We start from the raw sequence: 72089 nt of genomic DNA, 5'->3' as shown, positions 1-72089 counted from the left end.
CGCCCTTGGGATCACTCATTTTAAGCCTAGCAGGATGGTGGAACTGACCAACCGCCTCGCTTAGGTTCTATACAGCTTATTTGCATGATCCCACCCCCACAAGGGTGCCGTGCACCTCATTTGCATTATTAGCAAGTTATGCAATTCCCTTGGTGGGCCACAAGCACCACATTTGCATAGTCTTACCCAGTCATTTAGTAAAAATTACAAAATCTATGGCTAGAAGGGCCATATTAAGTGACTCATCGCACCACACTGTCTAACATAAAGTCTAGCTGGGCGATCCAAGACAGGTGTGGCAGCTCCACAGTTACCTAGACCTCTTCTGTCTTGTCCGTCTGCCTTCTTCAACATTCAGCTTCCACCTCATGATCCAAGGTGGCTGCTCAAGCTCCAGCCATCACAGCTACATTTGAGCCAGTGAGAGAGGAAAAGCATCAAGGAGAGATGTTAATATACTTTGATCACTTTCCTTTGGGCAAATTGCTCATACCACAAGAGACTGGAGAAACCTCGAGAGGATGGCCCCTGGATACCCTATCAGCTCAGTAATGAAGTCACACCTGAGGTTCACCCTTCAGCCAAAGATTAGACAGGCCACTAAAACAAAATGAGACTAAATGGGCACACTAGCCCAAGGGAAAGGATGAGAAGGCAGGAGGGGACATGAAAGCTGGTAATAGGGAACCCAAGGTTGAGAAGGGAGAGTGTTCACATGTGGGATTGTTAATCAGTGTCACAAAACAGTATGTGTATTGTTTAATAAGAAACTAGTTTATTCTGTAGACCTTCATCTAAAGTACAAAAAAAAAAAAAAATTGTGGTCTTACAGTTGCTCATAGCTTCAGGGGACACTGGGAGATACAGTCCACTCCACGTAGCCATGTGCCAAGCAAGGTTCTTGTTTCTATGAAGGGAGGGGAGACGGAGGTGATGCTGGACAGTGAGCATGTATGCCATTCTCAAGGACTCTACAGCCTTGACTAGCCAGGTTATCCTGGGCAGTGAGCATGTATGCCACACTCCAGGGCTCTGCAGCCATGACTAGCCAGATGGGGAGGTGGGGAGGGTTCCCATGCTCTCTGTTTTGGGGCTGACCCTGATGTAGGCCTTTGTGGAATTCACAGCAGGGGCGGACATTTGCAGGGCTCACCTCTGCTCAGGTGTGGGTTCACACCTGCACTCCACCCCCCTCCCCACGTGCTGGCAGGCAGTCTTGGTGCAGGAGGTGCATCAGAACTTCTCAGGCTGGTGTTCCCAGGTAGTTTGCCTGTACCTGGGATAGAGGCACCCAGAGCTGGAGTGGGCAGTGGGGTCAATACCTGGGGGGTGAGTGTCCTGACCAGGATGGGGGTGGAAACAAGGCCAGGGTGGGTTTAAGTGAGGCTCACAACCCTGTGTTCCCATGGGGTGCAGCGACGGCTGGGGGAACGAGGTCATCAGTCGCTGTGACATGACACTAGAGAGGGACGGACTTTTCTACACAGACAGCAACGGCCAGGAGACCCTGGAGAGGAGGTGGAGTAGCCGGCAAGCCGGGGGCATGGAGTGGTCTGTGGTGTACTAGGGCCCCAGAAGGTGCTGGCATAAGGTGATCATATGCGTTTGGGGGAGAGGATGAGGGGGGAGTGAGGAGCAGGTGAGTAGGGGAAGGGGAGCCAGACCGCAAGCCTGAAGGAACCACACCCCCGGGGGCGGGGTACCAATCCACCTGGAACTTGGGCCAGACTGAGCCAGTGGCGAGAAGCTATTACCGGTTTTCAGCGCCTTGGCGTCAAGGTTCTCCCTACGCCTCAGCCTCAGCGTGCTCCTCCCCACCTTTTCCTGACACACCTCTCCAGAGAGGGAGGGACCCCACATCTTCAGCATCGCCTGGCTGTCCTCGGCAGTCGCCACCACCCCCTCTGGGACCTGCCTGTGTCCCCCCAAGGAGGCTGGTTGGCAGCGCGGCCCCTCACCCAGACCTCTCACCCCCAGGATGGAAGCCTGCAGCGGACAGTGCTGGGTGCCGGCTCCCAGGGGGACAGCCTGAGCCATGGCTCCCTGGAGCTCATGATGAGAGGGTCGCAGCCCCGTCCGAGCCGGGTCCTCCCACCAGGCTTTCAGGCCCCGCAGAGAGCGCCGGCCCTGGGGGGTGGTGCCCCTATCGCCCAGCATGCAGGTGAGGGGCGTCGGGTCCGCGGATAGGGAGGGCCGCAACGAAGCCTGTGGACCGCGTGCTGGTCGTCCTAGGCTCTGTCCCCACCCCCCTTGCCCACCTCCACCTGGTCAGTGCGAGCAGTAAACTAGTCTTCGACCCAGGCCCATCCCACCTTGTCTGGGCCTCGCTCTGACTAGCTCACGCTCCTCACTCCTCAGCTTGGCCCGGCCCATTCCACTTTAGTCCTGCCCTCTCGGCCACTCACCAACCCAGGCCCAGTCCTTCCCTGCCCCTCAGCTCAGTCTCCTGGCGGCGGTAAGCGCCACCACTCCGCGGCTGTGCCCTCCCCTACCGGCTGAGCCCCGCCCTCTGCAGCTGAGCCCCGCCCCCAGCTGAGCCACACCCTCCCCTGAGCCCCGCCCTTCCCAGCTGAGCCACACCCTCCCTAGCTGAGCCCCGCCCTCCCCAGCTGAGCCCTGCCCTCTACAGCTGAGCCCCGCCCTCTACAGCTGAGCCATACCCTCTACAGCTGAGCCACGCCCTCCCAGCTGAGCCACACCCTCCCCAGCTGGCCCCCCCATACTCCCCAGCTGACCCCCCACCTTCCCCAGCTGAGCCACACCCTCCCCAGCTGAGCCCTGCCCTCTACAGCTGAGCCCTACCCGCTACAGCTGAGCCCTGCCCCCCCCAGCTGAGCCCCCACCCTCCCCAGCTGAGCCCCGACCTCCCCAGCTGAGCCCCGCCCTCTACAGCTGAGCCATACCCTCTACAGCTGAGCCACGCCCTCCCAGCTGAGCCACACCCTCCCCAGCTGGCCCCCCCATACTCCCCAGCTGACCCCCCACCTTCCCCAGCTGAGCCACACCCTCCCCAGCTGCCCCCCCCGCCAGCTGAGCCCTGCCTGGTCCTTGCGGACAGTTCTCTTGGCCCTTGTATGCTCTCACCATATGTGTTCAATCCGTATGTTGTTAAGTCCCTTTCCTGTCTCCCCTAGGCCTTTGCGGAAGCCCTGGTGGTGTAGTGGTTAAGTGCTATGGCTGCTAACCAAAGAGTCGGCAGTTCAAATCTGCCAGGTGCTCCTTGGTAACTCTATGGGGCAGTCCTACTTTGTCCTATAGGGTTGCTATGAGTCAGGATTGACTCAACGGTACTGGGTTTGGTTTTGGTTTTTTTGTAGACCTTTGCCTGTTTGGCCTGTCTCCTCCACAATGCACAAGCTTCAGTGGGGTAAGGATGGTCCCCACCTTCCATGTCGCTCTATGCCCTCTACTTGATATGCCTGGGACACAGTAAGGTGCCCCTGAAATCCTTGTCAAGTGAAGGATAGCAGTGAGTAAACTGCCCTTGTCACCATTATTAACAGCTGTTGAGATGGTTAAGAGCGTGTGTTACCTTGACTGGGCCATGATTCTCAGTGTTTTGGCAGTCGTATAATTCGATCACTTCCCTGTTGAGATTTCATATGTGATCACCCTCATGATGGGATCTGTTGTGAGTCACCAATCAGTTGGAAGGGGGTTTCCTTGGGATTGCTGCCTGCATCAAATATAAGTGGCAAGGCTCAGGGGCGTTTGCTCGCTCTGGATCCTGCAGCTGGCTCCTGCTCGTCTGTTGTCTGGTTCTTGGGACTTGAGCTAGCAACTTACCTGTGGTCTTGCCTGCCAGTCTTGGGATTCATCGAGCTTTGCAGCCTGTGAGCAAAAGTCCTGCTGTCTGACCTGACGATCTGGGGTTTGCCAGCCCCTGTAGCTATGTGAGTCAGGAGAAGCCTCTTTCTTGACCCACAGACTTGGGATGTTCTGGCCTCTACAACAGCTGAGACATTTCCTGAATATAAATCTCTCTACATATTTATACGCTTTACTGGTTTTTTTCTCTCTAGAGACAGCTGTTTTCCTACTTTGACTTTATTTTTAATATCAGCCACTACGGGGTGATAAGTAGAGTGAAGTACCTATTTGGCGACTATTTCAAAACAAATTTTGAACAAACAACACAAGATTCTGAACATGAAAGCAAACTGCCACCCTCTTTTCTACTAATGGACTCATTAAAATGTAAAGTCACGTGTTTATACTCTAGAACACTTCAAGCCTGTTAAAAAAAACATTTATCGGGCCATTCTATTTCTTCCAGTGCTCCCAGTTCCCCACTGTTTTTTAATCCCAAGTTGCTCCAGAATGAGTGTTTCTAAAAGGAGCCTGTCCTCACTGACGACAACACCAAAAAATAAACCCAAATCCCGTGGCTAAGAATTCTCGTCACATCAATCACGGTTCTTAGTACGACACAGGAATTATAAATGTATGCCTAATGCCTATTATAAAAAACAACCACTGCGTGTCTGTCAGCTTGTCACGCTGTGGGGGCTGGCAGGTTGCTGTGCTACTGGGAGATTTGCCACCAGTATTTCAAATACAAGCAGGGTCACCCTTGGTGGACAGGGTTCAGTGGAGCTTCCAGACTAAGACAGACTAGGAAGAAGGACCTGACAGTCTGCTTCTGGAAAAACTGGCCAGTGAAAATCATGAATATCAGTAGAACATTGTCTGATAGAATGCTGGAAGATGACCCCCCAGGTTGGAAGGCACTCAAAAAATGACTTGGGAAGAGCTGCCTCCTCAAAGTAGAGACGACCTTAATGACGTGGATGGAGTAAAGCTTTCGGGACCTTCATTTGCTGATGTGGCACAACTCATAATCAGAATAAACAGCTGCAAACACCCATTAAGAATCAGAACATGGAGGAGGCGGGGCCAAGATGGCGGACTAGGTAGACGCTACCTCGGATCCCTCTTGCAACAAAGACTCGGAAAAACAAGTGAATCGATCACATACATAACAATCTACGAACCCTGAACAACAAACACAGATTTAGAGACGGAGAACGAACAAATACGGGGAAGCAGCGATTGTTTTCAGAGCCTGGAGCCAGCGCACCAGTCAGCGGATTTTCTGGAAAAACTAGTTTCCCAGTGATGGCTTGGAGACAGCAGTCCATATCAAACCACATAAAGAAGCAGACCATGACAGCTTCTGCAACCCCCAAAACAAAAGAATCAAAATCTTTCCCAAATGAAGATACAATCCTGGAATTATCAGATACAGAATATAAAAAACTAATTTACGGAACGCTTCAAGACATCAGAAACGAAATAAGGCAAACTGCAGAAAAAGCCAAGGAACACACTGATAAAACTGTTGAAGAACTCAAAAAGATTATTCAAGAACATAGGGGAAAAATTAATAAGTTGCAAGAATCCATAGAGAGACAGCATGTAGAAATCCAAAAGATTAACAATAAAATTACAGACTTAGACAACGCAATAGGAAGTCAGAGGAGCAGACTCGAGCAATTAGAATGCAGACTGGGAAATCTGGAGGACCAGGGAATCAACACCAACATAGCTGAAAAAAAATCAGATAAAAGAATTAAAAAAAAATGAAGAAACCCTAAGAATCATGTGGGACTCTATCAAGAAGGATAACTTGCGGGTGATTGGAGTCCCAGAACAGGGAGGGAGGACAGAAAACACAGAGAAAATAGTTGAAGAACTCCTGACACAAAACTTCCCTGACATCATGAAAGACGAAAGGATATCTATCCAAAATGCTCATCAAACCCCATTTAAGATTGATCCAAAAAGAAAAACACCAAGACATATTATCATCAAACTCGCCAAAACCAAAGATAAACAGAAAATTTTAAAAGCAGCCAGGGAGAAAAGAAAGGTTTCCTTCAAGGGAGAATCAATAAGAATAAGTTCAGACTACTCAGCAGAAACCATGCAGGCAAGAAGGGAATGGGACGACATATACAGAGCACTGAAGGAGAAAAACTGCCAGCCAAGGATCATATATGCAGCAAAACTCTCTCTGAAATATGAAGGCGAAATTAAGATATTTACAGATAAACACAAGTTTAGAGAATTTGCAAAAACCAAACCAAAGCTACAAGAAATACTAAAGAATATTGTTTGGTCAGAAAACCAATAATATCAGATACCAGCACAACACAAGGTCACAAAACAGAATGACCTGATATCAACTCAAAAAGGGAAATCACAAAAACAAACAAATTAAGACTAATTAAAAAAAAATACACATAACAGGGAATCATGGAAGTCAATAGGTAAAAGATCACAATAATCAAAAAGAGGGACTAAATACAGGAGGCATTGAACTGCCATATGGAGAGTGATACAAGGTGATATAGAACAATACAAGTTAGGTTTTTATTTAGAAAAATAGGGGTAAATAATAAGGTAACCACAAAAAGGTATAACAACTCCATAACTCCAGATAAAAGCCAAGAAAAACGTAACGACTCAACAAAGATAAAGTCAAACACTACGAAAATGAGGATCTCACATTTTACTAAGAAAAACGTCTCAGCACAAAAAAGTATGTGGAAAAATGAAATTGTCAACAACACACATAAAAAGGCATCAAAATGACAGCACTAAAAACTTATTTATCTATAATTACACTGAATGTAAATGGACTAAATGCACCAATAAAGAGACAGAGAGTCACGGACTGGATAAAGAAACACGATCCATCTATATGCTGCCTACAGGAGACGCACCTTAGACTTAGAGACACAAACAAACTAAAACTCAAAGGATGGAAAAAAATATATCAAGCAAACAATAAACAAAAAAGAAGAGGAGTAGCAATATTAATTTCTGACAAAATAGACTTTAGACTTAAATCCACCACAAAGGATAAAGAAGGACATTATATAATGATAAAAGGGACAATTGATCAGGAAGACATAACCATATTAAATACTTATGCACCCAATGACAGGGCTGCAAGATACATAAATCAAATTTTAACAGAACTGAAAAGTGAGATAGATACCTCCACAATTATAATAGGAGACTTCAACACACCACTTTCGGAGAAGGACAGGACATCCAGTAAGAAGCTCAATAGAGACACGGAAGACCTACTTACAACAATCAACCAACTTGACCTCAATGACTTATACAGAACTCTCCACCCAACTGCTGTAAAGTATACTTTTTTTTCTAGCGCACATGGAACATTCTCTAGAATAGACCACATATTAGGTCATAAAACAAACCTTTGCAGAGTCCAAAACATCGAAATATTACAAAGCATCTTCTCAGACCACAAGGCAATAAAACTAGAAATCCATAACAGAAATACTAGGGAAAAGAAATCAAATACTTGGAAAACGAACAATACCCTCCTGAAAAAAGACTGGGTTATAGAAGACATCAAGGAGGGAATAAGGAAATTCATAGAATGCAACGAGAATGAAAATACTTCCTATCAAAACCTCTGGGACACAGCAAAAGCAGTGCTCAGAGGCCAACTTATATTGATAAATGCACACATACAAAAAGAAGAAAGAGCCAAAATCAGAGAACTGTCCCTACAACTTGAACAAATAGAAAGCGAGCAACAAAAGAATCCATCAGGCACCAGAAGAAAACAAATAATAAAAATTAGAGCTGAACTAAATGAATTAGAGAACAGAAAAACAATCGAAAGAATTAACAAAGCCAAAAGCCGGTTCTTTGAAAAAATTAACAAAATTGATAAACCATTGGCTAGACTGACTAAAGAAATACAGGAAAGGAAACAAATAACCCAAATAAGAAACGAGAAGGACCACATCACAACAGAACCAAATGAAATTAAAAGAATCATTTCAGATTATTACGAAAAATTGTACTCTAACAAAGTTGCAAACCTAGAAGAAATGGATGAATTCCTGGAAAAACACTACCTACCTAAACTAACTCATTCAGAAGTAGAACAACTAAATAGACCCATAACAAAAAAAGAGATTGAAACGGTAATCAAAAAACTCCCAACAAAAAAAAGCCCTGGCCCGGACGGCTTCACTGCAGAGTTCTACCAAACATTCAGAGAAGAGTTAACACCACTACTACTGAAGGTATTTCAAAGCATAGAAAATGACGGAATACTACCCAACTCATTCTATGAAGCCACCATCTCCCTGATACCAAAACCAGGTAAAGACATTACAAAAAAAGAAAATTATAGACCTATATCCCTCATGAACATAGATGCAAAAATCCTCAACAAAATTCTAGCCAATAGAATCCAACAACACATCAAAAAAATAATTCACCCTGATCAAGTGGGATTTATACCAGGTATGCAAGGCTGGTTTAATATCAGAAAAACCATTAATGTAATCCACCACATAAATAAAACAAAAGACAAAAACCACATGATCTTATCAATTGATGCAGAAAAGGCATTTGACAAAGTCCAACACCCATTTATGATAAAAACTCTTACCAAAATAGGAATTGAAGGAAAATTCCTCAACATAATAAAGGGCATCTATGCAAAGCCAACAGCCAATATCACTCTAAATGGAGAGAACCTGAAAGCATTTCCCTTGAGAACGGGAACCAGACAAGGATGCCCTTTATCACCGCTCTTATTCAACATCGTGCTGGAAGTCCTAGCCAGGGCAATTAGGCTAGACAAAGAAATAAAGGGTATCCGGATTGGCAAGGAGGAAGTAAAGTTATCACTATTTGCAGATGACATGATCCTATACACAGAAAACCCTAAGGAATCCTCCAGAAAACTACTGAAACTAATAGAAGAGTTTGGCAGAGTCTCAGGTTATAAAATAAACATACAAAAGCACTTGGATTCCTCTACATCAACAAAAAGAACACCGAAAAGGAAATAACCAAATCAATACCATTCACAGTAGCCCCCAAGAAGATAAAATACTTAGGAATAAATCTTACCGAGGATGTAAAAGACCTATACAAAGAAAACTACAAAGCTCTACTACAAGAAATTAAAAAGGACCTACTTAAGTGGAAAAACATACCTTGCTCATGGATAGGAAGACTTAACATAGTAAAAATGTCTATTCTACCAAAAGCCATCTATACATATAACGCACTTCCGATCCAAATTCCAATGTCATATTTTAAGGTTTTAGAGAAACAAATCACCAATTTCATATAGAAGGGAAAGAAGCCCCGGATAAGCAAAGCATTACTGAAAAAGAAGAAGAAAGTGGGAGGCCTCACTCTACCTGAGTTCAGAACCTATTATACAGCCACGGTAGTCAAAACAGCCTGGTACTGGTACAACAACAGGCACATAGACCAATGGAACAGAATTGAGAACCCAGATATAAATCCATCCACGTATGAGCAGCTGATATTTGACAAAGGACCAGTGTCAGTTAATTGGGGAAAAGATAGTCTTTTTAACAAATGGTGCTGGCATAACTGGATATCCATTTGCAAAAAAATGAAACAGGACCCATACCTCACACCATGCACAAAAACTAACTCCAAGTGGAGCAAAGACCTAAACATAAAGACTAAAACGATAAAGATCATGGAAGAAAAAATAGGGACAACCCTAGGAGCCCTAATACAAGGCATAAACAGAATACAAAACATTACCAAAAATGATGAAGAGAAACCCGATAACTGGGAGCTCCTAAAAATCAAACACCTATGCTCATCTAAAGACTTCACCAAAAGAGTAAAAAGACCACCTACAGACTGGGAAAGAATTTTCAGCTATGACATCTCCGACCAGCGCCTGATCTCTAAAATCTACATGATTCTGTCAAAACTCAACCACAAAAAGACAAACAACCCAATCAAGAAGTGGGCAAAGGATATGAACACACACTTCACTAAAGAAGATATTCAGGCAGCCAACAGATACATGAGAAAATGCTCTCGATCATTAGCCATTAGAGAAATGCAAATTAAAACTACAATGAGATTCCATCTCACACCAACAAGGCCGGCATTAATCCAAAAAACACAAAATAATAAATGTTGGAGAGGCTGCGGAGAGATTGGAACTCTTATACACTGCTGGTGGGAATGTAAAATGGTACAACCACTTTGGAAATCTATCTGGCGTTATCTTAAACAGTTAGAAATAGACCTACCATACAACCCAGAAATCCCACTCCTCGGAATATACCCTAGAGAAACAAGAGCCTTCACACAAACAGATATATGCACACCCATGTTTATTGCAGCTCTGTTTACAATAGCAAAAAGCTGGAAGCAACCAAGGTGTCCATCAACGGATGAATGGGTAAATAAATTGTGGTATATTCACACAATGGAATACTACGCATCGACAAAGAACAGTGACGAATCTGTGAAACACTTCATAACATGGAGGAACTTGGAAGGCATTATGCTGAGCGAAATTAGTCAGAGGCAAAAGGACAAATATTGTATAAGACCACTATTATAAGATCTTGAGAAATAGTATAAACTGAGAAGAACACATACTTTTGTGGTTATGAGGGGGGGAGGGAGGGAGGGAGGGAGAGGGTTTTTTATTGATTAATTAGTAGATAAGAACTGCTTTAGGTGAAGGGAAGGACAACACTCAATACATGGAAGGTCAGCTCAACTGGACTGGACCAAAAGCAAAGAAGTTTCCGGGATAAAATGAATGCTTCAAAGGTCAGCGGAGCAAGGGCGGGGGTCTGGGGACCATGGTTTGAGGGGAGTTTTAAGCCAATTGGCAAAATAATTCTATTATGAAATCATTCTGCATCCCACTTTGAAATGTGGCGTCTGGGGTCTTAAATGCTAACAAGCGGCCATCTAAGATGCATCAATTGGTCTCAACCCACCTGGAGCAAAGGAAAATGAAGAACATCAAGGCCACACGACAACTAAGAGCCCAAGAGACAGAAAGGGCCACACGAACCAGAGACCTACATCATCCTGAGACCAGAAGAACTAGTGGGTGCCCGGCCACAATCCATGACTGCCCTGACAGGGAGCACAACAGAGAACCCCTGAGGGAGCAGGAGATCAGTGGGATGCAGACCCCAAATTCTCATAAAAAGACCATACTTAATGGTCTGACTGAGACTAGAGGAATCCCAGCGGCCACGGTCCCCAGACCTTCCGTTGGCACAGGACAGGAACCATCCCCGAAGAAACTCATCAGACATGAAAGGGACTGGTCATTGGGTGGGAGAGAGATGCTGATGAAGAGTGAACTAATTATATCAGGTGGACACTTGAGACTGTGTTGGCATCTCCTATCTGGAGGGGGGATGGGAGGATAGAGAGAGAGGGAAGCTGGCAAAATTGTCACGAAAGGAGAGACTGAAAGGGCTGACTGATTAGGGGGAGAGCAAGTGGGAGTACGGAGTAAGATGTATGTAAACTTATATGTGACAGACTGGATTTGTAAACATTCACTTGAAGCTTAATAAAAGTTAAAAAAAAAAGAATCAGAACATGGAATGTACAAAGTGTGAATCTAGGAAAGTTGGAAATTGTCAAAAATGAAATGGAATAATAGTATTAACTGGTGTTCCTTGTAGGCATATGGATATTATCCTATCACTGACAGCATTGTACCTCAGGATAGATCTTGAAATGTTCTTTTTACCGATGAATGCAACACCATTCTCTTCAAGTTGTCATTCCCAGCATAGTAGACTATACAATTGTCCAATTCGAAATGGCCAATACCAGTCCATTTCAGCTCACTAATGACCCCAGGCATGAGTGAGCTGAAATGGGCTGATGGTGGCCATTTTGAATAGACAATCATGTGGGCTACTCTGCAGGAAATGACAAATTGAAGTGGAATGGCCTTGCACTCATCGTCAAAAAGAACATTTTGAGATCTGTCTTAAAGTGCAATACTGTCAGTGATAGGATAATATCCATACACCTACAAGGAATACAACCATTATTCAAATTTATGCACCAACTACTGAGGCCAAAGATGAAGATATTGAAGATTTTTATCAACTTCTTTGGTCTGAAATTGATCAAACATGCAATCGAGATGCATTGCTAATTACTGGTGATTGGAATGCAAAAGTTGGAAACAAAGAAGAATAATTGGTAGTTAGAAAATATGGCCTTGGTGTTAGAAAGGACACCGGAGACGGCATGATAGAATTTTGCGAGACCAAGGACTTCTTTATTGCAAATACCTTTTTTCAACAACATAAACAGTGAATATACACGTGGACCTCACCAGATTGAATACATAGGAATCAAATTGACTACAACTGTGGAAAGAGACTATGGAAAACCTCAATATCATCAACCAGAACAAGACCAGTTGCCAACTGTGAAATAGACTATCACTTGCTCACATGCAAGTTCAATTTGAAGTTGAAGAAAATTGGAACAAGTCCATGACAGCCAAAGTACGACTTGAGCATAACAAAAAACCCACTGCCATCGAATCCCACTTGAACTCAGAGACCATCTCAAGAATAGATTTGAAGTTTGAACACTAATGACCAAAGACCAGACAAGTTCTGGAAGGACATCATACGTGAAGAAAGCAAGAGGTTATTAAAAATACAGAAAAGGAAGAAAAGACCAAAATGGATGTCAGAAGACACTCTGAAACTTTGTGTTGAACGTCAAGTAGCTAAAGCAAAAGGAAGAAATGATGAAGTAAAAGAGCTGAACAGAAGATTTGAAAGGTGGACTCAAGAAGACAAAGTATTATAATGAAATGTGCAAAGACCTGGAAATAGGAAACCAAAAGGGGAGAACATGCTTAGCATTTCTAAAGCTGAAAGAACTGAAGAAAAAATTCAAGCCTCGAGTTGCAATAGTGAAGGAATCTACAGCGAACATATTAAACAACCAAGGAAGCATCAAAAGTCGATGGAAGAAATACACAGGATCACTGCAGCAAGAATTGGTCGACGTTCACCCATTTCAGGAAGAAGCATATGACTTAGAACTGATGGTACTAAAGGAAGAAGTCCACGCTGCACTGAAGGCACTGGCAAAAAACAAGGCTCCAAGAATTGACAGATACCAACTGAGATGTTTCAACAAATGGATGGAGCACTGGAGGTACTCACTTGTCTATAACAAGAAATTTGTAAGACAGCTACCTGGCCAACCGACTAGAGGAGATCCATATTTGTGCCTATTCCAAAGAAAAGTGACCCAACAGAACGCGGAAATTATTGAACAATATCACTAATATCACACGCAAGTAAAATTTTCCTGAAGATCATTCAAAAGTTGCAGCAGTACATTGACATGGAGCTGCCAGAAATTTAAGCTGGATTCAGAAGAGGACTTGGAACCAGGGATGTCATTGCTGATGTCAGATGGATCCGGGCTGAAAGCAAAGAATACCAGAAAGATCTTTACCTTTGTTTTGTGACTATGCAAAGGCATTCGATTGTTTGAATTGTAACAAATTATGGATAACATTGCGAAGAATGGGAATTCCAGGACACTTAATTGTGCTTATGTGGAATCTGTACATAGGCTAAGAGGCAGTTGTTTGAACAGAGAAAGGGGATATTGCATGGTTTAAAGTCAGGAAAGGTGTGTGTTAAGGTTGTATCCTTTCCCCATACCTATTCAATCTGTATGCTGAGCAAATAATCTGAGAAGCCCAGCTATATGAAGAAGAACGGGGCATCAGGATTGGTGGAAGCCTCATTAACAACCTGTGATACGCAGATGACACAACCTTGCTGGCTGAAAGTGAAGAGGACTTGAAGCACTTACTGATGAAGATCAAAAACTACAGCTTTCCGTGTGGATTACACCTCAACAAAAATAAAGAAACAAAAATCCTGACAACTGGACCAGTAAGCAACATCATGATAAATGAAGAAAAAAGAGAAGTTGTCGTCAAGGCTTTCATTTTACTTGGAGCCACAGTCAACACCCACGGAAGCAGCAGTCAGGAAGCTAAACAATGTATTGCACTGGGCAATCTGCTGTGAAAGACCTCTTTAAGGTGTTGAAAAGCAGAGATACCACTCTGAGGACTAATGTGCACCTGACCCAAGCCATGGTGTGTTCAATCACCTCATATGCTTTCAAAAGCTGGACGATGAATAAGGAAGACCAAAGAAGAATGGATGCCTTTGAATTCTGATGTTGGTGAAGATTACTGATATATATTGAATGTACTATGGACCACCAGAAGAACGAACAAGTCTATCTTGGAAGAAATACAGCCAGAATGCTCCTTGGAAGCAAGGATAGCGAGACTTCATGTCATGTACTTTGGACATGTTATCAGGAGGGACAAGTCCCTGGAGAAGGACGTCATGCTTAGTAAAGTAGAGGGTCATCAAAAAAATCCGATGAGATGGATTAACACAGTGGCTGCGACAACGGGCTCAAGCATAACAACCATGAGGATGGCACAGGACAAGGCAGTGTTTCTTTCTGTTGTACATAGAGTCATATGAATTGGAACTGACTCGACAGCACCTAACAATGACAAATATTTGAGATAAAAGTAAAAACTGCTCAAAATTGTCATTTTCAAATGTACATCACCTTTTAGCTTCTGGCACTCAGAAGGACGGGTACTTTCCTGCCCCACTTGGAGACAACAGACTGGGTTTGCGGTCTCTACCTCGCTCTTAGGTAAAGATACCTGATATGCAGGAGACGGCAAACCATGAACCAGAAGCCAGACTAGGGTCCTCAACAATTCTAAAGGTGGAGAAATATTTAAGAGGAGCCAACAAGTTATTTCTGTAAAGAACATGGCAAACTTTTTTTTAAAGGACCAAATATGCAAATACCAAGCTTCTTGGCTTCCCCCAGGGTATCTTTCATAACTGACACTCGCGGTTCAGTTCCTATACGCCTTTGAGAAGCCCCAGACTTTTCTCTGTAAAGGAAACGAGGACAAGCTCCTCCGGATCCCAGACCCCAAGGGAAACTACAGAACCCCACGGTCCCAGTTAGAGCCATCTGAGTTCCCGCACGGAACGCCTGCCCCGCGGCACCGCGCGTCCCTTAACCGGAAGTGGAGGTGTGAGTCCTGGGTGGGCGGCCCCGGGCCGTGCCTTCCGGCTCCGGTGCGAGGTCGGTGGGGCCCCGTGGCCGGTCGGCCGCTCCGCGCGCTCGCCTGGTCTCTCCGCTCCCGGAGCCTCGGGACTCTCTGCAGCCGGGGAGCCGCCGCCGCTTCCTGGAGGCCGTGAGGTGAGACCTGCGTCCCTCGGTGCGCTCACAGGTGAGGTCACAGGTGAGGTCACAGGTGAGGTCGTGGGAGCCGTCGCCGCGCACGCCTGTGCTGCTCAGGCCAGCAGGCTCAGGGCACCCGGGTTGTTAGGTGCCGTGGAGTCAGTTCCGACTCACAGCGACCCTGTGCACAACAGAGCGAAACACTGCCCGGTCCTGCGCCATCCTCACAATCGTTGTTATGCTCGAGCTCACTGTTGCAGCCCCTGTGTCAATCCCCCTCGTTGAGGATCTTCCTCTTTTCCGCTGACCCTGTACTCTGCCGAGCGTGATGTCCTTCTCCAGGGACTGATCCCTCCTGACAACATGTCCAAAGTATGTAAGACGCAGTCTCGCCATCCTTGCTTCTAAGGAGCATTCTGGCTGCACTTCTTCCAAGCAGATTTGTTCGTTCTTCTGACAGCCCATGGACTGTCCAGTTTCTTCACCAAGAATATTATTGGTGAAGGATATTCACCTGGGAGTTTGTGAGGAGCGCAGTAAGGTGCCTCATGGACGCCCGGGGTCGTTAGCCTGAGCCTAAGTGCTCTGCTCCTACGCCTCCAGTGTGCTGCTCAAGAGCTCCCCTTGGTTTTCCTTTCTTTTTTACAATCCAGCCTCATTCAGACTCATCACCCACCACTCCCTAAAATACACACACGCACATCCACACACACGTACTCACACGCACACACACTCTCATGCTCACACACACTCATACATACGCACACACTACAGCCATGTTGAGCTCCTCATGAGGCCTCAGTCGCCGCTGGGCCTGGATGTACACTTGCCATTTACTGACCTGTTTCAGGAGGGCTGGGCGCTGTGTTAAGTGCTTTATACACTGCACCCCCTTTTCACAAAAGGACGCTGTGAGGTGGGCGTGTCGCAGCATCTCATGAAATTGTAGTATTGGAGAAATTTAGTAGCTTGTCCTTGGACAGGTACCGGGTATCAGTGTCTGAACTCAGATTCAGCCCTGCTACTTCAAGGGGCAGATTCTTCATCACAATTCCTTGCTTTTTGGCTTCTTCAAGGCAGGACTTGTGTTAAGTATTGCTGGTCATAAAACAGTGACATTGTGGTGAGGAATATCTCCCCCTGCCTCTAATGCTTACAGGTGTTTGAGAAGATGAATTACGAAACGTGAGTTGGAGCTAGCATGTATATTTAGGACCGTTTTATCCCAATTTCAGGAGAAAAATATTTAGTAAAAGGCATGTTTCAAGGAATTTCTTTGGCTGTGAGGCAGAAATTTTTATCCTGATTGTGTGAGAAGCAATACAGCCAGTGCTAGCTGATCTGATATAAAATATAATGTTGCTGAACAACCATAATATAGGCGATGAAGGAAGAGGTCACACACCCAGTTACTCTGATCTGTGTCCGATTGGATGCTGGTGATTGATCCATAGATTTGCTACCAAAGAACCATGCTTTTTCTTTTATTGTGCTTTAAGTGAAAGTTCACAAATCAAGTCAGTCTCTCATACAAAAATTTATATACACCTTGCTATATACTCCTGGTTACTCTCCTTCTAATGAGACAGCACACTCCTTCCCTCCACTCTCTGTTTTTGTGTCCATTCAGCCAGCTTCTGACCCCCTTTGCCCTCTCATCTCCTCTCCAAACAAGAGCTGCCCACGTAGTCTCATGTGTCTACTTGATCCAAGAAGCTCACTCTTGACCAGTATCATTTTCTGTCCCATTGTCTAGTCCAATCCCTGTCTGAAGAGTTGGCTTTGGAAATGGTTCCCGTCTGGGGACCATGACCTCCAGGGCCCTTCTAATCTCAGTTAGACCATTAAGTCTGGTCTTTTTTACGAGAATTTGGGGTCTGCATCCCACTTCTCTCCTGCTCCCTCAGGGGTTCTCTGTTGTGTTCCTTGTCAGGGCAGTCGTCAGTTGTATCTGGGCACCATCTAGTTCTTCTGGTCCCAGGCTGATGTAGTTTTTGGTTTATGTGGCCCTTTCTGTCTCCTGGACTCATAATTACCTTGTGTCTTTGGTGTTCTTCATTCTCCTTTGCTCCAGATGGGTTGAGACCAATTGATGCATCTTAGATGGCCAATTGATGCATCTTAGATGGCCACTTGTTAGCGTTTAAGACCCCAGACGCCGCTCTCCAAAGTGGGATGTAGAATGTTTTCTTAATAGATTTTATTAAGCCAATTGAATTAGATGTCCCTTGAAACCATAGTCCCCAAACCCTCGCCCCTGCTACGCTGGCCTTCGAAGTGTTCAGTTTATTCAGGAAGCTTCTTTGCTTTTGGTTTAGTCCAGTTGTGCTGACCTCTCCTGTATTGTATGTTGTCTTTCCCTTCACTCAAAATACTTCTTATCTACTATCTAATTAGTGAATACCCCTCTCCCTCCCTCCCTCCCCACTCTGATAACCAACAAAGAATATTTTCTTCTCTGTTTGAACTATTTCTTGAGTTCTTATAATAGTGGTCTCATACAATATTTGTCCTTTTGCAACTAATTTCACTCAGCATGATGCCTTCCAGATTCCTCCATGTTATGAAATGTTTTATGATTTATCATTGTTCTTTATCAACGTGTAGTATTCCGTTGGGTGAATATACCATAATTTATTTATCCATTTGTCCGTTGATGGGCACCTTGGTTGCTTCCATCTTTTTGCTATTGTAAACAGTGCTGCAATGAACATAGGTGTGCATATATCTGTTCGTGTAAAGACTCTTATTTTTCTAGGATATATTCCAAGGATTGGGATTGCTGGATTGTATGGTAGTTCTATTTCTAGTTTTTTGAGGAAACGCCCAATCGATTTCCAAAGTGGTTGTACCATTTTACATTCCCACCAGCAGTGTGTAAGTGTCCCAGTCTCTCCGCAGCCTCTCCAACATTTATTATTTTGTGTTTTTTGGATTAATGTCAGCCTTGTTGGAGTGAGATGGTATCTCATTGTAGTTTTAATCTGCATTTCTCTAATGGCTAATGATTGTGAGCATTTCCTCATGTATCTGTTAGCCACCTGAATGTCTTCTTTGGTGAAGGGTCTGTTCATATCTTTTGCCCATTTTTTAATTGGGTTATTTGTCTTTTTGTTGTTGAGTTTTTGCAGTATCATGTAGATTTTGGAGATCAGATGCTGATCAGAAATGTCATAGCTAAAAACTTTTTCCCAGTCTGTAGGTAGTCTTTTTACTCTTTTGGTGAAGTCTTTGGATGAGCATAAGTGTTTGATTTTTAGGAGCTCCCAGTTATCTAGTTTCTCTTCTGGCGTTTGTGTGTTGTTAGTAATGTATACTGTTTATGCCATGTATTAGGGCTCCTAACATTGTCCCTATTTTTTCTTCCATGATCTTTATTGTTTTAGATTTTATATTTAGGTTTTTGATCCATTTTGAGTTAGTTTTTGTGCTTGGTGTGAGGTATGGGTCTTGTTTAATTTTTTTGCAGATGTGTATCCAGTTATGCCAGCACCATTTGTTGAAGAGACTGTCTTTTCCCCATTAAATTGACTTTGGGCCTTTGTCAAATATCAGCGGCTTGTTTGTAAATGGATTTTTGTCTGGACTCTCAGTTCTGTTGCATTGGTCTATGTATCTGTTGTTGTACCAGTACAAGGCTGTTTTGACTACTGTGACTAGGTTCTAAGATCAGGTAGTGTGAGGCCACCCACATTGTCCTTCTTTTTTGGTAATGCTTTACTTATCCAGGGCCTCTTTCCGTTCCATATGAAGTGAGTGATCTGTTTCTCCATCTTGTTAAAAAATGTCGTTGGAAGTTGGATTGGAATTGCATTGTATGTATAGATCGCTTTTGGTAGAATAGACATTTTTACAATGTTAAGTCTTCCTATCCATGAGCAAGGTATGTTTTTCCACTTATGTAGGTCTCTTTTGGTTTCTTGTAGTAGTGTTTTGTAGTTTTCTTTGTATAAGTCTTTTACACCTCTGGTAAGATTTATTCCTGAGTATTTTATCTTCTTGGGGCTACTGTGAATGGTATTGATTTGGTGATTTCCTCCTCGATGTTCTTTTTGTTGGCGTAGAGGAATCTAACTGATATTTGTATGTTTATCTTGTATCCTGATAACTCTGCTGAACTCTTCTATTAGTTTCAGTAGTTTTCTGGAGGATTCCTTAGGGTTTTCTGTGTATAAGATCATGTCATCTGCAAATAGAGATACTTTTACTTCTTCCTTGCCAATCTGGATGCCCTTTATTTCTTTATCTAGCCTAATTGCTCTGACTAGGACCTCCAGCACAATGTTGAATAAGAGTGGTAATAAAGGTCATCCTTGTCTGGTTCCAGTTCTCAAGGAAAATGCTTTCAGGCTCTCTCCATTTAGGGTGGTGTTGGCTGTTGGCTTTGTATAAATGCCCTTTATTATGTTGAGGAATTTTCCTTCAATTCCTATTTTGCTGAGAGTTTTTTTCATGAATGGGTGTTGGACTTTGTCAAATGCCTTTTCTGCGTCAATTGATAAGATCATGTGTTTTTTGTCTTTTGTTTATATGGTGGATTACATTAATGGTTTTTCTAATATTGAACCAACCTTGCATACCTGGTATAAATCCCACTTGGCTGTGGTGGGTTATTTTTTTTGATATGATGTTGAATTCTGTTGGCTAGAATTTTGTTGAGGATTTTTGCATCTATGTTCATGAGGGATATAGGTCTGTACTTTTCTTTTTTGTGGTGTCTTTACCTGGTTTTGGTATCAGGGATATGGTGGCTTCATAGAATGAGTTAGGTAGTATTCCATCATTTTCTATGCTTTGAAATACCTTCAGTAGTAGTGGTGTTAACTCTTCTCTGAAAGTTTGGTAGAACTCTGCAGTGAAGCCGTCCGGGCCAGGGCTTTTTTTTGTTGGGAGTTTTTTGATTACCTTTTCAATCTCTTTTTTTGTTATGGGTCTATTTAGTTGTTCTACTTCTGATTGTGTTAGCTTAGGTAGGTGGTGTTTTTCTAGGAATTCATCCATTTCTTCTAGGTTTGCAACTTTGTTTGAGTATAATTTTTCATAATAATCTGATATGATTCTTTTAATTTCAGTTGGGTCTGTTGTGATATGGCCCATCTCATTTCTTATTCGGGTTATTTGTTTCCTGCATTTCTTTAGTCAGTCTGGCCAATGGTTTATCAATTTTCTTAATTTTTTCAAAGAACCAGCTTTTGGTTTTGCTAATTCTTTCAATTGTTTTTCTGTTCTCTAATTCATTTAGTTCAGCTCTAATTTTTATTATTTGTTTTCTTCTGGTGCCTGATGGATTCTTTTGTTGCTCGCTTTCTATTTGTTCAAGTTGTAGGGACAGTTCTCTGATTTTGGCTCGCTCTTCTTTATGTATGTGTTCATTTATCGATATAAATTGATCTCTGAGCACTGCTTTTGCTGTGTCCCAGAGGTTTTGATAGGAAATGTTTTCATTCTCGTTGCATTCTATGAATTTCTTCTTTCCCTTCTTAATGTCTTCTATAACCCAGTCTTTTTTGAGCAGGGTATTGTTCAGTTTCTAAGTATTTGATTTCTTTTCCCTGATTTTTCTGTGATTGATTTCTACTTTTATGGCCTTGTGGTCTGAGAAGATGCTTTGTAATATTTCGATGTTTTTGGTTCTGCAAAGGTTTGTTTTATGACCTAATATGTGATCTATTCTAGAGAATGTTCCATGTGCACTAGAAAAAAAAGTATACTTTGCAGCTGTTGGGCAGAGTGTTCTGTATAAGTCTGTGAGGTCAAGTTAGTTGATTGTAGCAATTAGGCCTTCCGTGTCTCTATTGAGCTTCTTACTGGAAGTCCTGTCCTTCTCCGAAAGTGGTGCGTTGAAGTCTCCTACCATAATTGTGGAGGTTGACACGTTTTTAAAACACTTTTTCAGAGATGTCAAGATTTTTCCCTACCTTTCAGCCTTTGCACCAGATATTTCTTCTGAGTAGAGGAAGACTTTTTCACCACAGGAATTCGATAATTCTTATAATTCAGGTCTCACTTCAAGTGTCACGTCTTCAGAGACTGTCCCTCGTGTCCCCTCAGTTACTCTCACTCATTTCTGTGTTTAAATATCATTGCTGTTTTCAGAATGAGGTAAATCCAATTAAAAAAAAAAAATTTTTAGGTTGACATTAATCTTCATGTAAATACAAGGAAGTTGAGTTGAATGTTACCTTTGCTCTTACCGGAAACCCTGGTAGTGTAGCAGTTAAGTGCTACAGCTGCTAACCAAAAGGTCGGCAGTTCCAATCCACCAGATGTTCCTTGGAAACTCTATGGGGTAGTTCTACTCTGTCCTATACGGTCACTATGAGTCGGAATCAACTCGACAGCAAATGGGGTTTTTTTTTAGTTCCATATTGCTATGTGACAGACTCCCAGCAAATAAAAAGGTGTGAACTCTACATTGTGGTGATGGCAATTTTCACACCCTTTGAGTTGGTTGCTTAGGGTTCTGGTGAGCCCACTAGAGCTGTGATGCCTACTAGCCAGATGTTGCTATTTCAATTAAAATTAGTTAAAAACATAGGAAAAATTTCAGTTCCTTAGTTGCACTATTCATATGTTCATTAGTAAATATGTCATAGGAGCAAGTGGCTACCATATTGGACTGCAGAAATAGAACATGACTATCTTCTCAGAACGTTTCCTTGGATAGTGCTACTCAAGAGTATATACAGCAGGTAATAATCTGTGCGTGTCCTCAACGATCAGTGTCAGAGGCCAGAAGGAGCAAGAAAACAAAATACAGAGTGTCTGCCTACAGATTTACCGTTGTTTTAGTCACCTAGTGCTGCCATAACAGAAATACCACAAGCGGATGGCTTTAACAAAGAGACATTTATTTTCTCATAGTCTTTTGGGTTGCAAGTCCAAATTCAGGGCGTCAGCTCCAGGGGAAGGCTTTTTTCTCTCTCTCGGCTCTGGAGGAAGGTCTTTGTCCTCAATCTTCCCCTGGTCGAGGAACTTCTCAGGTGCAGGGACCCGGAGTCCAAAGGACATACACGCTCTGCTCCCAGTGCTGCTGTGGCATGAGGTCCCCCAACTCTGCTTGCTTCCCTTTCCTATTATCTCTTGAGAGATGAAAGGTAGTACAGGCCACACCCCAGGGAAACTCCCTTTGCCTTGGATCAGGGAGGCGACCTGAGTGAGAGTGGTGTTACAATCCCCCCCTAATCCTCTCAACATAAAATTACAATCACAAAATAGAGGACAGCCATACAATACTGGGAATTATGGTCTAACCAAGTTGATACATACATTTTGGGGGGGACATAATTCAATCTATGATAACAGTCTATCATGGGAGACAATTTTAAATAAATAATGAAAAGCCAGGGATGTCTGATACCTGTAATAAAAGGACCTAACCTGAGAGTCAGGTTAGACTGCCAGAAAAGGAAAATTATCAAAGACAAGATTCAGAAAATTAGTTTTATTTAGCTACATGCATGGTTGTGTCGGGCTTATAGCATGTGGTATGGGTGTGGGTGGGCAGAGTATTTCAGTTGGGAAAGATGAGTGTGCAAATACTGGAGGCAGCTGAGAACCCAGTATCCAGTTCTTGATGAACGTTGGAGATGGCTGAAGCAGAGAAAACAAAACAAAGGGTTTGTGTGAGCCAGATTGGCGGAGGCAATGGCAGCAGGTCATTTAGAACCATGCCGACTACTCTGGGCTTTTTGAAGGCCAGGGGACAGCTACTGACAGGCATTAAGCAGTTCCAGTGCTGTAAATAGATTTTGGAAATGACAATCATGATTGAAGGACGTCAGGCAGGAGCTTGTTGGGAACAAGTAGGAATACTGTGAGGAGGCCTAGACATGGAGATTGGATAGTGCAGTGATGTAATGTAGATGTAGACAGTTCAAAGGGCATCTGTCGATAGATTTTCATTTGTTTAGAGTGCTGTTAGAGAAAACAGCACTCTCTAATTTCAGTTCACATCCTCATTTCTAGACTTATTATTCCCAGCATAAAATAGGAGCTTGTTCAGTGTGTAGAATCTCAAGCCCTACCCCAGAATGGCTGAACCAAAATCAGCACTTTAACAAGATTCCCACGTTATCCACATTGACATTCTACTATGAGAAGCGTTCACTGATCTATAGTCTGTGACTACACGAATGACAGTCTATCAGTAGATGCCCTTTGAACTGTCTGCGTCTGTTAAAGGAAGCCTTGGTGTGTAGTGGTTGAGAGCTATAATTGCTAACCAAAAGGTCAGCAGTTCAAATCCACTGGGTACTCCTTGGAAACTCTTTGGGGCAGTTCTACTCTGTCCCATAGGGTTGCTATGAGTCAGAATTGACTTGATGGCAATGGGTTTGGTTTTTTTTTTCTGGGTTAGAGAAAAACTTGCCCTTGAACATCAGATAGCTAAAGTGAAAGAAATGATAAAGTAAAAGAGCCAAACAGAAGATTTCATTGGGTGGCTTGAGAAGACAAAGTAAAGAATTACAATAACACGTGTAAAAACCAGGAGTTAGAAAACCAAAAGGGGAGTATATGCTCAGCATTTCTTAAACTGAAAGAACTTAAGAAAAAATTCAGGCCTTGAGTTACAATACTGACGGATTCTATGGGGAAAATATGAAACGATGCAGGAACCATCAAAAGAAGATGGAAGGAACACACAGAGTCACTGTGCCAAAAAGAATTGGGTGACCTTCAGCCATTTCAGTGTATGATCAGGAACTAATGGTACTGAAAGATGAAGTCCAAGATGCACTGAAGGTATTGGCGAAACACAAGGCTCCAGGAATTGACGGAATACCGATCGAGATGTTTCAATAAACAGATATAGTGCTGAAAGTGCTCACTTGTCTATGCCAAGACATTTGGAAGACAGCTATCTGGCCAACGAACTGGAATAGATCCATATTTATGCCTATTCCCAAGAAAGGTGATGCAATCAAAAGTGGAAATAATCAAGCAATGTCATTAATATCAGAGTCCTGGTGGCATTTTGTTGAAGATTATTCAAAAGCAGTTGCAGCAGTACATTGACAGGGAGATGCCAGAAATTCAAGCCAAATTCAGAAGAGGATGTGGAACCAGGAATATCATTGCTGATGTCAGATGGATCCTAGATGAAAGCAGAGAATACCAGAAAGATGTTTACCTGTGTTTTATTGACTATGCAGAGACATTCAACTGTGTGGATCATAACAAATTATGGATGACATTGAGAAGAACGGGAATTCCAGAACACTTAATTGTGCTCATGAGGAACCTTTGCACAGATCAAGAGGCAGATGTTTGAACAGAACAAGGGGATACTGCGTGGTTTAAAGTAAGGAAGGGTGTGCGTCAGGGTTGTATCATTTCACCATACCTATTCAATCTGTATGCTGTTCACGTAACCTGAGAAGCTGGACTCTATGAAGAAGAATGGGGCATCAGGATTGGAGGAAGACTCGTTAACAACCTGCGTTACGCAGATGACACTGCCTTCCTTGCCGAAAGTGAAGAGGACTTGAAACATTTAGTGACGAAGATCAAAGACCACAGCCTTCAGTACGGATTACTCCTCAACATAAAGAAAACAATCCTCACAACTGGACCATTAAGCAACATAATGATAAACGGAGAAAAGATTGAAGTTGTCAAGGATTTCATTTTACTTGGATCCACAATCAACACCCATGGAAGCAGCAGTCGGGAAATCCAAAGACACGTTGCATTGGGCAAATCTGCTGCAAATGACCTCTTCAAAGGTGTTGAAAAGCAAAGATGTCACCTTGAAGACTAAGGTGCGCCTGACCCAAGCCATGGTGTTTTCAGTTGCCTCATATGCATGTGAAAGCTGGACAATGAATAAGGAAGACCGAAGAAGAACTGATGCCATTGAATTATGATGTTGGCAAAGAATAGTGAATATACCATGGACTGCCAAAAGAACGAACAAATCTGCCTTGGAAGAAGTACAGCCAGAATGCTCCTCAGAAGCAAGGATGGCGAGACTGCATCTTACATACTTTGGATACGTTGTCAGGAGGGATCAGTCCCTGGAGAAGGGCATCATGCCTGGCAAAGTACAGGGTGAGCGGAAAAGAGGAAGACCCTCAACGAGATGGATTGACACAGAGGCTGAAATGATGGGCCCAGGCATAACAACGATTGTGAGAATGGCGCAGGACTAGGCAGTGTTTCGCTCTATTGTGCATAGGGTCGCAGTGGGTCGGAACTGACTCGATGGCGCCTAGCAACAACATTAGAGAAAATGAGGAGCCCTGGTGGCAGAGTGATTAAGTGCTTGGCTGCTAACCATGAAAGGCCTGTGGTTCTAACCCACCGGCTGCTGTGCAGGAGAAGGGTCTGGCAGTCTGCTTCTGTAAAGCTCTATAGCCTTGGAAACCCTGTGTTGCAGTTCTCCTCTGTCCTGTAGGGTTGCCCTGAGTCGGAATTGACTAGACAGCAGTGGGTTTGGTTTTATTAGAGAAAATAATAAAAGATAAAGCTTAAAGAGGAGATACTGTTGTAAAGATTATGAGAGAGAGAGAGAGATTTCCACCGAGAGCAAGAAATGAAAGTGTAGGAGTCAGTTTGGAGGGGAGCAGGGTGGAAAGAAATGGGAACAGAGGTGGGAGACGGCTCCTCTGAGAAAACATAATGATTTTCTGTTTTATTTGTTGATAGATTTATTATAAGGCTGAAAGACAGCGTTCAGGAACCCTGCCAGATTTCTCAAACGCTTAGGGACTGGTGGTGTCCTGGTTTGAGAACGAAGAAAAAAAAAAAAAAACTCGAGAGGAAGAAAGAAATGTTCATTGTAACAGGAAAAATACCGATCACATTATTACAGTGCTGTAATTGAAATGGAAAAAAAATTTCAAAACAGGGTAGAAGGGTTTTAACTGCACGTAATTAAAAATGAATGAACCATGATGAGTTCATTGACAAAACTTGAAAAACAGGTTCTTCCTGAAAATTCACCCTTGTTAACTTCAAGTAAGTGTGTGTGTTGATGTGTAGGGGACAGAGTTTCATAGGTGAACCCACAATTTGAACATTGAATCCCTGACTCCCTGGAATGAGGTTCAAGTTTTGCAGCCTGGCCAGGCCTGGTTGCTTCTCCTGCTCTACCAGCCAACCAACCAGCCAACCCGTTGCCGTGGAGCCGATTCCGACTCACGCTCTAACAAAAAAAAAAAAAAAATTTTTTTTTTTGTTAGAGCGTGGTTAAATTCCTCCATCCATGATCTTGCTGCAGAAAGAAGAGGCCCACAGAGCTGCCTGAAGAACGCAGGCTTGTGCTCTGGAGGCTGCAGCCCGTTCCACCTTCAGTGCAAATGCCCGCAGGGTGGAGCAGTGCCCTGAGCCTGGGACGAGGCCAAATACCTGTCACTCTCTGCTTCCTCAACAATGTTTGCTCCCCATCCTTCCTCCATTTCAGATCTCAGGCGTGGTGCCCGGAGTACTAGTCCAGTCCAGGCAGCTGGGGACCTCGGGCGACCATTTTGCATATCCGTCAGTCACAGGGAAGGATTTCAGCTGCTCAGACTGGTGTGTGGGCCAGACATTATTCATCTGCCTCCAGACTGCCCAGTGCTCTGCTTCCAGTCCCATTCCTCTTTCTGACTTGGCTTCTTGGGCTCAGAGACGATATTCCCTCAGACTTCCAGAAGGTGGAGAAGGAAATGGTGAGTTCTACGGAGGACTGGGTTATCCTTATCGTAAGTGCGTGAGGCTGGATCAGAATTGTTGGGGGAGTAGCTGTGTGCTGTGGGACTGTGTTAAGAAACAAGATGGCAGACGAGGCCAAGGGACTGAGCCTGAGGAGGCATTCTGAGGCCCTGTCCGCTGTCACTGGTCCCTTCCTCTAGTCACATGTGGCTTTTCAGCATTTGGATGCTCGCTGTCACCTTCCCCATGTGGCTTCCAGAGCTGGCACCATGGGCCCTTAACATCTCCACCCTGGACCTTGGTGCTGTGTTGAAGGACAGAATCTCCTGACCAGAGCCTGAAGACGGAGCAGCTCTGGCTGTGGAGGCTGAGCTCCCCCTGCCCTCCAGAGCCATCTTTGTCCTATCTCTCTGAGCAGTATTCTTGACTCCTCCCAGGCACGGGGGCATTTTATGTGCAGTTCTAAAACTGTAGCTCCCCATCTTTCACTGTGTTATGGCTTAGAAAAGGAGGAGAATGTAGATAAAGGCCCTGACTGTTTTGGGGTCCTGGGTGGTGGTGGTGCTCTCCTGACGTCACCAAAGGTATGAAGCTGGGGACAATGAGTCCAGCTGGATCCTGCGTGGGGTCTCTAGACCCATTTTCCTTTTTTGCCAGTGGGGAATGTTTTTGCCTCGAGGCTTTCAGATATGTGGAAAGTATGAATCCCCAGTCTGGGTCCTTGTCCTCCCACCTGTGCCTCGAGCTGGTATTTAATCCTGTAGTTTTTGACCGTTCACCATTTTCTTGAATTAGAATCTAAAATTTAAGTGTTCTTTTTTGCTAGTGAAGCTCCATATATGAAATGTGTGTATTTAAGTTTTTGGATTTACAGTTTTCATTGGAAGAAAATTTCTAGGTCATTTGTGTATTTCTACTGAGACTTTTTCGGTTTAATGAATACAAACTTCTCAAACACAGGGGAGTACCTGTTTCAACTGATGTAAAAGTTATCGTAAAGCTTACTTAAATCTTGAGAAGGCTATTAAAGACTCCTGTTACATTTAACAAGAACCTCTAAGGAGTTAAATATTGTAGTCATTTTAGAACCATTCTCCTGGAGGAGATAAAATGGATATACAGGCTGTGATATTCCTGGCTACTGGGTTTAGAAAGAGAGCTCGAATTTATACTTTCTTTATTTGTACAAGTGTATTAGACCCTTTAATGACAGTTGGGTCCTAAATAATTCAATTTCAGACGGCTTTATTATTGTTGTTAGGTGCCGTCTAGTCACCTCCGACTCATAGCCACCTACGTACAACAGAGTGAAACACTGCCCAGTCCTGAGCCGTGCTCATCACTGTTGTTATGCTTCAGCCCATTGTTGTACCTACTGTGTCAGTTCATCTTGTTGAGGGTTGTCCTCTTTTTCGCTGACCCTCTATTTTATCAAGCATGATGTCCTTCTCCAGAGACTGATCCCTCCTGACATGTCCAAAGTAATGTGAGATGCAGTCTCGCCATCCTTGCTTCTGAGGAGCATTCTGGCTGTACTTCTTCCAAGACATGTTTGTTCACTCTTCTGGCTGTCCATGATATATTCGGTGTTCTTCACTAGCACCACAACTCAAAGGCCTTCTTCAGCCTTCCTAATTCATCGTCCAGCTTTCCCATGTGTATGAGGCTATTGAAAACATCATGGTTTGGGTCAGGTGCACCTTAGTCCTCAAGGTGACATCTTCACTTCACCACTTCAGAGAGGTCTTTTGCAGATTTGCGCAACGCAGTGCATCTTTTGATTTCTTTACAGCTGCTTCCACAGGTGTTGATTGTGGATTCGAGTAAAGTGAAATCCTTGACAACCTCAGTTTTTTTCTCCCATTTATTATGGTGTTGCTCATTGGTCCAGATGTGAGGATTTTTGTTTTCTTTATGTTGAGGTGTAGTCCATGCTGGAGGCTGTGGTCTTTGATCTTCATCAGTAAGTGCTTCAAGTCCTCTTCACTTTTAGTAAGCAAGGTTGTGTTGCCTGCATAATGCTTGTTATTAATGAGTCTTCCTCCAATCCTGATGCCCCGTTCTTCACACAATCCAGCTTCTTGGATTATTTGGTCAGCATACAGACTGAATAGATAAGGTGAAAGGATACAACCTTGGTGCACAGCTTTCCTGACTTTAAAACATGCAGTATCTCCTTGTTCTGTTCAAACAACTGCCTCTTGATCTAAGTACAAGTTCCTCATGAGCACGATGAAGTGTTCTGGAATTCCTGTTCTTCACGATATTATCCTTAATTTGTTATATTCACACAGTCGAATGCCTTTGGCATAGTCAATAAAGCACAGGTAATCTTTCTGGTATTCTCTGCTTTCAGCTGGGACCCATCTGATATCAGCAGTGATTTCCCTGGTTCTATGTCCTCTTCTGAATCTGGCTTGAATTTCTGGCAGTTCCCTGTCAGTGTACTGCTGCCGCTGCTTTTGGATCATCTACAGCAAAATTTTACTTGGGTGTGATATTAATGATATTGTTCGATAATTTCCGCATTCGGTTGGATTACCTTTCCTGGGAATAGGCGTAAATATGGATCTCTTCCAGTAGGTTGGCCAGGTAGGTATCTTTCAAATTTCTTAACATAGACAAGTTAGCACTTCCGGGGTGCATCCGTTTGCTGAAACATCTCAGTTGGTATTCCTTCAGTTCTTGGAGACTTGCTTTTCACCAATGCCTTCAGTGCAGCGTGGACTTCTTCCTTTGGTACCGTTGGTTGGTGATCATACACTGAAACGGTTGAAACTCTGTGGTCTCTACCCTAAAAGTCTAGGACCATCCCTTGCACACACCACTTTTCCAGCCGCCACTCCAGTCTCAACCATCGTCATATCTTACCTGATTATGCCTGTAACCTTGTAATGTATCTTTCTGCTTATTATATTTGTCCCCTACACACCAGTGAACAAATCTGTCTTGGAAGAAGTGCAACCAGAATGCTGCTTAGAAGCAAGGATGGTGAGACTACGTCTTACATACCTTGGGCATGTTATCAGGAGGGATCAGTCCCTGGTGAAGGACATCATGCTTGGTAAAGTAGAGGGTCAGCGGAAAAGAGGAAGACCCTCCACAAGGTGGACTGACACAGTGGCTGCAACAATGGGCTCAAGCAGAACAATGATGGTGAGGATGGCGCAGGACTGAGCAGTGTTTTGCTCTGTTGTACATGGGGTCGTTAGGAGTTGGAACCAACTTGATGGCACCCAACAACAGCAACAAAGGGATTTTTAGAGCAGTGAAACTATTCTGTGTGGTATAACGGTGGATATACATTATCATTTGTCAGATCCTATAAGGTCTGCAACCCAAAGAGTATACCCTAGTGTAAACTATGGCTTTTGGTCGATAATAATGTATCGGTCAATCGGTTGTAACAAATTTAGCACACTGATACAAGATGCTATAATAGAATGAAGGGCGGGGGATAGGAGGAAGTAGAGGTATATGGGAACTCTGTACTTCCCACTCAGTTCTTCTGTAAACCTAAAACTGCTCTAAAAAAGGAAATCTGTTTAAGAAAACCAAAAATGAATAAATAGAAGATCAGATAAGCTAAAATATATGACAGTTTTCTATGTAATTGTGATATATAACTGAAAACTTCGAAGATCTCCTTACTCGAAGGATTGGTGACCCAGCAGTCAATGATAGAACATTGTAAAAATGTCACAGGGGCAGCGTCTGACCTTTAACTTCACGAGGGGGAGAGAGAGTCACCATCAGCATCAGCCAAAGGCCGATTCCTGTGAGGTGGAGGCTGTACATGCCTGTCTCTGCCGTCTTTACCGAGTTTGGCACCACCCGTTCCTCCCACAGCACTCTACTTGTCTGTTGAGTTCGGTAATTCATTGCAGTGGCCACACAGAACTCTCCTACAATGCTCACAGTTACGGGTTTATTAGGGAAGTAACAGGTTTCCGTTCAGTTCAGGAACGCTCAGGATACAATCCCTCCGTCAGTATATTAGCAGCTGAGCACCAACTGTTTACCCTACCCAGGGATCTTACATTTTGAATACCAACCTGTTATCACGCATGCGCTTTGGAAAGATTTTCTCCTAATTTTTGGCTAGTCTTTCCATCCTCTTAACAGTGTCTTTTGCAGAAGAGAAGTTTTTCATTTTTTTAAACCATTTTAGTGTAGTAATTACATAGGTGACAAAATATTTGCAGAAGTTTTAATTTTAATGAAGTCCAGTTTATCCTTTTTTTTCTATCATGGATCATGCTTTTAGTGTTGTATATAAAAAATCATCATGAAACCCAGGGTCACCTAGGTTTTCTCCTATGTTGTCTTCTTGAAGTTTATAGTTTTGCGTTGACGTTTAGGTTTTTGATTCATTTTGAGTAATGTTTAAAAGGTACAAGGTCTTGGTCTAGAGTCTCTTTTTTTCCTAGTGGATATATAGGCGTTCAGCATCATTTATTGAAAACACCGTCCTTTCTCCACTGAATTGCCTTTGGGCCTCACTCAAGGATCAGGTGATTCTATTTGTGTCAATTTCTGGGTTATCTCTTCTCTCCCACTTACCTGTTTTTCCATTCTTTTCCTAGTACCAAACTGTCTTGATTTCTTTAGCTTCGGAGTTAGTCTCGAAGTGGTGTAGTGTCAGTCTTCCAACTTTGTTTTTCTCTGGTATTCTGTTGGCTGTTGTGGGCCTTTGTTCTGTTCACATAAATGTTAGAAAAAGTTTGTCGATAGTCACAAAATGGCTTGTTAGGATTTCAATTGGGATTGCATCGAATGTATAGATCATGTTGGGAAGAACTGGCATCGTAACGATATTCGGTTATTTAATGTGGAATAGCTCACTTTTTTTTTTAAATAATTTTTGTTGTGCTTTAAGTGAAAGTTTACAAATCAAGTCAGTCTCTCACATATAAACTTACATATACCTTACTACATACTCCCATGTATTCTCCCCTTGATGAGTCAGCCCGCTCCCTCCTTCTAGTCTCTCCTTTCATGACCATTTTGCCAGTTTCTAACCCCCTCTACCCTCTCATCTGCCCTGCAGACAGGAGATGCCAACATAGTCTCAAGTGTCCACCTGATGCAAGTAGCTCACCCCTCATCAGCATCTCTCTCCAACCCACTGTCCAGTTCAGTCCACATCTGACGAGTTGGCTTCAGGAATGGTTCCTGTCCTGGGCGGAATAGCTCACTTTTTACCTAGACCTTTGAATTCTTTCGTCAGAGTTTTGTAGTTTTCTTCATAAATATATTTTGCGTATTTTATTAGATTTATGCTCTTTCATTTTTGTTGTTGTTAGCAGTATAAATGCTATTGTGTTTTTAATTTCAGATTGTAACTGTTCATTGTTGGCATATAGGAAAGCAGCTGACTTCTGTATACTAACCTTTTATCCTGCAACTTGGTATGATCGATTATTAGTTTCATAAGTGTTTTCTTCATTCTTTGGGATTTCCTTTATAGACAGTCATTTCATCTGCAAACAAAGACGGGTTAATTCGTCCTTTGTTGTTGTTGTTGCTGTGTGCTGTTGATCCTGACTCATAGTGACCCCGTAGGACACAGTAGAACTGCCCCATAATTTTTGTGGGAGCAGATCATCAGGTCTTTTCTCCAGCAGAACAGCTGATGGGTTCAAACTGTCGGATTTCTGTAGATGTTCTTTATCAAATTGAGGACATTTCTTTCTTTACCTAGTTTGCCGAAAACTCTCATTCTGAATGGGTGTTGGATTTTGTCAGGTGCTTTATCAGCATCTATTGATATGTTCATTTGATTTTTCTTGTTTTGCCTGTTGGTGTGGTGAATTACATCGATTGATTTTCTAGCGTCAGACCAATCGTGCACACCTAGAGTAAATCCCACTTGGTTATGGCGTACATACTTGGTATACCTTGTTGGATTCAGTTTCCTGGTTTTTTTGTTGGGGAGTTTTGCTTCTGTGTTCATGTGAAACACAGGTCTGTAGTTTTTCTTTCTTGTAATACTGTGATATCTTTGTGTGCTTTTGGCTTCGGGTGACACTGGCCTCATAAAATTAGTTTGCGAGTGTTTGCTCCTGTGTACTGAAAGAGAGAGAGAGAATTTGGAATGCTTGGTTAAATGTGTGGTAGAGTTCATCAGGGATCCCATCTGGACCTGGTGCTTTCTGTTTTTTGCGTGTTTTTGCTTATTGATTTAATCGTCTAACAAGCGTAAGCCTGTCCAGATAATGTCTTTTTCCTTGTGTATGTTCTGTTAAATTGTCTTACAAAGAATTGGTCCATTTCATCTACATTATCAAGTTTGTGGGCATAGAGTTGTTCATAATGTTCCTTTGTTATCCTTTTAATGTCTGTGGGATCAGTAAAAATGGCCCCTCTTTCATTTCTGATGTTAGTCATTTGTGTCTTCTCATCAGTTTTTTGGTTTTGGTGACTTTATCGATTTCCTTTTTTCATTTTTGTTGACTTGTTCTCTCATTTTTCTTTTCTTCTGCTTACCTTGAATTTAATGGGCTCTTCCTTTTCTTGTTTCCTAAGATGGAATCCTAGGTTACTGATATTTGATCTGTCTTCTTTCCTAATGTGTGCATTCAGTGCTATGAATTTCCCCCTCAGCATGGCTTTCTCTGCATAAACAAATTGGTAAGTTGCATTTTCATTTTCACTTAGTTTGAAATATTTTGTAATTTCTATTGGGACTTCATTGTTTTCATGTATTATTTAGAAGTGTGTTGTTTAATCTCCATGTATGTTGAGGATTTTCCAGCTATCTTTCGTTTATTGATTTCTATTTTAATCCCATTGTGGGCTGAACACACATTTTATGTGATTTCTAATCTTTTAAATTTGTTAAGTTGTGTTTTGTGGCCCAGAATGTTCCCTGTGAGCTTGAGACTGGGTATTTTGTTGTTTTGGGTGACGTATTCTGTAAATACCAATTAGATCCAGTTGATTGATAGTGTTGTTAGTTTAGCCGCGCGCTTCTGATTTTCTGCTTGTTGACTCTGTCAGCTGCTAATTGAGGGCTGCTGGTCTCCAACTATAATCGTAGATTTGCTTTTTCCTTTGTGCTCCTATTGGATTTTGCCTCACATATTTTGGCGCTCTGTTGTTAGGCACATACAAATTAAGGATCCTTATGTCTTCTTAAAAAATTGACTGTTTTATCATGCAGTGCCTCTCTTTATCCTGATCGTTGTACTTGCTCTGAACCTGTTTTGTCTGAGATTAATAGAGTTTTGAGGTTTTTTTTTAGTTTCTTTTAACCTGTGTCTTTATGTTTTAAGTGACCTTCTTGTAGACAAGTCGTCTCTGTCTTTTAAATAGTGTATGCAGAGTGTCAGCATTTAAAGGGTTGCGAGACCAATGACTTCTTCATTGTAAAGAATTTTTTTCACCAACATAAATGGCAACTATACACGTCGACTTCGCCAGATGGAACACACAGGAATCAAATCAGCTACATCTGTGGAAAGAGACGATGGAAAAGCTCAATATCATCAGTCAGAACAAGGCCAGGGGCCAAATGAGAAACAGACCATCAATTGCTTATATGCAAATTCAAGTTGAAACTGAAGAAAATTACAACAAGTCAATGAGAGCCAAAGTACAACCTTGAGCATATCCCACCTGAATTTAGAAACCATCTCAAGAATAGATTTGACGCGTTGAGCGCTAATGACCGGAGACTAGGTGAGTTGTGGAATGACATCAAGGACATCATCCATGAAGAAAGCAAGAGGTCATTAAAAAGGCAAGAAAGAAAGAAAAGACCAAGATGGACGTCAGAGGAGACTCTGAAAGTTGCTCTTGAATGTTGAGTAGCTAAAGTGAAAGGAAGAAATGATGAAGTAAAACAGTTGAACAGAAGATTTCAAAGGGTGACTTGAGAAGACAGTGTAAAGTACTGTAATGACATGTGCAAGACCTGGAGGTAGAAAACCAAAAGGGAAGAAAGTGCATGGCATGTCTCAAGCTGAAAGAACTGAAGAAAAAATTAAAGCCTTGAGTTGTAATATTGAAGGATTATATGGGGAAAATATTAAACGACACAAAGAAGATGGAAGGAATACACAGAGTCGTCATACCAAAAAGAATTAGTCGATGTTCAGCCATTTCAGGAAGTAGCATATGATCAGGAACCAGTGGTACTGAAGGAAGATGTCCCAGCTGCTCTGAAGGCATTGGCGAAAAACAAGGCTTCAGGAATTGATGGAATATCAATTGAGAGGTTTCAACAAACGGATGCAGCACTAGAAGTGCTCGCTTGTCTGTGCCAAGAAATTTGGAAGACAGCTACCTGGCCAACTGACTGAAAGAGATCCTTACTTATGCTTATTTCCAAGAAACGTGATCCAACCGAATGTGGAAATTATCAACCAATATCATTAATATCAGACACAAGTAAGATTTTGCTGAAGATCATTCAAAAACAGCTGCAGCAGTGTATTGACAGGGAACTGCCAGAAATTCAGGCCGGTTTCAGAAGAGGACGTGGAGCCAGGGATATCATTGCTGATGTCAGATGGATCCTGGCTGAAAGCATAGAATACCAGTAAGATGTTTACCTGTGTTTTATTGACTCTGCAAAAGCATTCCACTATGTGGATCATAGTAAATTATAGATAAGATTGCGAAGAATGGGAATTCCAGAACACTTAATTGTGCTCATGAGGAGCCTTTAGATAGATCAAGAGGCAGTCGTTTGTACAGAACAAGGGGATACCGATTGCTTTAAAATCAGGAAAGGTGTGCGTCAGGGTTGTTATCCTTTCACCGTACCTATTTAATCTGTATGCTGAGCAAATAATACGAGAAGCTGGACTATATGAAGAAGGACGAGACATCAGGATTGGAGGAAGACTCGTTAACAACCTGCGTTATGCAGATGACACAACCTTGCTTGCTGAAAGTGAAGAGGACTTGAAGCACTTACTGATGGAGATCAAAGACCACACCCTTCAGTATGGATGACACCTCAACATAAAGAAAACAAAAATCCTCACAGCTAGACCAATAAGCAACATCAAGATAAATGGAGAAAAGATTGAAGTTGTCAAGGATTTCATTTTACTTGGATCCACAGTCAACACCCATGGGAGCAGCAGTCAAGAAATCAGAAGACACATTGCATTGGGCGCTTCTGCTACAAAAGGCCTTTTTAAAGTGTTAAAAAGCAGTCACCTTGAAGACTAAGGTGCGCCTGACCCAAGCCATGGTGTTTTCAATCACCTCATACACATGTGAAAGCTGGACAATGAATAAGGAAGACCGAAGAAGAATTGACACCTTTGAATTGTGGTGTTGGTGAAGAATATTGAATATACCATGGACTGCCAGAAGAATGAACAGATCTGTCTTGGAAGTGCGGCCAGAATGCTCCTTAGAGGCAAGGATGGCGAGACCGAGTCTTACATACTTTGGACATGTTATCAGGAGGGATCCGTCCCTGGAGAAGGACATCATGCTCGGCAAAGTCCAGGGTCAGCGGAAAAGAGGAAGACCCTCAACGAGGTGGACTGACACAGTGGCCGCAGCAGTGGGCTGAAGTATAACAATGATTGTAGGGATGGCGCAGGACCGAACAGTGTTTTGTTCGGTTGTGTATGGGGTCGCTATAAGTAGGAACCAGCTTGAAGGTACCTAACAAGAACAATTCTGTGAGAGAATAAATTTCTGTGTGTTAAAGCCATCCACTTTTGGTGTATTTGTTGTAGCAGCACTACGTAACTAAGACACATTGTTTCTCAAGACAAGTCTGATGTAATCCCTAACTGTGCTCTTCAGGAGGAAGGTGATCCCCTTTCCCCTGCTTTCAGCATTTTCTCTTTGATTTGTGCAGTTTGAATAGCTGAATTTTTTTTTAGGCGTTTATCTTGGTTGGTGTTCCCTGAACTTCCTGAATCTTTGGTTTGGTATACGTCATTGATTTTCTAAATTTCTCTCCTTACTACCTTAAATATTTCTTTCGATTGTTTCTATTGTCTTTACTTTCTGTTATTCTCAGTACATGAATGGCCCACAGCAATTGTTCCACAGTTTCTTGGATATTCTGTTCCGTCTTTTTCATTCTTTTTGTCTCTTTGCATTTCAGTTTTGAGTGTTTCTATTTTTTTTTTTTTATTAACATACCTTCAAGCTCACTGAGTTTTTCCTGTCACTTGATGAACTTGTTTAAAGGCGCTCTTCATTTCTGATACAGTGTTTTTGATTTCTATCATTTGTTTTGGTTTCTTCGTTACAGTTTGCATAATCTCTCTGCTTACATTACACCTGTGTTGTTAAATGTTACATATTTTATTTATTAGTACCCCTAGCATGTTAATTATAGTTATTTGGATTTTTTGGTCTGTTAATTCCAAAATCTGTGCCGGATCTTAGACTGGTTTTGATGCTTGGTCTGTCTCTTCAAGCTGTGTTTTTGTCTTTAGTATGCCTAGTAGTTTTTTGCTGTAAGCCAGAGATTATATACTAAGTAAAAGGGCATGAGGTAAATAAATAGGCCTTTAGGATGAGGGTTTATTTTTATCTGTCTAGACGTTCGGCTGCGTTTAGTGTTTGCTGTAGTTTTCAGTTGCTCTGATGTTCTTGCTTTTTTCTTCCCTGTTGTGATCGAGTTTCTTAGGGACTTCTTAAATCAGGTCTGCGACTGGGAGTTCTTTCTTTCATAATCCCATTATTACATAAGAGCGCTGTTGATACAGTGGTAAGGTGTAGACAAAGGGAAGCTGGGATAGTGCAGCGATGAAGCCTCAGTCTTTTAGCGAGCCTGTGCCCCTGGGCAGTGATTGTACAAGTCCACCTCTGCTTCTCCCCTCACCCACTTTGGTGAGACAGGAAGCCTTGATGGGGCTGGAGTTGGGTGTTTCACTATTGCAGGTCAATTAGACTCTGGTAAGATAGTTTCCCTTGAGGGCAGGCCTTGTCAGGGAGAACAAAACCCTCTGGGAAATTTTCAAAATGACTGCTTTTCCTCTTACCCCTACTGGAAGGAAGCACAAGGAGATTTTTCTCTGATGGTCACACTGAGGACCTGATAGGGTTCCCCAGGTAAAACTCATAGAACTCTGTGGTTCCCTGTAAGATTGTGCCACCCCTGCCACCCTTGGCATTTTTAACCCTGAAGTTTGTCCACCTTGAGCCTGCAGCAATTCATCAATTGCATTTTAAGTTTTCCTGAGCTGATAGACTGATCCTAGAAGTGGTCTCTGCTCCTAGGCTTTTTTGTTCTGGTGTGATTCTCTGCAGCTGCTTATGTGTCCTTCCAGTATTGGGGCAGCAATTTGCCCTACGAACTCAATTTTCCGAGTTCAGTATGTTCAGATTTTTCCTTGTGAGGACAGGAGTGACAACACCAAGCTCCTTATATATCGGACCAGAAACTAGAAGTCTTCATTTGTGTTTTGTCATTACTGTCGTCTTTATTTTCGTGTTACTTTCTGTATACCGTTTATTTATGTGCGTTCGTTTTTTCCAGTTTCCCAAATTTATATGTTTAGCCTACTGCTAATGACCTTTCCTTTTCTGGACTTAAAGGTTAGTGGAGCCCTTTGGCTTCCGTACCTCTATGTCGGGACTTGTTGACGCTGATGAGCATGTGAAACGTATATAAGTGTTTGCAAAATCATCATAGTCTGCCTCCAAGTTTCTAGGACCGAAATTGTGATCTCTTTTCCCTTACCATGCCAGGTTTCACCAGCTGATGCTTTCCAGCCAGGTTTCACCAGCCGATGCTTTCCAGCCAGGTTTCACCAGCCGATGCTTTCCAGCCAGGTTTCACTAGCTGATGTTTTCTAAAGTGATTGTTTTGCTCTGTGTGCTAATTAACTAAAGATAAATATACTTGTGTTACTTGCTACATTTTCTGTAGGACACACTGCCTCTCGACATTATATATATATGTAGATTTAAAAAAATCTACTGTCCACACTCAATTTATAATCGATGTTCATCTGGATATTTCTGTTTTATTCACTGCCGTATCTGCTTTGCCAACATCAAGTAGGCTCTTTGTCAATAAAACCTAAATAATTTTAATAAATGAAGGTAGTCACAGTAAAGAGTCTGAAGGGAAGAAGCCTTGCCTCAGATGCAGGGCTTTTCCGGGAGAAATAGCTCCGGGGTTTTTGAATTGAATCCAATATTTCCTTTGTCTCCTGTGCCTAGTATACAGCAGAGCTCTAGTAGAAAAAAAAAGAGCCATGAGATATAAATGTGCTGGGGTGTCGAAAACTTTACAAAACCTTTCACAAATCGTAGATGTTCAATATATGGAGCATTTTATCATTACTATACTGTATAATGAATGTTAGGGTTGTTGATGACTTTAAAATATGTAACCTGGCCCCCTGCAGTGGAGACTTCAGATTTTGGCTCTAGCTCAGAGTCCGTCGTGACAGCATACCAGGATTGATTCGAGACGACATAGACAGCTAACTTCACCCCTTCCCTGACAAGAGGAGTCCTCTTATTCTAAAGCTGCTCTGTATTAACACCCAAAGTGTAGTTTAGCGGCCTTTTTCTCCTCACTACCTGAAGAAGCCAATGGATTGGTGCTGTCTCACAGAGGTCACCTTTACAGACCAGGGAAGTCCAGTGGTCAGGGTTCAGGTAGTCATGGTTGTGTGCCTCCCAGAGGATGCAGATGTGAGAGAAATTTGGAATGGTGCCACTAGAGGGCTGGTGTGTAAGTCTCTTGTGTCCTAGGCTTCATGAGCAATTTAACAGGTAAACTATCCGTAGTTCAACTTACTTACAAAATAAATGTTTTTTATTGTTGTTTCTGGTAATAATCATATGTAACAGAACATTTGCCAATTCAACAATGTTTACATGTATAACGTGGTAACATCGATTACGTTCATCGTGTTGTGTAGTCATGAGAAAATGGGAATCGTAACCTCTTCTTCTCTGTCAGCAAACAAACTGTTCTTGTTTCTGCAGGGGTAGTGCTCTTTGTCGTCTGATAACATTAGACTGTTTGTGTGGGTTTATGTGTGTTGAGAGGAACAGTCACTGATAATTGGTGTACAGTTGCATCAGATCTTGAAATTTGAGAATTGTGGGGCTGTATGAATGCTCATGTTTCCTGACTCTCACCTGAGCTCTTTTTAACTTTTATTACCTTTGTCTCTCTCCATGAGAGGGGCAGAGAGGATGACACAACAGCTGCATTTTTGCAAAATATTGACTGACATGTAAAAATTCATAATTCTCCAAAAGAATATTCTTTTTTCAGCACGTGGACCTTCTGAAGGTCCTGGAGTTGTTCAAGAAAATAGGACCAGCTCAGGGCCTTGGGTTGCCACTCTGTTTGTGGGGGCTTGGTCCTCCCATGGCTGTGAGGGTCAAAAGGACTCCCTGCCATTCTGCAGTCTTTCCCAGTTGTTAATAGCTCATCCTGCCTTCACCCTTTGCTTTATGTTTTGTTGAATGTTCTGATGGTTCTTATGGAAGGAGGTGAAATTGTTCACAAGGAAGTGATTGTCTGAATTAGAGCATTTCTCTAATTTCTACTGTTTTCTAACTGTTCTAGACCGTAAAGAATGAGGAATAAGCCTGTAATTGGTCCTAGTCAAACTGTGGAGAGATTATTTCAGTGCGTCGGAAGTCCGTGGGACGGGATGCAATCAGTGAGGGAAGTGAATGTAGTTAGTGAAGGCATAAGGCTGATGGCTATACCCTAGAGTAGACCTTGATAGAACCCAGAACCTCGTGTCAAATCCCTATGAATTCTCAGTTCCCCAGGACTGTCAGCTCACCCTTCATTCTTGTACACATGGTACCTTGCTAATCCAGAATGTGTGGGATGTTTTAGGACTCAGTAGTCATTGAGGATGTGGCTGTGGTCTTTAGCCAGGAAGAGTGGGCTTTGCTGGATTTTGCTCAGAGGAAACTCTACAGAGATGTGATGATGGAAACCTTCAGAAACCTGGCCTCAGTAGGTAAGAATGGCATCTTTTTTTTTTTATTCCTTAAAAAAAAAAAAACAAAACCAAACCCATTGCCGCTGAGTCTATTCCGACTCATAAAAACCCTATAGGTCAGAGTAGAACTGCCCCATAGAGTTTCCAAGGAGCGCCTGTTGGATTTGAACTGCCAGCCTTTTGATTAGCAGCCATAGCACTTAACCACTATGCAACCAGGGTTTCCTTTATTCCTTTAGTGAACAAAAATATTTCTATTTTTAAAATTTACAAATCAAGTCAGTCTCTCGAACCAACACTTATACACACCTTGCTGTGTACTCCTAGCTGCTCTCCCCCTAATGAAACAGCACACTCCTCCTTTCCACCGTATATTCCCCGTGTCCATTCAACCAGCTCCTGTCCCTCTGCCTTCTCATCTGGCCTCCAGACAGGAGCTGCCCACATAGTCTCATGTGTCTACTTGAACCAAGAAACTCATTCCTCACCACTGTCATTTTCTGTCTTACAGTCCAGTCCAATCTCTGTCTGAAGAGTTGGTTTCGGGAATAGTTCCAGCCTTGGGCTGACAGAGGTTCCGGAAACCATGACCTCCGGGGTCCCTCTAGTCTCAGACCGTTAAGTCTGGTCTTTTTAGAAGAATTTGAGGACTGCGTCCCACTATCTCCTGCCCCATCAGGGATTCTATGTTGTGTTTCCTGTCAGGGCAGTCATCGGTGGTAGCCAGGCACCATCTAGTTCTTCCCATCTCAGGCTGACGTCGTCTCTGGTTTATGTGGCCCTTTCTTGAACAAAAATGTTTTACTCATAGACTTTGCTCCAGTATTTGGGCTGAGGAATGGGAATAAATTGTTAAATGAAACAGGCACGGTCCCTTGGTGTATGGAGCTCACATATTCTGGCTTCACAATGAACATAAAGCTGTATGTATTAAAGTGAATTTTTATTTTTCCTGTGGTTAAAAGCTCTGAGGCTCTTTAAGTATTAGAAGTATAAGCATTGGCTTCAGGGGTCACTTTGGGGCACTGAGAGGTTTGTGGTTTGGGACCTTGTAGGGGGTTTTACCGTGTTTATTATAAGTTTGACATGATTATTTTGCTGCAAATAAACTCACACTTGTCTATCTTCAGAAACCTTGAAGAGCAAAGTATTGGCTCAGTGTCAAAGAAATGTTCATTACTCTATACTGTCTTCCCTCATGATGAGCATTTCTCCATGAGCACCATGTCAGCTATACCCATTTGTTTTCCCAGAGAAGCAAAGGAAAGATCTGAGGAGAGTGGAGATAGGACTCATCCAGGGCCACTGTGTTGGGAAGCACCAGGAAAGCAAGAATTTTTTTTGAAGGACCAGCCCTGCATGGAGAGAACTACATTTGAATCTGTTAGCTAGAAAAAATCTCTTTTGGGTTGAGGACACAACTTTATAGATACCTGGCATTACTTTTCTGACTTTACCAGTCCTCCCACACCTGTGGTCATGGAGACCCCTTTCCTCTCTTAATGCTATATGTGTACTGTGTTCAATATCTTTCTACCTAGCTCTCCTAATTACACCTATATATGTCACCATCACTCAATCGTCATAGAAGTATTTCCTAGTAAATTGTTTTTTAACCATTGCCAAAGTGCTCATACAGTGAAATGTGTAAGTCTATTTGTTCACAGCAACCTTTTTTCCCCTTAATAATTCCTTTCCTTTTTGTTTTATATTGTGAATCTCAACTTGTATTATTGGGTCAGTCTCTCGAAACCTTAATGATGGAGAAGAGTTATCCAGTGAACATATAATGGTGCAATTCGTGAAGGATAACACCTGGGCTTCCATGTTAGGAGAAATCTCCGAGTTGTATGGCAATAAAAATCAGCATAAAAATGAGGGGAGACATTTGAGGTGAGTGTCATTCAAACGAGAGAAAACAGTGCCTCAGGAAAAAGTCCTAAGGTGTCATGATGTTAAAATACACATATGTATGTTTATGTATATATACATATATATACATATATTTGTGTGTGTGTGTATACACATATATATATAGGTCAGCATTTTGAATCCAGCAGCCAGTCCTTGGAAACCCTGTGGGGCAGTTCTGTTATGTCCTATAGGGCCACTAAGGGTCAGCATCGACTTGATGGTAAGTTTATATGTATGTATGTTTGTGTATATAAGCCTAGCTGTAAAATTATGTGGTCAGAGAATTTTCACAATATGTTATAACATTTTTGTAAATGTGAGTCAGATACGGAGTATTTGAAACATATTTCACTTGGACAAAATTATCAGAAAGCCTCATATTTTAGAAAAACAGTGACAGTAATGGTAGTATCTCTGCTAGATGATTTAACCTATGAAACATGAGATAAGTCAGGGCAAAATCCATGTGTGTTTCATTGTATTTGGTAATAGTGAAATGGGAACAAATTTATTTCCAACAGCATGTTGCCTATTTTTAACAGAAGTCATACAGTAGACAACCTCTGTGAAAGTAATGAAGACAGTCAGTGTGGGAAAACCTTCAGCTGGATTCGAAATCTTACTGTGCTAAAAAGAAATCCTCCAGAAGTAAGTCCTTTTGAATGCTGTGAACATGGAAAAGCCTTCATGGATCACTCATCACGTAAGCATCACACCAGATCTCACCCTAGATGCAATACCTGTCAGTGTAAGGAATGTGGAGAATTGTGTGGTTGTTCCTCTCACCTGACCACTTCTATGAGAACTCTTACTGGGAAAAAACCCCATAAATGTAAGGTATGTGGAAAGGACTTCATTTGTATCTCACCCCTTAAGAATTCTGTGATAACACTCACTGATGAGAAACACTATGAATGTAACAAATGTGGGGAAGATTTCTGTAGCTTCTTATCCTTTTGGACACATGTGAGAGGTCATAAGTGTGAATGTAAAGAATGTTTTAAAACCTATAGTTGTCATTCATCCCTCATTTTACATAAAAAATTTCATATCAGAGATAAGCCTTATAAATGTAAGGAATGTGGGAAAGCCTTTAATCATGCCTCATCCCTCACTAGACATATAGTAACTCACAGTGGAGCGAGGCCTTATGAATGTAAGGAATGTGGGAAAGCCTTTAGTCAGTCCTCGTCCCTCACTACACATATACGAACTCACAGTGGAGAGAGGCCTTATGAATGTAAAGAATGTGGGAAAGCCTTTAGTCGTTCCTCACACCTCACTTCACATAGACGAACTCATAGTGGAGAGAGGCCTTATAAATGTAAGGAATGTGGGAAAACCTTTAGTCAGTCCGCATCCCTCACTATACATATGAGAACTCACAGTGGAGAGAGAGCTTATGAATGTAAGGAATGTGGGAAAGCCTTTAGTCATGCCTCATCCCTCACTACACATACAAGAATTCACAGTGGAGTGAGGCCTTATGAATGTAAGGAATGTGGGAAAGCCTTTAGGTGTTCCTCACACCTCACTTCACATATAAGAACTCACAGTGGAGACAGGCCTTATGAATGTAAGGAATGTGGGAAATCCTTTAGTGAGTCCTCAGCCCTCACTACTCATATAAGGACTCACAGTGGAGAGAGGCCTTATGAATGTAAGGAATGTGGGAAAGCCTTTAGTTATTCCTCAGCCCTCACTACACATATAAGGACTCACAGTGGAGAGAAGCCTTATGAATGTAAGCAGTGTGGGAAAGTGTTTAGGCAATCTGCAAACCTCACTACACATATAAGAACTCACAGTGGAGAGAGACCTTATGAATGTAAGGAATGTGGGAAAGCCTTTAGCGAATCCTCAGTCCTCACTACACACATAAGAACTCACAATGGAGAGAAACCTTATGAATGTAAGCAGTGTGGGAAAGCCTTCAGTCATTCCTCAGCGCTCACTACACATGCAAGGACTCACAGTGGAGAGAGGCCTTATGAATGTAAGGAATGTGGGAAAGCTTTTAGGCATTCAGCAAACCTCACTACACATTTAAGGACTCACAGTGGAGAGAGGCCTTATAAATGTAAGGAATGTGGGAAAGTCTTTAGGCAATCCGCAAACCTCACTACACATCTAAGGACTCACAGTGGAGAGAGATCTTATGAATGTAAGGACTGTGGGAAAGCCTTTAGTGAATCCTCAGCCCTTGCTGCACATATAAGAACTCACAGTGGAGAGAAGCCTTATGAATGTAAGCAGTGTGGGAAAGCCTTTAGTCATTACTCAGCCCTCATTACACATATAAGAACTCACAGTGGAGAGAGGCCTTATGAATGTAAGGAATGTGGGAAAGTATTTAGGCAATCCACAAACCTCACTACACATATAAGAACCCACCATGGAGAGAGGCCTTATGAATGTAAGTAACGTGAGAAAACATCTAGGAGTTCCTCACACCTCACTAGACAAAGAAGAACTCACAGTGGAGAGGCCATACAAATGTAGGAAAGCCTTGAGTTGTTTCTCACACCTCACTTCACATACAGGAACTCAAAGTAAAGAGACTATTCTAAGTCAGAAGTGGAATGTTTCACTGTTTTATAATTTCAAACAGCAAATTTCTGAAAGTCTATGATTAAAGAACAAAGTTTCTCAGTGAGTAAGAAAGCAGTATAACTCAAAGAAGGGGTCACTAGAGTTACTTCGTGCCTTCGGTAGAGATGACAGTTTCTTTGTAACTGCAGGGCTGTTTTCATCAGTGTTTGTTACTTTCTCAGTCTAAACTAAATTTTACCTTTCTTAAAGTCTTTGACTGTTACCAATAAGGCTGCAGGGAATAGCCTTGAGCAAATGTGGTTCTATATTTTTTAATGTTTTTGTTGATACAATAAAGTACACTGATCTTGTATTTGGTTTGACTGTTTTGTTTGTATATTTATTGCATTTCCTCCCATTCTTTTCTATTGTAAAGTTAACTATTTTACCCTTTATAATTAGTAAGTTTCTCATAGGGGATACTTTGAGGCTATGCAGATATTCTAGTTTTTCATCATACTTTGGCCTAATAATTTTAGTAAAAAAAATTTTTTTTTTTTTTAGTACCCATTGATAATTGTTACCTATGATTATTATTATTGTGATGTTTACCAAATGGTATTTGCTGTCTCATTAATTTCGTCTGTGTTTACTAATTGGAATTCTGCAAGGAATAGCTTTCCCTTTTCTCCTCTTTATTTATCAGATTGTTTACACCAGTATAGGCTAATCCATATTACTTGTTTTTTCTTTTCTTGCTCAAATTGTCCCAGATTTGGTTATTTGGAGCTCCCTTAAGTATGTTCCTGTATTTTTTGACATGTCGCCATTATAATTTGTACATTACTTTCTGTCATGTTCAAGGCTCATCTTGTCCTTTTCCTGTCCAAGCTTTAGAATCAGACTTTTCTCCAAGTAACTCTAATTCCTTCTATTAGAGAATGATATTTAGAAACAAAGATGTGGACATTAGGTATACTTATTACCTCTGGGACCTCAAAGTGGAAAGAGCTAGAAAATGTATGTGAGTATACATATACAGAAACATATTTATACCTGTTTCTGTATGGATCTGTATATATTTCAAAAACCACAACATCATACCTGTATCTCTGATTTCAGTCCAATACCACAGGGTTCATTTTAGCCTTTTCCATTGCTTTATATGTTACTCCTTTCTCTCATAGTAACACTCCTGGCTCTCACTATGCACAGTACATTATTTGCTGAATCTTAGAATATACATAAAGTAGTTTCAGAACTGCTAACTGTGAGGTGATGAACTACCCTGCAGAAAGCAATTTGGCCTTTGTTCGAGTTTCCTGAGAGTTGGACTGCAGCTGAGGCTAATGAGTGAGGGTGGGTAAGATCAGAGGGACCACCTGGTGACCTGATGCTAACCTCTTAAGGCATAATTTAGCTTATTAAGCAAATAAAAGCTGAGAAGTCAAAGGCTTAAGGGAGCTTCCAGTTGGTGAGAAACAGCCATTCATGCAGAGAGTAGCATGTCCTGAGGATATGGAAGCTCTGCACAAGGATCCTCCCAAACCTCACTGTATGCATCTCTTTGTATCCTTTTTTATTTTAAAGCTGTTACCATAGTGATGGCCTTTTTATGCATTCTGTGAATTGTTCCAGTGAATTATTGAACTGAAAGAAGGTTCGAAAGTAAGGGGTCTGGGGACCCCTGATCTTGAGGCTGGTATTCTAAAGGAGTTAGAGGGAACCCTGACACTTAGCCAATAGATCAGAAGTTGGGAGTTGTTCAGACTCCCAAACTTGCAGCTAGTGTCTACCTGTTTGGCAGTCTGAAGGATGAGTTCTTTTAACTTGTGAGGTCTGGCCTAGCCCTAGGTGGCAAGATTCAGAGGGAGAATCCTGCATGGGTGGCTGGAGTCAGAACTAAGCATAAAGACAGGAATCAGATTTCCACATGATACAGTTGGTATGTGAAGTGGGATTTATTAATCTTCTTGGCATAGATAGTAAGAAATTGAAGCCATTAAGCTCCATCTGACCCTAAAATCGATGTCTCAACTACTGTATTACATGATTGGTGGAATTTTGGTGAGGGTTGGAAAATGCGTTGAACCAGACTGTTGTCTGTGCACCTGATGTCTGTACATAGTAAGGTCTCAATAAATAATTTTTAATGAGTGAATGAATGAATAAATAAATGAATACATTTAGAGGCGATCAGGTAGGGACTTCCTCAATTTCTTGCCTCTTCTTACAAAAGTTTCTGCTCCCACACTCATCCACACCTCCATACTCTGTGTCTCAGTGTAAAATTTGGCCCTCTCCATCAGGTCTGGGTCCCTTTCCTTTTCTGATCCATCACACCATCATTCATTACTCTCTCCAGCATCTTCAGTATCTCTTGTCTTCTGACTTTTTGCCATTAGTATCACATCTCTCCAACTTAATTGAACCCTCTTCTGGCTATGTTTCCGCTCTTTTCGTGGTCTTCGTGTTTAAGTTTTTTTTTGAAAAATTGCTATAACCACCCATGTTCTTGGTTTCAACCACGAACCCAGTCAACTTCCACATGTCCACATCTCCAGCAGAGATCTCTTTCCCAGGCTTAAGCCCCAAATATCCTATAATCAAAGAGTTTATCTTGTCATAATTGTATTCTTTATCCACTGCACTACTGCCAGCAGAATGTTGGTTTTTAAATCCAGCATCTGATTATATCGTTGTCCTGCTTAACATCTGTATTTCCATCTCACCTATCTAAAATCCATTTCCCTCTCTGTTTCTTTAGTTTTACATCAAGATTCCTCTGTAAGGCCAACACTTCTAGGAGCCCTTCCGTCATCATCCCAACTACCCTTTCTCCGTACTGTCCTGGTGCTCTTGTTTGGCACCTGGTGCAGCACTGATCTGTGCTCTGTCGTACTCACTGTAAATAGAACTTGGGGCACAGCTTATGCTTGTTTGTCTCTGCTTCTCTCTGTGCCTGTCACACAGAAGACCGTCAAACACTTGAAGCAAAGAATGGTTGGGCGAACTCATTACTTACAACACATCAGGATCTTGGATCATCAGCACAAAGAGCAGGGCCTATCACAGAGTAGGCAGTCTTTTAATGTATTTGAGATGGGTGAAATTAAAAAGATGATGAAATGGAATTTTCAGATCACCTATCTAAGTGGAATGAAAGAAGAGTGGTAACTGCTAGAGGTCTTTTTCAGAAATGTCTTTGTTTTTTTTCTTAAATGTGGTGTCCTCATCTGCACCATATCTCCAGAATAGTAGCAGAGGCATGGACCACTAGATGGTTGTGAATCCTACCTGGATCAGAGTAAAAGTTTAAACCTGTCTCTTTGGATAAAGAATCGTAAGAGGACACCTCAACATAAAGGAAAAAAAAAATCCTCACAACTGGACCAATAAGGAACATCATGATAAACAGAGAAAAGATTGAAGTTGTCAAGGATTTCATTTTACTTGGATCCACAATAAATGCCCGTGGAAGCAGCAGTCAAGAAATCAAACAGTGTGCTGCATTGGGCAAATATGCTGCGAAAGACCTCTTCAAAGTGTTAAAAAGCAAAGATGTCACTTTAAGGACTAAGATGCACCTGACCCAAGCCATGGTGTTTTCAGTTGCCTCGTATGCATGTGAAAGCTGGATAATGAATAAGGAAGACTGAAGAAGAATTGATGCCTTTGAATTGTGGTGTTGGCAAAGAATATTGAATTTACCATGGGCTGCTGAAAGAACAAACACATCTGTCTTGGAAGAAGTATAGCCAGAATGCTCCTTAGAAGGGAGGATGGCGAGACTTCATCTCGCGTACTTTGGACATGTTATCAGGAAGGATCAGTCCCTGAAGAAAGACATAATGCTTGGTAAAGTAGAGGGTCAGTGAAGAAAAGGAAGCCCCTCAACGAGATGGATTGACAAAGTGGCTGTAACAATGGACTCAAGCACAACAATGATCGTGAGGATGGCGCAGGACTGGGCAATTTTGTTCTGTTGTACATAGGGTCACTGTGAATTGGAACTGACTTGACGGCACCTAACAACAGCGATTCATACTGAAGTCTATGATCTTCATCAGTAAGTGCTTCAAGTCCTCTTTCAGCAAGCAGGGTTGTGTCGTCTGCATATTGAGGTGGTTAATGAGTCTTCCACCAATCCTGACGTCATATTCTTCGTATAGTCCAGCTTCTTGGATTATTTGCCCAGCATACAGATTGAATAAGCATGTTGAAAGAATACAACCCTGAACACACCTTTCCTCCTTTTAAACCATGCAGTATCCCCTTGTTCTGTTCTAGTGACTACCTCTTGGTCTACGTAGAAATTTTGCATGACCACAGCTAAGCATTCTAGAATTCCCATTCTTTGCAATGTTATTTATAATTTGTTAGGATCCACAGTAAAAGCAACATGGGGCACCATCCGACCTCATCTGACTTCACAAGTGGAAAGGAGAATCAAGATCAGTGGCCCAAGGCTGATTCCTGTGAGACGGAGGTCAGACATGCCTCTTCTCTCTGCCATCTTTACCAATTCTGACACCAACCATCCCCCCTGTGGCACCCTCTGCTTCTGTGCTGGGTTTGATAATTATATGAATTGGCCACTCAGAACTCACAGACAATACTCATGATTATGGGGTTCATCAGGGAAGTAACAGGTTACAATTTAGGTTCAGGAATGCTCAGGATACAGTTCTCTCATCAGACAGCCTCTTCCCAGCCATGCTTGCAGGCCAAGCTCTCCCTGGCCCTTGGCCTCTGCCCAAAGGCACTCAGCTTCCTTGCTGCATGGGCTGGGAAGCCCACCACACCGTTTCCTGCTACTCGACCTCTGCTACCTTGTCTCTGCCGCCAGGTCTCACTGTCTTCAGCGTTACAGCTCTCTCTCTCTCTCTCTCACTGTCTCCTGGTTCCAGGAGCTTCTCAGTTCAGGGAACCTGAGTCCAAAGGATTTGTTGGCCCTTCTACCTTAGCAGTGGTGATATCCTCTCTTTCCTGCCTCTGGATTGACACATCTCAAGCCCAGTGCAATGGCAAAACTGACCAGTCTTCTTGGTGGGCCACAGTTGCCCTATTTGCACGGTCCCACCCAATCACTTGCATGGGAGTTAGAAGACCATGGTGAAAAATGCCACACAACAGCTATCCATCGCACCACATCCACATAGTCCAGTGCCTTTGCAGAGTCAATAAAAGCTAGACGTGTTTGGGTATTCTCAGCTCTCAGCAGAGCAGGGTCTATCTGACATCAGCAAGGGTACCCCTGGTTCCACGTCCTCTTCTGAATCTGGCTTGAATTTCTGGCAGTTCCCTGTTGAGGTACTACTATAACTGTTTTCGAATTATATTCACATAAAAAAAAAATATATATATATATATATTTTTTTTGCTGAAGATAATTTGATATTGTATACGGGTAATATTCTAATGTCAGTATTGCAGTTCGAGGCTAATTTGTTTTCTTCCGCTCCTTCAGGTTGAGAAATGCTGAGCACACGTGTTATTAGTAACTCCCATGATTTTAGGAGTTTTTGTACTCTGTGCCAGGGGCTTTTGTAGGCACGTGAGTTTAATCGCAGAAAGCTTAGCTTCTGAATCAATTAAAAATGTACAAGGTTCTCCATTTATATATAAATAGTTGTTTCTCCTTGGGAGTTTAAAGCTGTAGAAGAGTTCCTGTTTTTCCCTGGCCCCCTTCATTCTGCATTAGGGGAAGGATGAGTGGTCGGGGTGGAAACCTGTTTCTTCTTTAACTTAAGGGATTCCCTTTTCTACCGGCCAGGTGTTTGCAGTAATGGCAGGGACCGGTTTTGAGTCCACTGGAGGGTTTAAAATTCCTTTTCTGAGTGGGCCATTGTAGCTGAAGGGCCATTAATTTATTTGTCGCCCTGAGCAGCCTGCTTTGTTTCTAAAACTTGAGCAAGGTCATGGGCTAAAGTAACCAGTTCCGTAGTGCCAGCAGCCTTCCAATCTAAAAGACGTCTCTTAACTAAGGCTGAAATTTCAGGTCGAGGCCAGAAATAAATGCCGCCTTGAAGGCCCCTCTCGTTCCTTCATCTGAAGGGTTCAACCCAGAATGTTCCGAAAACTTCTGCAACAGTCAGGTTAGATAATCGTAAACACTTCATCTTTGCCTCGTACACAAGAATGGACTCTTGCCCAGTCAGTTATTGGGTGAAAGTCCTTACGAATTGCTTCGTGTAGCATTTTGGCCCTGTCTGGAGCATCTTTGGGAAGGGTGCTGGCCCTTTTGTCTGTACCTATAGCTAAGTCATCTTGGGGATTTTTCCATTCAGCACATTTTAACCAAAATGTGGCTTCCACAGGGCCGATTAACATATGGACTAATTGAGGCAAATCAGATAATCCGGGTTGATAAGCATGAATAAGGACCTTGAATTCTTTAGCAAATCTATGAGAGTCCTTACATAAATTTGGGAAAACCTTTAGCAATGATATTTAATTCTGTATGAGTCCAGGTCATGAAAGAAATGACAGTGTTCTTTGGATTTTCTCTAGTGCCCACTCTGGGTTCTGCAGGGTGAATTTTAAAAGGCTCAGGAATAGGCTCTGAACTTTCTGGTTTTGGACTCTTTGGTGGGTTCAAACGACTGACCTTTCAGTTAGCAGCCAAGTGCTTAAGTAAGCACTATGCCACTGGGGCTCCAAGCAATGACCTAGAGGTACCTAGAACCGGAGGAATTTATGTTCTGTTTAAAAAGACAGAAAAAAAGGGAGACAAATCCTTCAGCAAAAGTTGGGAAGCCTCTACGCAAAGCAAGTCAGGCTTGGCCCCGAGAGGTGTTCACCTGTCACAGCTCCTGGGATCCCGTGACAAGTGGACAGGCCCCAGAGGTGTTTGCTGTTTCCCGGTGCTCTGATTTTCTCGCTACACTGGATTCTGCAGAAGTAAAATCTCCGTAGGGTTCCTTTGTGCTGGTCGCCAAGAAATGTCCTGGTGAAAACGCTAGACTGACAGTCCCCTAGAAATTATAACAAAGAATTTTACTGAAGAAAAACAAAAAGATCATTTAGCAAGATGGAGAATCATATGGCGCCCAGACAAGAGGCAGCATGTGTTCTGGCTTGCAGGGACAGCAGCGAGGTATTTACCAGATGGAGCAAACAAAGCAAAACGGCTTCACATCAGAGGGGTGCAGCGGAAGGAAGGAAAATTTACAAGGGGGCTGTCAAACTACCAACTTCCCTAACATCAATTTCTAGCCTAACATAAATCTCTTATTTCCCCGATACAAATTGCCTAAAACAATATTTCTAAGGCAAGCCTTGTAAACATTCCTGATGTGGGCGTTCAGTGATTGAATTAGTTAGGAAGGAGATTAAATGAGCTCTAACTTGAAGCCTTTTGAAATGTGAACGTTGCTCATCTGACTAGGAGGGCGTGAGTTAGGGCCTAGGCGTGCGTTCGCCAGACAATCGCCTGAGAACGGTTGAGATGGTAAGATTGTTTGTATAAGCTAAGGCTGGGTCTCTACGCTTTGTGTCACAAGCAGTAAAAACTCTCACAGGAAGCCAACTTGTCTTTTGCAGAAGGCAGAACCAAAAACCAAAACCAAACCCACTGCTGTCGAGTCGATTCCGACTCATAGTGACCCTATAGGACAGAGTAAATTGTCCCGTAGAGTTTCCAAGGAGCGCCTGGCAGAATCGAACTGCTGTCCTCTTGGTTAGCAGCTGTAGCACTTAACCACTATGCCACCAGGGTTTCTGCAGAAGGCAGAGGCAGACTATTTAAAATAGAATTTCAATTTAGGTCTTAGATTAACTCTTCAATCATGCCACCCAGCCCCAGTTTTAAGGTTTGCTTATTCACTGATAAATGCTTAGTCAGAAGCTGAGGGACAATTACTGCAATACTCTAAAATAGGTTCCCTGGAGAATTTATAGGTATTCAATTCTTCATTCTAGAGAGACAACCCCGGCCTTGCCTTACTGCTCAGTGTTCTCACCTGGAAGCCCCCCTGTATTATTGCAGAGAGGGGAATTATAATGTTAGGGAGTTCCACCACAGCACAGCCAAGCTCTTATCTAAGCTACTTTCCAAATGTGTACGCCATGTGTTATAAGGCCTTCCGTGCCTGCTCATGTCGCAGCATTCCAGAGAGATGGTCCCAGACATGGGGCGTGTGCCTGCGTACCTGCCAAGGGCAGTGAGGGAGGGAGGCAGAGGGGGAGACAGCCCTCACCTGTCTGTCATGCAAAGCGTCTGAGCAAGCTCCCAGTGACAGATTTGCACCCTTGGGATCAAATGTCCCTTAAATGTTTATTTAGCAGATCTAGTCTAGGAAAGGGGAGCCCTGGTGGCACAGACACTTCAGCTCTCAGCTGCCAACTTAAAGGCTAGTGATTTGAAGCCACCCCGCGGCTCCACAAGAGAAAGACCTGGCAATCTGCTTTCATAACGGTTACATCCAAGAAAACCTTATGGCGCGGGTCTACTCCGTTACATGGGGTCATTGTGAGTCAAAATCAACTTGACAGCAAGTAACAACAGTCTAAAAAAGGTGCGGTGATGTATTTGTGGACAAAGAGAATTTTGAGAATTACGTGTCATTATTAGTTTCTCTAGCTCCATAAGAAAAAAAAAAAAGAAAGTTAGCCCCAAATTAGGTGGTTTAACACAATCATCAGCATTTATTATCTCACACAGTTTCTGCAGGTCAGGAATTCAGGAGTGACTCAGCTGGAGGTACTGATTCGAAATCTCTGATGGCGATGCTGGTCAGTGCTACAGTCGTCTGAAAACCTGCCTGGGGCTGGATCTGCTCTGGCTGTTGGCACGAGGCCTCAGGTCCTCGCCCTGTGGGCCGCTCCGAAGGGCTGATTGAGCGTCCTCACAACGTGGTGGCTAGCTTCCCCTCAGAGCGAGCAGTGCATGAGAGAACAAGGGGGAAGCTGCAGTGTCTGTTACGAGCTACCCTTGGAGGCCACGTTGTGATGTGTCTGCACAACTGCTTGATGTCACAGCTCAGCCCTGTTCAGTGTGGGAGAGGACCGCACGGGGACATGAACACCAGGAGGCGGTGCTCGCTGGGGGCCATCTTGGAGGCTGGCTACCACAGGTTTGGTACTGCAGATCTCACGACTGGGATGCCTGATGTAGAGATGGAAAGAGCCTGAGAGTAGAAACTGTTTGGGCAACAGAATGGGCAGGAAGGTCCACAAAATGTCTTTGGGGAGCAATTGATTAAAATGAGCAAAAAGAAGAGAAGCCTTTGCAAGGACGTCCCATGCTGAGGAAGAGAGAAGATTTTTGTATGAGATGATTAAAAGTCTGGGCCCCCTGGACCCAGGTCTCTGCCTTACACTGATTAGAATGGTGACAGCTGGAAATGGCGGTCCCCGGACAGTCACCTGAACTGTGAGCTATTGGCACTGAGATTGGGCTTTCCACTGGCAGCCTCTACCAAAGCCTGTGATCACGAATGCTTGCTGTGTCCTCTTGGTCTGGACCAGGGCCTGTGGTCCTCTCCTGCTGATTTAGCCACGCCTCAGCGCCTTCCGATCCCCCAGAACCTTCTTCATCACAGTGAATCCTCCATCTGTCCCTTGGCACAGGCTGTCCATTAGCAGACACTGGGGTACTATTACCTTACCCCCCACCCCCAAAGCTCGTTTGTAATCAGTGGACTCTGGGCTCTGCCTTCATCCCTCATGGGGCCTCCAAAAATCCAGGGGGGGCCGAGACGAAAGCCCAGTGTGCTTCCAGGTTCTCCAGCCTGCACAGACCTTCCCCCTCTGCTGCCCGTGCCCTATTTTAACACAGGGCCAAACTCTGATCATACTCCCCGAGATTCCCAAATGGGACAGGGATATAGTCCCCATTTCCTTCCTTTTTAAATTTTTTCTTCCTCTTTTTAAGACATTCCCCTTACACCAGTGATTCTCAACTGGGGACCATTTTCCACCTCAGAGGATGTCAGGCAGTGTCTGTAGGCATTTCACAACTGCGAGGGAGGCACGTGCTAATAACGTCTAAAGGCCAAGGATGTTGCTTATGTTTGTCCTGGGGCACTTAGCCCTCGTAGAGGCCAGGGCACCAGGAGATAAACTGGCTTAATAACATGGGAGAAAACCCAGGGGTGTTACGAAACATCCCTCTTGTATACAGTACCCAACATTTACTTGGTACTTGACATGAGACGTTTCTCGTGCTGGTGCTTTACCATAGTAGGTCATTTAATCCTCACATCAGCCTTATGAGGCCCATGTTTTCATAGCCTCCCTTTCGCAGATGAGGAGACGGAGGCCTAGGGAGGGTGAGCATTTTTCTCAGGGCCACCGTCTATTAGGATGGCATCAAGGTTTCAGTCTAGAAAGGGAACCCAAGAGTTCACACTATAGTGCCCTGCTCTTTCGCCCTTGGACACGCGTGTCCCCCACAGGGCATTGGTGCAGTCACTGGGGGGAAGACTCACTGCAGAGAAGCTACTGCAGGGCAGCCTTTGTGTCTCTGTTCCCCAGGCTGTAGATGAAGGGGTTTATGGGAGCGACCATGGTGTACAAGACCGAGGCAAACGGCCCTGCCGAAAAGCCTGTGTGGATGTAGAACTGACCTAGATGGCGGGCAGGCTCTGTAGAACAAGGACACAACTGAGAGTTGAGACCCACAGGTGGAAAATGCTTTGTGCTTCCTGTTACGAATTGAATTGCATCCCCCCCAAATGTGTCATTAATCCGAACCCCTACACCTGTGGCTGTAAACGCATTCAGGAGTGGGCAGCGGTGTCACTAGGGAGGTGCAGGGGTGTGGACTGCACCGGGTGACCCTGCCAGAGCGCATGACACCAAAATGACAGTCTATAAAGTTTGTGCAGCCTATGAGCAGAAATTTATTATTTTTTATAAAAAGAGCTCCGTAGTTAGTTATAACATCAAAAACATTATTTCGTAAGCCCAGCTTTCAGTAAACCTACAAGGCTAAATAAAACTATGCTGACTTACTTTTTGAACCTTGTAATGCGCTCTGGTCAGAGCTGTCATTATGACCCAATTACGATGACGCTTCCAATAATAAGGTTTCGTCTGCACGCCTTACAAGCACGCGCTGTTTTCGTTGCTGCTGGTGCTGATTTCGTCAGATTTTCTGGTGTTTTAAGCGCAACGGTGTGGTAATTAGTATTTGTGAACCCATATCCATGGGGGATGACACCATGTGTTACTGCACTGGTGACACCAAGCCTGGTGACGCCCCTGTCCACTGGCCTGCCCTGGTGTAGCCCGTGGTGTAGACAGGGCTACTGGAGCCTGTGGTGTAGACAGTCCAGTGTAGCCTGTGGTGTAGACAGTCCAGTGTAGTCTGTGGTATAGAACTGTATAGTGTAGCCCGTGGTGTAGACAGTCCAGTGTAGCCTGTGGTGTAGACAGTCCACTGTAGTCTGTGGTGTCAAACTGTATAGTGTAGCCCATGGTGTAGGATGGTATAGTGCAGCTCATGGTGTAGACAGTGTAGTGTAGCCTGTGGTGTAGGATGGTCTAGTGCAGCCCGTGGTGTAGACAGTCCAGTGTAGCCCATGGTGTAGGATGGTCTAGTGCAGCCCGTGGTGTAGACAGTTTAGTGTAGCCCGTGGTATAGGATGGTCTAGTGCAGCCTGTGGTGTAGACAGTCCAGTGTAGCCCATGGTGTAGGATGGTCTAGTGCAGCCCATGATGTAGACCAGTGTAGCCCATGGTGTAGGATGGTCTAGTGCAGCCCATGGTGTAGACAGTCCAGTGTAGCCCATGGTGTAGGATGGTCTAGTGCAGCCTGTGGTGTAGACAGTCTAGTGTAGCCCATAGTGTAGGATGGTCTAGTGCAGCCTGTGGTGTACGATGGTCTAGTGCAGCCAGTGGTGTAGACAGTCCAGTGTAGCCCATGGTGTAGGTTGGTCTAGTGCAGCCCGTGGTGTAGACAGTCCAGTGTAGCCCGTGGTGTAGGATGGTCTAGTGCAGCCTGTGGTGTAGACAGTTTAGTGTAGCCCATGGTGTAGGATGGTCTAGTGCAGCCCCTGGTGTAGACAGTCTAGTGCAGCCCCTGGTGTAGACAGTCCAGTGTAGCCTGTGGTGTAGACAGTTTAGTGTAGCTCATGGTGTAGGATGGTCTAGTGCAGCCTGTGGTGTAGACAGTCTAGTGTAGCCCATAGTGTAGGATGGTCTAGTGCAGCCTGTGGTGTAGACAGTTTAGTGTAGCCCATGGTGTAGGATGGTCTAGTGCAGCCCCTGGTGTAGACAGTCTAGTGCAGCCCCTGGTGTAGACAGTCCAGTGTAGCCTGTGGTGTAGACAGTTTAGTGTAGCTCATGGTGTTGGATGGTCTAGTGCAGCCTGTGGTGTAGACAGTGTAGTGTAGCCCATGGTGTAGGATGGTCTAGTGCAGCCCGTGGTGTAGACAGTCCAGTGTAGCCCATGGTGTAGGATGGTCTAGTGCAGCCTGTGGTGTAGACAGTCTAGTGTAGCCCATAGTGTAGGATGGTCTAGTGCAGCCTGTGGTGTACGATGGTCTAGTGCAGCCAGTGGTGTAGACAGTCCAGTGTAGCCCATGGTGTAGGTTGGTCTAGTGCAGCCCGTGGTGTAGACAGTCCAGTGTAGCCCGTGGTGTAGGATGGTCTAGTGCAGCCTGTGGTGTAGACAGTTTAGTGTAGCCCATGGTGTAGGATGGTCTAGTGCAGCCCCTGGTGTAGACAGTCTAGTGCAGCCCCTGGTGTAGACAGTCCAGTGTAGCCTGTGGTGTAGACAGTTTAGTGTAGCTCATGGTGTAGGATGGTCTAGTGCAGCCTGTGGTGTAGACAGTCTAGTGTAGCCCATAGTGTAGGATGGTCTAGTGCAGCCTGTGGTGTAGACAGTTTAGTGTAGCCCATGGTGTAGGATGGTCTAGTGCAGCCCCTGGTGTAGACAGTCTAGTGCAGCCCCTGGTGTAGACAGTCCAGTGTAGCCTGTGGTGTAGACAGTTTAGTGTAGCTCATGGTGTTGGATGGTCTAGTGCAGCCTGTGGTGTAGACAGTGTAGTGTAGCCCATGGTGTAGGATGGTCTAGTGCAGCCCGTGGTGTAGACAGTCCAGTGTAGCCCATGGTGTAGGATGGTCTAGTGCAGCCTGTGGTGTAGACAGTCCAGTGTAGCCCATGGTGTAGGATGGTCTAGTGCAGCCCATGGTGTAGACAGTCTAGTGTAGCCCATGGTGTAGACAGTCTAGTTTAGCCTGTGGTGTAGACAGTGTAGTGTAGCCTGTGGTTTAGGATGGTCTAGTGCAGCCTGTGGTGTAGACAGTCTGCTGCAGCCCATGGTGTAGACAGTCCAGTGTAGCCTGTGGTGTAGACAGTCTAGTGTAGCCCATGGTGTAGACAGTCTAGTTTAGCCTGTGGTATAGACAGTCCAGTGTAGCCCGTGGTGTAGGATGGTCTAGTCCAGCCCGTGGTGTAGACAGTCCAGTGTAGCCCGTGGTGTAGGATGGTCTAGCGCAGCCCGTGGTGTAGACAGTCTAGCCTGTGGTGTAGACAGGGTAGTGTAGCCTGTGGTTTAGGTTGGTCTAGTGTAGCCCATGGGTGCAGGATGGTCTAGTGCAGCCCATGGTGTAGACAGTCCAGTGCAGCCCATGGTGTAGGACGGTCTAGTGCAGCCCATGGTGTAGACAGTCCAGTGTAGCCTGTGGTTTAGGATCACCTAGTGCAACCCATGGTATAGGATGGTCTAGTGTAGCCTGTGGTGTAGGAAAGTATCTCCCTAAATGTCTTAGTTTCCTAGGATTGGCTTAACAGAAATACCACAAGTGGCTGGCATTAAAAAGCAGAAATTTATTTTCTTACAGTTTTGAACGCTGGAATTCCAAATCCAGGGTGTCAGCTCTAAGGCAAGGTCCTTCTTTGTCTCTTTCAGCTTCTAGAAGCTGTTGGCAATCCTTAGTGCTTCTGGGCTTGTAGATGTATCTATCCTTGTATTTACATGGCATCTGTCTTCTCTACATGTGTGTCTCCACGCTCAGAAATGACCGGAGCCCTGGTGGTACAGTGGTTTAGAATAATGGTGAGTTATGGCTGCTATCCAAAAGGTCAGCGGTTGGAATCCAGCAGCCACTCCTTTTAAACCCTATGGAGCAGTTCTCCTCTGTCCTATAGGGTTGCTATGAGTTGGAATTGACTTGACATCAATGGGTTTGTTGTTTTTTTGTTTTTTGTTTTGGCTTGCTCTGAAGTGATTAGATTTAGAACCCATCATATGTGGTACATAACATCCTTATTAACATAACAAAAGAAAATAACTTTCTAAACAAGGTCATATTTACAGGTACAGGGTTAGGACTTCAATACATATTTTGGGGGACACAATTAATCCATAGTAAGTATCATCTCATTACACTGGTGCACAGGATGCTGGGCTAAGGATAATGGCTTCAAGGACACAGGGAACTTTGTAGGGTGATAGAAATGTTCTTTATCTTGATTGTGGTGGTGGGTCCATGGGTCTATGCATTTGTTAAAACTCTTAGAACTATACACTAAAAAAAAAAGAGTGAATTTAACTGTATGTTATATCATTTTTTTATATCATACCTCAACTAAAAATCTTTCTCCATAAAGATCTTATACATATCTATTAAATTTATTATTAGGTAACTAAGTTTTTGTTGCTGTTATATAAATACATAGTATCTTTTTAAAAATTGTATTTTCTGTTTGTTGCTGGTGTATAGAAATGTAATTAATTTTTTTTATATAGAACTTAGGTCCAAAATCCTTTCTGAATTTTGTTAGTAATTCTAACAATTTATAGATCTCTTTTGAGTTTTCTATATAGACATATTGTTTGTGAATAATGAGAATTTTGTTTATTACTTTCTTATTCTTTTATTTTTTTTCCCCGCCTGTTGCACTGGCTATGATCTCCAGTACAATGCTAAATGGATTCAGTGACTGATACTCAGACAGAATGCTCCTAAAGTCTTCACACATGAAGAATTACATGTTTTGTAGGTTTTTGGCATATATACTCTTTGAAGTTAAGAACATTTCTTTCATTCCTGAAAGTTTTTGGTTTTGTTTTCAACTATGGTTATTGAGTTTTATCAAAATCTTGTTCTGTGTTATTGAGATGATCATGTGTTTTTTCTCCTTTAATCCTACAATATGGCGAATTACATTTATGGATTTCTAATGTGAAATCACCCTTGCATTCCCAGGACAAACCCATCTGGGTTGTGATATGCTAACATTTTACCTTTTGTATACACTGCTGGATTCTACTTGCTAATATTTTGTTTAGGGTTTCTGCAGCTTTGTGAGCGAGATGGGCTATAATTTTTCTTTCTCTTACAGTTTTTATTTTTCTAACATCTTTAGTTGGATTCTTAACTCATTTGTTTTCAGACTTTCCTTTCCAATGTAAGCACTTAAGGCTATAAATTTTCCTCAAAGAACAACTTTTGCCACTTCCTCTAAGTTTTGAAGTTTCAGTATGGAGCATTTTATTACCATACCTGTAGAGTATGGTAATTAAAAAAAATCCGTATGTTTTTCCCTTGACCCATAATGAATGTTGTTTTCAGAAAGAGAGAAATTGGGGTTGAGGGGGCAATGGTGTTGCCAGTGTGTGGCTGTTGCAGGTAACGTGGGTCCTGGTGGGGCCTTCAAAACCAAAAAACAAACCTAGTGCAGTCGAGTCGATTCCGACTCATAGCGACCCTAGCGGGTGGCATTTGGGTTGGTTGCGTTTTGTTCTTTATTGGGTTGAATGCAACGCTGGGGAGCAGCAAGTTGCAGAGCTGTGCTTTGCATCATTTATATACGTGGGTGGTGAAGGTAAGAACAACGAGTGGCTATGTGCCATTCAGTGTAATTGCTGCCTTGGCCGAGGAGCCCGTGCCCTGGGGAGGAGCATGGAGGGGCCTGTGTGTGCAATGTTTTATTTCTTATAATAAAAGGTCTCAGACAAATCTAAAAAAAAGCTGCCACATGTTAGTTCTGAGCGCTGAGTCCCCGGGTGTGTTGATACAGGACTCTGCTGATGTTTGAAAGTTTCCACAACCATAAATTTGTAGGAGTTGGAGTGAAGGAGAAACAGGATAGAAACGAAAAGCCAGGCTGTGAAGGGGCCCTGTGTGCTTCTAGGTGGCCAGATGAAAACAGCCTCTGGAAAGCTGTTTGTGATGATTCAAGTGACCCCATCGGACTTCCAAGGCTGTAAATCTCTACGGAAGCGACTGCCACATCATTCCCCCATGAAGCTGCTGATGGTTTCGAACTGCCAACCTTTTGGTTAGCAGTCAATCGCTTTAAACACTGTGCCACCTCCACCCACGGCAGCCCCGAAATCGGTTTCTAGGCCCCACCGTCCCTCCGCTCCACACACCTCCGTTCTGACGTGTCCCCCTCCAGCCGTCCAGCCTAGGCCTGTCTCCTCTCCTTTCCTGAGTCACAGCCCATTGTCCGTCACTCCCCACGTGGGCAGTGCTCATCCTTCTCCGGCCCCGTGGAGATGAGCGTCTGTACTTGTGCTGGGGCTGGAGCAGTTGGCTATGTACCCTGGCAGGGCTCATCAGGGCCTGGGGCTCTGTGGGCCTGGGGCTCCGTGGACCCAGGGGTCTGTCTCCAGCCCTCCCACGACTCCTGACCACCCAGCACCCTGCCCAGCTCTAGGGGCCTCAAATTCTGAAGGACGGCACTTGCGTCTCTCCCTCCTTCGGCCTGGCCCACTGGCCACGCAGGGACAGGCCTGGTCACTTCTCCCTCCTAAATTACTGTCCCTGCGGCACCCGCCCTCTGTCCCTGCCCACAACCAGGCAGCCTCCACCTTACCTGGAACCCAGAGCCACCTCCTTCCTCGCTGGCCTCTGTCTCCCATACCTGTTAGTCTTCTACACTTTAGCAAGAGTGACCTCAGGAACAGGCAAATTGGACCACTCCACGCCCCTGGTTAAGGCTTAGCCTGATCTGGATGGAGGCTCTCTTTGCCACACTCTCTTGCTGTGAGGGTCAAGCTTAGGATGGAGGTGAATAAAGAGACAAGGAGCAGAACACGACATCGGCCAAACCCAGACGCCTCGGCTGTATTTTATCCTGACAAGAAGCACCCTGAGGGCGCTAGCTTTTGCCAAATATGTTTGTGCATCTGCAGATGCTCTGTGAGCTGCTCTGAGCTGCTAAAGCACCTGGGAGAATCGGCACCGAGACTGACGCCTTGGCCAAGGCCTGGGGACCACCGGCGTTCTGGGCTCTGGCCAGGGTGATGTTCCTGTGAGCTGCAGGGGAAGCTGATCAGAGCCGACGGCCAGTACGCTCTGGAGACGGCCACCAGACTCAGCCATCTCTGCCGCACAGGTTGGGAGCCTCCCTCGGAGGCGGCCTGTGCCACACAGGTGGGGGGGGGTCTCATTGCACCCCCTGGTGAGGAAGACCCCTGCTGAGATGCTGTCCCTGTCGTTCCAGGGTCCACGGCACTGGAAACTAGGTCCCAGGTCAATCTGGGCGTCCCTGGGACAGCCCAGCAGCCTCTCTTCCTTGGGCCTGGTGGTCAGCAGGGTAGATGGCTCCTCAGAGGCACAGTGGACAGTGGACAGGGCTGTGGGTGGGGGTGGGGGATCCCAGGGCCAGCAGCAGGGAGCTCTCACTGGCCATTGGCCCTGCAGGTTCAAGGGAGGGGCCTGTGAGCAGAGAGGCCACAGGACCAGTGACCGTAGCACCCACCTAACTCTCCCTCCCATATGCCATCGGCCAGGTCCACCCGGAAGTCAGGGGAAGGGGAGGCGGGGGAGGTGGGTGGTCCTGGCGATCAGCTTTATAACTGACCATGCAGGCCGGGAACCTGCCCAGTGTCCTCCGTAGACAGAGGCAAGGCCGGGACCATGTTCAGCCTGGTGCTGGTGTGACTGCGTTTCCCCACTCACCGTGGTCCCCTCTGTCTGTAACCATGTCTGAGCATCGAGGAGCACAGACCCAGCGAGGCCATCACTGACCTCAGTGGCTCCAGCTGTGGCAACGCAGACAGGGGACTGGTCAAGGACAAGGCCAATGAGCAAAGGCCAGTGAGCTGGTCCGGGGCAACAGGGGCTCCTCAACCCTGGTGCTGCGTGAGCTGAGTCCTGGGGGCCAGGGAGACCTGCTGGGTGGGTGTCAGGGCCGGGTGGGTGGGTCTGGGCCCCGAGGGGAACAGCTGGGCAGAGGCCCGTCCTCCCAGCCCCACGCTGACCACACAGCTGGTGGCCTCTGCTGAGCCAGGGCTGCAAGTCCTTTTTCTCGTCCGTCCTTCAGACTCTGAGGCTGAAAACCTCAGGGGCCTTCTTTGCACACAGGAGACCACAGGTCTTTCTGAGGCCTCTACTGAAGGATGGTGCAGAGGAACGTGGGGGCAGGATGCTGGGGTGGCCGGGAGAAGATTGGGTTCTAGGATGGAGAAGCTTGAGGGGAGAGAGGAGAGCTGAGATATGGGCATAGAGAGTGGGTAACAGCTGGAACAAGATTCTAGAGGGAAGCCGAGTGGTCACGTCCAGCTCCTGCAGTGCACCAAGTACCCAGCACAGGGATTGAAACCCGACTCCCGCTCCCCATGTACGAACAGGCTGAGGGCCCTCAAGGGCTTCACTGCAGCCATTTCTCCTTACGTGTTGTTGTTGGGGCCCGTGGGGTCGGTTCCCACTCACGGTAACCCCTGGTGACAGAGTAGAACTGCTCCATGCGGTCCTCTTGACTGTAATTTTATGGAGGCAGATTACCAGGTCTTTTTCCCGAGGAGCTGCTGGGTGGGTTTGAACTGCTAACCTTCTGGTTAGCAGCCGAGCTCTTAACCACTGTGCCACCAGGGCTCCGATAAGTCAATAGACCAGTAAAGACAAAGACTATAGACTTTTGGAGAATTTTCTCAAAGTTCTGTCAAAATCCTTACATTTTAAGTGCCAGCCCTAGGGGTAAGAACCAATTGAAAACATTTTTTAAACATTTAAAATGTGCAAAAAAATCCAGAAGATAATTAAAAAGTACCCATTTAGCCATCATTGAGATTAAACAGATGTTTACATGTTTAAATTTCTCTCTCTAAAAAAACACGCAAATTGAACGTTGCTGATACAGCTAAAGCTGCCGGCCCTTTCTCCCCCTCCTCCCCTCTCCAGAAGCACCCACGACCCCAAGTCGGTGCTCCCCTTGCCAGGCAGGCTTTGTTCGTCTGTGTCCTGCTTTTGGTCTATAATAACCGCAGTTTACCTGTTGTTTGTCGTAGTCTATCCTCTCCCCACATGTCTGTCAGTTTGTTGTACTGTGGGGGCCTGCGTGTTGCTGTGATGTTGGAAGCTAAGCCATCATGCTTGGCAGAGTACAGGGTCAGCAGAAAAGAGGAAGACCCTCAACGAGGTGGATTGACACAGTGGCTGCAACAATGAGCTCAAGCATAACAACGATTGTGAGGATGGCGCAGGACCGGGCAGTGTTGTGTTGTACATGGGGTCGCCATGAGTGGAAACTGGCTCGACAGCGGCACCTAACAACAACAACGACGACCTATCCTTCTGTACTTACAGACAGGGTAGCAGCTCATGCTCTGGTTTTGAGGTTGATTGGTGTGGACGCATGCGGGTCATTCCTCCCTGTCGGCTGTGTTCTCGTGTAGGAATGAGCCGTGGTCTATCCCTCCCCCCAGGAGGGGCCGTCACCTTGTGCCCACGTCGTTCCACACGGTCTGGTTTTCAGTTGTTGCTGTTGTTGACGGTCACCCAGTCGGTGCCTGACTCACGTCCACACAGAATGAAACGCTGCCTGGTCCTGTGCCATCCCCATGATTGGTTGTGGATTGGACCTTTGTGACCCACAGGGTTTTCACTGGTGATTTTCAGAAGTAGATTGCCAGGCCTTTCTTCCTAGTCTGTCTTAGTCTGGAAGCTCCGACGAAGCCTGCTCAGCATCACAGCAACACGCAAGCCTCCGCTGACAGACGGGAGGATGAGGGGCATTGGCTGGGACTCAAACACTCCAACGATCATGAAGGTGGCACAGGACTGAGCAATGTTTCATTCTGTCATACATAAAGGCGCCACGAATCGGAGCCCACTCAGAGGCAACAAACAGCGGTAATGACTCCGATCCTCGGAACCTGGGGACACCCCTGGCTCCTGCAGTGAAGCCCCTCAGGTGAGTGAAGGGAGAGGAAACCTGGGGACACCCCTGGCTCCTGCAGTGAAGCCCCTCAGGTGAGTGAAGGGAGAGGAAACCTGGGGACACCCCTGGCTCCTGCAGTGAAGCCCCTCAGGTGAGTGAAGGGAGAGGAAACCTGGGGACACCCCTGGCTCCTGCAGTGAAGCCCCTCAGGTGAGTGAAGGGAGAGGAAACCTGGGGACACCCCTGGCTCCTGCAGTGAAGCCCCTCAGGTGAGTGAAGGGAGAGGAAACCTGGGGACACCCCTGGCTCCTGCAGTGAAGCCCCTCAGGTGAGTGAAGGGAGAGGAAACCTGGGGACACCCCTGGCTCCTGCAGTGAAGCCCCTCAGGTGAGTGAAGGGAGAGGAAACCTGGGGACACCCCTGGCTCCTGCAGTGAAGCCCCTCAGGTGAGTGAAGGGAGAGGAAACCTGGGGACACCCCTGGCTCCTGCAGTGAAGCCCCTCAGGTGAGTGAAGGGAGAGGAAACCTGGGGACACCCCTGGCTCCTGCAGTGAAGCCCCTCAGGTGAGTGAAGGGAGAGGAAACCTGGGGACACCCCTGGCTCCTGCAGTGAAGCCCCTCAGGTGAGTGAAGGGAGAGGAAACCTGGGGACACCCCTGGCTCCTGCAGTGAAGCCCCTCAGGTGAGTGAAGGGAGAGGAAACCTGGGGACACCCCTGGCTCCTGCAGTGAAGCCCCTCAGGTGAGTGAAGGGAGAGGAAACCTGGGGACACCCCTGGCTCCTGCAGTGAAGCCCCTCAGGTGAGTGAAGGGAGAGGAAACCTGGGGACACCCCTGGCTCCTGCAGTGAAGCCCCTCAGGTGAGTGAAGGGAGAGGAAACCTGGGGACACCCCTGGCTCCTGCAGTGAAGCCCCTCAGGTGAGTGAAGGGAGAGGAAACCTGGGGACACCCCTGGTCCTGCAGTGAAGCCCCTCAGGTGAGTGAAGGGAGAGGAAACCTGGGGACACCCCTGGTCCTGCAGTGAAGCCCCTCAGGTGAGTGAAGGGAGAGGAAACCTGGGGACACCCCTGGTCCTGCAGTGAAGCCCCTCAGGTGAATGAAGGGAGAGGAAACCTGGGGACACCCCTGGCTCCTGCAGTGAAGCCCCTCAGGTGAGTGAAGGGAGAGGAAACCTGGGGACACCCCTGGCTCCTGCAGTGAAGCCCCTCAGGTGAGTGAAGGGAGAGGAAACCTGGGGACACCCCTGGTCCTGCAGTGAAGCCCCTCAGGTGAGTGAAGGGAGAGGAAACCTGGGACACCCCTGGCTCCTGCAGTGAAGCCCCTCAGGTGAATGAAGGGAGAGGAAACCTGGGGACACCCCTGGCTCCTGCAGTGAAGCCCCTCAGGTGAGTGAAGAGAGAGGAAACCTGGGGACACCCCTGGCTCCTGCAGTGAAGCCCCTCAGGTGAGTGAAGGGAGAGGAATGGGCTCCGTGAGGGTCCCAGCGCTGTGTCCTGTTAACTCTGACCTGTGGCCAGCTCAGCCTGGAAGAGACTCAGTTTTCTCATCTGTAAAATGGAACTGACAGCAGAGCCTGCTCTCCACCCTCCAGGATGGACCCGATACCCACACAACAGTGTGCCAAAGGGCTTTGTGATCTACAAAGTGCTGGGCATGGGTGACATGCTGGGTCAGAAGCTTCCGGGGCCTTGGGGGTGAGGGCCTGGGCCCGGGGAGGGGAGGCCAGCAGCACTAAAGCCGACGTCATGCTGTTCGTGTGGTTCCCAGGGTGCTGACGGTGTGCGCTGAAGACCTGTTCCCAGGAGATTCTGTTTGAGATGAGCTGTGGCACATCTCACCTCTCTGGATGGTTCTGAAAATTACTGCACAAGAGCCGATCAGGGAGGCCAGTGAGCAAAGCCCAAATTCCAACTCAGAATGAATTTGCTGGGATTGCCCTGGTGGGAACAGGTCAAAGCTTCCAGAAGAGACAGCGTGGTTCACTTGCTAAGTAGATCAGAAACATCTTACACCCCTGCTGCTGTGCCAACATACTTCCGGAGCGGCCTGGCCAGGCTTTCTGTGGGCCTCAGCTATAAACCACGGAGCACAGAACACAGTTAAATCACCCCGGGGGTTTAACACGTCTGGGCAGCGAGTTGGAGCCAGAACAGGGCCTCCTTGGTGTCCAGGTGTTAACAGTCCAAGGGGCCCAGGCCAGGAGGGTCACCGAGTTTGCCTGCTTGGACTCTGGCACGTTCCTGTCCTGCTTCCAAACATTCCTGGCTTACTCCTGGGACCAGAGTGTCGGGTGCAAAAGCTGCCCTGCTCCTGTCTGTCTGCCATGCCCTTTCCTCCTACTGAAATGTGCACGTGGCTTGTTTCTATTTGCTATTGTTGTTGGGTGCCGTCGACTTGATTCCAACTCATAGTGACCCTATAGGACAGAGCAGAACTGCCCCAAAAGGTTTCTAAGGCTGTAGTCTTTGTGAAAGCTGACCATCACATCTTTCTCCCATAGAGAGGCTAGTGGGTTCAAACCGCTGACCTATTGGTTAGCAGCTGAGTGCTTAACCCACCGTGCCACCAGGGCTCCCTATTTATTGTTAGGTAAATATATATATCAGTTGCCATTGAGTCTGACTCATGGTGACCCCGTGTATGTCAGAGCACAACTGTGGTCCATAGGGTTTTCAATGGCTGATTTTTAGAAGTGGATCTCCAGGCCTGTCCTCTGAGGTGCCTCTGGATGGACTCAAACTTCCAACCTTTTGGTTAGCTGTGAGTGTGTTAACCATTTGTACCATGCAGTGAGTATGGTACTCAGGGTTTAGAGTTAAAGCCTTGGCCTGCTCTGTGACCCTAGACACGTCCCTTACCCCTCTGCCTCTCAGCTTCTTCCCTGTGCTGTGGGGACCGTCATCCACAGTCTTCCAGGGCAAAGGCAGCAAATGCCTGCCCAGTGAGGGTGCCCAGGCTGGCCAGCTCGCTTGAGCACCTTGTCCTGGGGAACAGAAGCTCAGCGTCCTCTGAAGTCTTTTCTATTCTCCACCCCAAATGTGCTTTCAGTCGGAACAACTGCCTCGGAAAACAGCTTGCCGTTCTCCCGTAAATTCAAGGATACAGACAGATGCCCTGTGAGCCAGCGACAGCCCTGACACTCCTCCCCTGGGCGAGTGTGCTGTGCACACCTGGCAGGGAATGTGAATGCTCCCGTCTGTGATACCTGCCCAGGAAACCACCCAGAGCCCGTCACCAGGAGAACGGGCACTCGGTATCCAGGGCTGCACACGTGCTATGGGCACACCACGGCAGCGGGAGCTCACGCAGCACCAGGCGTCAGACTCGCAGCCCCAACGCTGAGCGCATGAAGCCTCCTCCCACGTGGGATCCTGTGGGTGTAGGGTCACACAGCACGGCCAGGCAGGACCGGTGGCCTCGGGGCACTGTGGTCAGGGAGGCCATCAGGGGGCTGCCGGGGATCACCGTGTTCTGTGTGGTGACCTGGGCAGTGGTCCCATGGGGATTATAATTACGGATTGTATTTGTCTGCTTCACATACCTTCCTGTGTATGTTTACTGTATGCGTTGTTGTTGGGGGCCATTGAGCTAATTTTGGCTCGTAGCAGCCCTACAGGACAGAGTGGAACGGCCCCAAAGGCTGTAGTCTTTACGGGAGTAGATGGCCAGGCCCTTGTCCGGTGGAGCTGCTGGGTAGGTTCAAACTGGCAATCTTTCAGTTTGCAGCTGAGCGCTTAACCACTGCGCCATCAGGGCTCCTTCATTGACTGTACGGTTAGTCCCCTGCTTACGATGTATTCATGTATCTGAGTGACGGCTGTTTGTTTGTTTGTTGTACGTCTCATCGTTAGTAATACTGCATACGGTGTTGCAGCGTGTATTTTGTTGAGGTCATCGTTCTCGGACGTCCACTCACGGATGTTTACATGTAACGTCTCCAATCCCCAAAGACAAAGATCGGATTTATGAAGATACAATAAAAGGCAATAATAATGTAAACTAAAAAAAAAAAAAGAGAAGTGTTCAACTTAACTCAGAACTAACAAGTCAGAACCGACTTACAACAGGGTCATCAGAACGGAACCCCATGGTAAGTCGAGGACTACTAGTAGGTAGAAAAGTTAAAGGAACGAAACGAGAACTTGCGTTCAAGTTTTGGGCTGGATGCTTCCAATTTAAATCAGGGCAGCAATGAAATCTGTGTGCCTTAGTCTCCTAAGGCTGTTGTAACAAAATACTGCCAACTGGGTGGCTTTAAAGAACAGAAACATAGTCTCTCACAGCCTGGAGGCTGGGGGTCTGAGACCAGGGTGTCAGCCGCGTTGGCTCTCTCTGAGGCTCTGAGGGAGACTGCTCCTGCCTCTCGCCCAGCTCCTGGTGGCTCCCGGTGTTCCTGGGCTGCAGCTGCAGGGTCACGTGGCTCCTTCCTGTGTCTCCGTCTCTGTGTCTCTTTTCTTTTATAGGGACACCACTCATATAGGATTAGGACCTACCCTGCTCCAGTGTGACCTCACGTTAACCTTCCTGGTAACATCTGCAAAGACCCTGTTTCCAAAAAGGTCATATTCATAGGTACTTGTCAGGGCTTCAACATATATTTTGGGGGATACAATTCAACCCATGAGAAACCCCAGACTCAAATTGCAGAGAAAGGAAGGGGAAGACTGAGTTTGGGGCCCATTTCTCTCTAGGTCTCCTGGCACACCATGACATCAGCTTTCTCATGTATTTGAAATTTGTTGCTTTTACCGAATGTGATCAGCTTCTGGGAAGCCCAGGCTTTCCCACGATTGGTCACGCTGCTCTCCAGAGCGGACGGGGGGATTTGTATGCCTGAGAGAGCTGTGCTTTGGAGAGGATAAAACACACTCTAAATGCACAATGTTGCTATTTTTATTACAGGCTTCAGAGTAAAACTGCCCGCTCAAAAGAGCTAATTTAGTTAGATCAGGAGTAAGTGCTACTTGAGTTGAAAACCCATTCTCCTTTGTGATATTTTCTTTTGGGCATAAATCAAGAGAAGGGCTTTTCAAATATTTTCAGTGCGAATACCTTTCCGTCAAATGGTCAGCCGCCTCTCGGCACAGCTATCAACCAGGATCGCGGAGACAATGGCAATTGACTTGACTCAACCCTCCGCAATCCTCTTCGCATTCAAATTGTTTCTGATCCCGTCAGTTTGAAGAAAGAGCAGGAAAACCACCCACGACTGCACAGAAAACCAGACAGTGGCCAGCCGGCTCGTGGCAGGCCCCACAGAGACCTGACCTGTGTGTGGACATGGAAGTTGCTCCTGTGGTCTCTGTGGGGGACCCATGGACGTTCCCTCCCCCCTTCCTCTCATGACCCTCTTCCAATGGCTCCCCTTGTTGGACACGGCTCTGTAAATGCCACCATTCAGCATGCAACCCAGACACCTTCCTGTTTAAGTCAGATATCTGTGGGAGAACAGTGCCTGCTCCTAGGACTGAAGAATTATCCACCCAGAGACCATGGGTGCCCGAGCCCATGACCAAACCAGTTGCCACGGAGTGGACTCCAGCTCGTGGTGAACGTGTGCGTCAGAGGAGAGCTTCTCAGGCGTGTCCTGGAAGTCTCAGACCAAGGCACCCCAGTTGCTCCAGGGGTTATTTCTCCGGTGCCAAGGACAAAGGCCACTTTATTTGGGATAAAACTAAGTCCTTTATCCCAAAGCTAGTGTTGGTAATTTGTGTCTTTCTGGGAATTTGCCCGTTTATCTTCATTGTCTAATTTGTTGGCTTTAAGTTGTTCCTCCTTTGGTGTTAAATAATCCATTTAATTTCTGTGAGCTCCGTAGCGATTAGCCTTTTATGCTTGATGTGGTAATTTGCGTCCTCTCTCTTTTTTTCTTTTGTCAGTCTAGCTGAAGGTTTGCCACATTTGTTATCTTTTCAGAGAAGGAACTCTCGGTGTCATGAATCTTCTCTATTCTTTTCTGTTTTCTTTTTCATTGATTTCTGTTCTAATCTTTTCTACTTCCTTTCTTCTGATGGCTTTTGGCTTATTTTTCTCTTCCTTTTCTATTTTTTTTAAGTAGAAGTGCAAGTTACGTGTTTGTCTTCTTTTCTAACCTAGGTGTTTAAAGTTATAAATTCGGCTGTAAGCACTGCCTTAGCTGCAGTCCATAAATTTTCATATATGGGCGGGGGGGGGGAGATATTTTCATCCATTTCAAAAAATTTTTCTGACTTCTGATTTCTTTGAACATTGAGTTATTTAGAAGTGTGTCGGATAATTTCAAAATATTTTGGGTTTTCATTGATATTTTTGTTTTTTGTCTAATTTAATTCCTCTGTGGCTGGAGACCATACTTGGTGTGATTTCAGTCCTTTGACACTTACTGGGTTTGTTCTGTGGCCTAGCGCACGGTCTAACCAGAGAGAGCTTTACGTGGGCTCGCAAAGCACGTGTATCCTGCGGTGGCTGGGTGGTTAGGTCTGTCAGTGCACAGTGTGTTCGAGTCTTCTACAGCCTAGCTGGTTCTTATCTAGTGTTATCAATTATGAAGAGTGGGATATTGAGATCTCCAACTATTATTGTTGAATTATCTATTTCTTCTTTTAATTACATGTTTGAAGGCTCTGCTATTAGGGGCATATACATTTATAATTGTTATATATTCCTGATGTATTGGCCCTTTTATTATTATGAAATATTCCTCTTTGTATCTAGTAATATTTCTCATCTTAAACTTAATTTTGCTTGATATTAAATAGTCACTCCCCACTCTTACAGGTATTGTATTTATGGTGTATCTCTGTTCCATCTTTTTACTTTTGGCCTATTTGTGCCTTTGAATCTAAAATATGTCTCTTGTAGTCAGGATATAGTGGTATATCTTACTTATTTATCCAGCTTGACAGTCTCTGTTTTTTGATTATGGTTTTTAGACTGTTTAC

General features: G+C 44.6%; 1 protein-coding gene across 3 annotated transcripts; it reads left to right on the top strand.

Moving 5' to 3' along the window:
- Nucleotides 1–15045: 15045 nt before the first annotated feature.
- Nucleotides 15046–49636, top strand: LOC100661788 (zinc finger protein 883-like). Of its 3 annotated transcripts, XM_023541923.2 has the most exons (5): nt 15046–15154; nt 26513–26759; nt 40550–40676; nt 42401–42551; nt 43115–49636. In XM_023541923.2, exons 2-5 carry the CDS (start codon nt 26757–26759, stop codon nt 44994–44996), a joined length of 2163 nt encoding a protein of 720 aa, XP_023397691.2. In that variant the 5' UTR covers nt 15046–15154; nt 26513–26756; the 3' UTR covers nt 44997–49636. The 3 variants fall into 3 exon arrangements, with proteins under 3 accessions (XP_023397691.2, XP_064142278.1, XP_064142277.1); XM_064286208.1 differs by lacking the exon at nt 42401–42551; XM_064286207.1 differs by lacking the exon at nt 15046–15154 and having other exon boundaries at nt 17538–26759.
- Nucleotides 49637–72089: the final 22453 nt, after the last annotated feature.

Source organism: Loxodonta africana, chromosome 5 (genome assembly GCF_030014295.1).
Source record: "Loxodonta africana isolate mLoxAfr1 chromosome 5, mLoxAfr1.hap2, whole genome shotgun sequence".
Taxonomy (NCBI): Eukaryota; Metazoa; Chordata; class Mammalia; order Proboscidea; family Elephantidae; genus Loxodonta; species Loxodonta africana.
The sequence above is the reverse complement of the archived record's forward strand: the minus strand, read 5'-3'. Positions and strand labels throughout refer to the sequence as shown.

What these genes read in the sequence shown, in the direction of transcription:
- LOC100661788 (XM_023541923.2), top strand. An exon ending in CAGAAACCTGGCCTCAGTAG is followed by an intron (nt 40,677 to 42,400) that starts GTAAGAATGGCA and finishes TTATTGGGTCAG; the next exon opens with TCTCTCGAAACCTTAATGAT. An exon ending in AATGAGGGGAGACATTTGAG is followed by an intron (nt 42,552 to 43,114) that starts GTGAGTGTCATT and finishes TATTTTTAACAG; the next exon opens with AAGTCATACAGTAGACAACC.